At 41.2% G+C, this 71,615-nt stretch overlaps 4 protein-coding genes across 7 annotated transcripts in view; 2 read left to right on the top strand and 2 right to left on the bottom strand.

Annotated features, from left to right (window-relative positions):
* The window catches only part of clic5b (chloride intracellular channel 5b), a 14,629-nt gene extending 5,817 nt beyond the window's left edge, over positions 1-8,812 (bottom strand). The window contains exon 1 of the mRNA XM_054618620.1: positions 8,138-8,812. Coding sequence (XP_054474595.1) covers positions 8,138-8,686 — 549 coding nt within the window. The 5' untranslated portion in view covers positions 8,687-8,812. The remainder of the gene's footprint in view (positions 1-8,137) is intronic.
* A 939-nt stretch (positions 8,813-9,751) lies between these two features.
* enpp5 (ectonucleotide pyrophosphatase/phosphodiesterase 5) lies at positions 9,752-16,906 on the bottom strand. 2 transcript variants are annotated; one of them, XM_054618296.1, is made up of 4 exons: positions 16,819-16,906; positions 14,322-15,212; positions 13,924-14,100; positions 9,752-12,079 (listed from the first exon to the last, which is right to left on the bottom strand). In XM_054618296.1, the coding sequence occupies exons 2-4, from the start codon at positions 15,187-15,189 to the stop codon at positions 11,676-11,678; spliced, it is 1,449 nt and encodes a 482-aa protein (XP_054474271.1). In that variant the 5' UTR covers positions 15,190-15,212; positions 16,819-16,906; the 3' UTR covers positions 9,752-11,675. The 2 variants fall into 2 exon arrangements, with proteins under 2 accessions (XP_054474271.1, XP_054474270.1); XM_054618295.1 differs by lacking the exon at positions 16,819-16,906 and adding an exon at positions 16,711-16,794.
* A 44-nt stretch (positions 16,907-16,950) lies between these two features.
* Positions 16,951-31,689, top strand: hmgn3 (high mobility group nucleosomal binding domain 3). Of its 3 annotated transcripts, XM_054618297.1 has the most exons (8): positions 16,951-17,036; positions 22,786-23,183; positions 25,898-25,948; positions 26,222-26,251; positions 27,950-28,003; positions 28,437-28,535; positions 28,784-28,883; positions 30,876-31,689. In XM_054618297.1, the coding sequence occupies exons 2-8, from the start codon at positions 23,169-23,171 to the stop codon at positions 30,881-30,883; spliced, it is 357 nt and encodes a 118-aa protein (XP_054474272.1). In that variant the 5' UTR covers positions 16,951-17,036; positions 22,786-23,168; the 3' UTR covers positions 30,884-31,689. The 3 variants fall into 3 exon arrangements, with proteins under 3 accessions (XP_054474272.1, XP_054474273.1, XP_054474275.1); XM_054618298.1 differs by lacking the exon at positions 26,222-26,251; XM_054618300.1 differs by lacking the exon at positions 28,784-28,883.
* A 4,014-nt stretch (positions 31,690-35,703) lies between these two features.
* On the top strand, positions 35,704-70,852 carry phip (pleckstrin homology domain interacting protein). The gene is given in 41 exon segments (XM_054618044.1): positions 35,704-36,029; positions 36,137-36,195; positions 36,282-36,311; positions 36,472-36,531; positions 39,974-40,124; positions 40,397-40,495; positions 41,462-41,622; positions 44,811-45,032; positions 45,814-45,914; positions 46,314-46,384; positions 46,799-46,899; positions 47,374-47,414; positions 48,110-48,208; positions 48,919-49,075; positions 49,950-50,084; positions 52,001-52,129; positions 52,819-53,044; positions 54,145-54,285; positions 55,221-55,404; positions 55,522-55,624; positions 55,773-55,907; positions 57,548-57,645; positions 57,766-57,973; positions 58,625-58,735; positions 59,062-59,169; positions 60,193-60,317; positions 61,453-61,535; positions 61,634-61,745; positions 63,288-63,349; positions 64,011-64,166; positions 64,776-64,896; positions 64,989-65,114; positions 65,335-65,410; positions 66,325-66,384; positions 66,570-66,722; positions 67,214-67,366; positions 67,502-67,713; positions 67,807-68,057; positions 68,806-68,952; positions 69,072-69,338; positions 69,341-70,852. Coding segments are annotated over 41 exon segments (5,514 nt in total). The 5' UTR covers positions 35,704-35,989; the 3' UTR covers positions 69,781-70,852.
* Positions 70,853-71,615: the final 763 nt, after the last annotated feature.

Here is a 71,615-nt window from a genome sequence, read left to right as displayed (position 1 = left end):
GCAGTGCATTTATTTCTATTTTTGAGACGGCCAATAACATGCATAACATTACATAAACAACATGTGCCCGGCGGTAGCCTCGGTGCTCCCAGCAAACACCAGAAAACAGAGCCGTCGGTCTAAAAGTAGCTGAGCCAACTGTATGCAACAGCAGCCATTGATGTCACGCAGGCCTGAGTGCATGTGATGCTTCGGCCCGTGCATTGTTATGGCTAGGCTCAGCGGTAACACAATACACAGACGCTGATAATGGCCAATCAACATCTAGAACACGGGGGAACAAAAGCTGTCACACACAAACTGGGCCTGTGGGCACAAGGAGCGTGAGCGCATGCAGCCGCTGGAGGTCTGATGATGGGGGGGGGTCCAGTGGAGGCTAGGTCACTATGATGCATACAGTGCATACTTATACATGTGTACTTTACTATTACTGGGTTATGGTGCTCTTGGTTTGTCTTAGAACACATTTGAATGGGAATACATATCACAGTAGCTTTAGTTTGTGCAGGGTATCAAAAATAATTACTCATGTTTTAACATTTCTTTTGTTCTTAATTAATTCTGCACCTGTTTATATATATATTTTCTAAATTACAAAAGATCAGCTTCAGAGTAATCATCTGAGTAAATTATATCTTTTACAGTTTGACATTTTATTTTCTAAAGCACTTTATGAAAGCTACGAAAACACTTTTTTTTCATTTCATTTAACTTAATTGCACAATGGTACCATGCTTTTAAAAAAAATAGCTGAAGCATGTCACAGCATGAAACTACAGAAAAGAAACTACTTTGATGAATAATGTTGTCAAAATGTGTGAGAGTTTTTTACGAGACAATCTCTGTATGGACGAGCACTTGGAAGAAATACTTTAAAGTATTACAGTATCATACTTTCACAAGGTTTGAGGACTAAAAAAAAGAGAAAGTAGAATTAGAAAGTTTGAAATTGTAGCAGCAGAGGATGAGATATCGGAACTTTTACTCCCCAAAAATGCTGGATCCCATGATGCAACAAACCTTCTTTCATTGGCTAACCCAGAAATATTGATTCATGATATGTTTTCTACAGTAAAAATGTAAATATTGTGCAGGGTTGAGGTCATTTAAGGAGTTGTAGGATAGCTCTCTGTCCATCTAGGTCACATCTTAGATTGTAGCATGAGGGGGAAAAAATGTAATACTCGGGCTGCAGATATGGAAACTATTCAAGTTCTGTGCATCAGACAGTCTGAAGCCATCACACCTCACATAGAGAGGCACACTTCTGAGCCAAGAGTGACAGCTTTGAATCCATCCCTAAATGTAAGACAAAACACTCATTTTCTTAAGTTACAGCATTTTGCTTTCTATAAATAAGAGTTTAATATACTGAAAGAACAAGCTGAGTGTCAGTAGACTTCCAGTTACCCTGCCGACCGGTTTCCAAGGAGTCGGATCGGCTGAAAGCGGCCTCCACACATAGCTAATTGGGTCAGTGCATCCAGGCAGCACACCAGCAACTAGCATCCTCCACCTGCTTCCTTCCACCTCACCTGCCTCAGGTATATTTCATCTGCCTCTAACATTCATTTCCCTCCGGGCCTCAAGTGCATCTTGTTGTGGAGAACGAAAGCACACCGCCGTATCTACTGAAGGGCGGCACTTTGAAACTGGCACTTGTACCATGGTTGCTCTATTTTGGGGGAGATAATCTGGAGCATCTATTGATCAGCGACAGAAAAACAAATACAGCGTCAGGGATACTTGAATATAAAAGAGCAGAATAAAAACTGACTGCCCACATCAGCGAGCAGCTTCGGTATCACTGTCACAACGATCCTGGGTCAACATAGAGAGCCGAGTGCCAGCTCCACTGTAACTCTACCTCTACTATTGAGTTACACAAGCTTTCCACAACACACAGCAATGCACTGAAGTCCTGCTCATATATTGTCTCTATCTTCCATTAAAACAGAACTTTAGAAATAATACTGCAGCCATAAGTTAGTCTGTGTCTTACCTTCACAAAAAGCTCGATATCAGGGTCTCTGTCTTGACTGTTTGTGGACATGATGCCTGGTTTTGGCTTTCAATCGATTCTTTTTTTTATTGTAATTAACGTCCTTTGCTTATCCTTGAAAGGTCTACATTCTCAAGAACAACAAACAAGATATCTTCTGTGAGATTATCTCCACTGCTGGTGATCCCTTTAGAAGCTGTTTTTTTCTTTTTTTTCTCACTCCCTGATTCAAGATCTTCGTCACCTTCTGGGTCCTGCAAAGGTCGTCTTCCTTGTTAGTGTCCTGTCCAGGTGGCAGATAGAGACCCACGCTCTGATTTAGACACAGATGGAGAGCAGAGCTAGCTCTCACTGACACAAATAGTGGAGAACAGGTGTCAGTCTATAACCCGGGGGGTGGAGCCCCATCCCTCTCTTCCTACTGCTGCAACCAAACTCCCCTCTAACACACACACACACACACACACACACACACACACACACACACACACACACACACACACACACACACACACACACACACACACACACACACACACACACCTTTACCATCACCTCCTATCCGTCTGTCTAGTATCTCCTAAACTGGTCACCTCACTTTCTTGTGTGTTTGCTTTTTAAAAGTCAGATCAGGTTGATTGTTCCAGCTATATCACATACTAACCCCAAATATAATTCCATAATTCCAAATAACAAATGTAATAGGCACCAAAAGTGGTATTTATGTCATTTTTCTTTGTTTTTTTTTGTTTTTTTTGAGCAGCAGCTTTTTTATATTTAATGCATCTTCACATATCTGGCAGATTGAGGCAGGTTATATTTGATCACCAACAGGAGACCTGGAGAGGACTCCTCTGTGAATTATTGATGCTTGGCTTTGGTTTTAAGGCAAGAATTGGCGTTGGTTCACGGAAAAAAGGCCTGAGTAGGGCAACAAAAAATAAAGCAGGTCTGCGAAAATCATCTTCATCAGCACTCCCTCAATAAATTGAAGGCAATCAATGTTTACTCCTTAACCAGGAATACAATCTTTCATCATCTGTCAATTTGAAAGTCATATGAAAGTAGAGAAAGAGAAGAAAAAGGCTCCAGCTAGTTTTTAAAACATGATTCTATTTATAGAGCAGCCCCCTCTCCTGGCTGACACGCCAACATGCAGCACAAACCAATGACTGTGCAGCTAGGAGAGTTCATTATCAGTGTTTATGAGGAAACATGTTGAATACCTTCTAAATGTGTTATTTGTAGAGGTCTTAATCAAAGTCAGGGTCTCAATAGGCCTCACAGGATCCACATAATGAAAACAACACATGATAATGACCTTTCTTTTCAGCTTCAGGTTTCAAATTTGGCATCAATAAATGGAAAACCTCATTCCATGTGTACAATGTATATTCTTGCATTTTAAAACAGCTGATTGCACACCTGATATGACACTGACTTTAGTTGATTTTATGTTTTATTGAGTGTAGATGTCAAACAATAGTTTGACATCTACACTCAATATCCCACAATGACAAAGTGAACACAGGATTTTAGAAATGTTGCAAATTTATTGAAAAACAGGGGCCTCTCACTTCTCTCGCTTGGAGTCCACCTGTGGTTAATTCAACTTTGGACACAGCTGTTCTGGTCTCTCAGCTGTGCATATGAGAGCAAAAACCACCAAAGCCACAAGGTGCAATCAGAGCTCAGTGACATGATTGTGTAGAGGCACAGCTCTAGAGAAGGCCACAAAAAAAAAGAATCTGCAACATTGAAGGTTCTCAAGAGAACGGTGGCCTCTGTAATTCTGAAATGGATGAAGTTTGGAACAGAGAGGACTCTCCCAGAGTGAGAAGGGCCTTCGTGGTAAGAGAAGGTGAGCTGGAACTTGATAGTCACACTTGCTGAGCTCCAGAGATCCTGTGTGGAGATGGGAGAAACTTCCAGAAGAACACTTCACGGATCTGGGCTTTCATGGCAGAAAGTGGCCACATGGACACCTCTCCTCATTTTAAAGACACATGAAAGCACCTTAAGGACTCTCAGACTGAGAAACTAGACTCTCTGGTCTGACGAAACCAAGATTGAACTGTTTGACCTGAACTCAACTCAACAAGGCACCGCTCATCACTGATACCATCCCAAAGGTGAAGCCTGGTGGTGGCAACCTCAAGCTGAAGGTTCACCTTCCAACAGGACAATGACCTTAAGCACAGAGCCAAGACAAAGCAGGAGGGACTTTATCTAAATGTCCTTTTGAGTGACCCAGACGGAGCCTGGACTTGAACCCAATCAAAGATTTCTGGAGTTTCCAGGAAATGGACGGTCCCCATCCAACCCAACGTAGCAGGAAAATCCCCAAATCCAGGTATGCAAAACATGCTGTCAAAGCTGAGTACAGACTTCAGCCTTTGGGTAATGTGTCAAATATGATATTTCAGTTTTTTCTATTAAAGATGTTTTGCTTTGTCATAATGTGGGAAAAATGAATTCTAATTATTTTTAGCAACAAAATGTGAAAAAGGGAAGAGGCGCGATTACTTGAATGCATTGTATCGGCTGTAAATGTACAGCTACAGCCAGCAGCCAATTTGCGTAGCTTAGCATAAGGAAACAGCTAGGCTGGCTCTGTCCAAAGGCCAAGAAATAGTCTGGCAAGTTTTTGGTTCCACATTTCTTTATTTAAAATGAACTACACCTTTTTTTTTTAAATATTTAAACAGAAAGGAAGCATCATCTTTATCTTTGATGCCCTCTTGATGCAAACTTTGATTACTTATTCCTCTAAAATTGCATTATGTAAATATCAAATGTGGTTAGAAATAGTGGGTAATTCAGTTAGTTTGAGAAGTTTGCTCACACTCATATTAAAGACTCTATAAAGGTTAATTATTGAGCTTTCAAGGTGCTTTAGGTGGATTTTGTTAACTTGGACAGTGCCAGCAGTTTCCCCCTGTTTCCAGTCTTTATGCTAAGCTAACTGGCTGCTGGCTGTAGCTGTCCATTCAGATAGGACATTAATATCACTCCTTATCTCAAGCGTATTTCCCCAAATGTCCAAAACCTTGATGATCATTAAACCATTAAGGGTTTAGAAAAGAAAATGTCATCGCTTTTTGTGTCCTCTTGAGACAAAAGGAAGCTCAATCACTGACTTGTTGGGCTAATCATTCACCTGAACATCAAACAGTAACGGGCATTTTGTATCTTTCCGGAGCCAAAGTGGAGGGGAGGGTTTGAACTCTCCACTTTGTGTCGCACACACTTTACAAATGTGACAGCCAATATCATACGTTCTACGATCAATACAGTGTCATCATTGTCTTAACTGTGATCTGTGAGATGGAAAATCAGTGACAACAGACTCTAGTAATATGATTATATGTCCATAGAAACGTTCAGTGACTGCTTAAGCATCTTCTCCAGTTGTGTTATCTTAAATGGAGTTGTTATCAGACAATGCTAATAAGTGGTAGTAGTGATGGCCTATTCTGCAAGGACCATCTTTATCTCAGACAGAAGGGGAGGAGCCGCGAAGGGTTTCAGCGTTGACTATCCCTGTTTTATAGCTCGGTTTGGTTTATGGGGATTGTTGAAGATTAAACTGTTGGGAAATCTGCCCACGGCTTGGATAGGATGGAGGGCGGGGTGGCGTGCAGAGAAGGGGGGGGGGGCAAGTATGTTGTCACTTCCATGATGAACTATGTTCCATGTTTATCATAACTGTCATATAACGACATCCAGAGAGCATATCTCTAATCCCAAATCCCACCCATGTTTTTCAAGAAAATGGGTGAAAATCATCTACAGGACAGAAGAATGTGATTTCTTTCTGACTTTTTAAGAAGAACAATGGACATCCAATATGTTCTGAAGATATCCATGAAAATTTGGATTTGGCAAAGCTAAAGGCTAATTCTGTTTCTGGAGTTAGCCCCAGTTCCTGTCACATTATGGGAGGAAGTTTGGATCACTTCACAAAATCATCATCCAGGTCAGATTATAGCAATCACTTGTGTTTGTTTGCAACTCATCTCGATGATTGCATACACGCATTCCTACCCGACCACAGCCTTCACTGATATAATGCAAAGATGATTTTTAAGATTTAACACAAACTACGACTGTCGTTCCTTATTACGAGGGCCTTTTGCTGAGCTCAGACAGAGCTCCTTGAGCCAAGCCCACTGACTCTCTATCTCTGTTGCCCAATCAGCAAAGTGACCCCTGTGTGTGTGCTGATAGCAGCCTCCACCTCACAGACCAGCTCTATCAGAGAAAAAAACCAGCAAAACACACAGTGGGATTTGCTTAGGCATGGAGTTCACCCCTGGTTTCTATGGCCGTACTGTAAACCAGTTAATCATTACATCAGGCTGCCTCCACATTAAAGTCACTGACAAAGCCTCTGAAACAAGAGATCGCTGCTTCTCACATGTCTGACTGAAACAGTACTATATATTTCTAATTATACTTCTATTTAATACTAGAATTATTGTTATAGTACATTTGTTTCTAATAAATGCTTCAAAAAGTTTGATCAAACAACCTCTAAAGTAAGTAAGGCTCAGACTGTACACGTAGTCATCCTTACATCACTGGAATGTGGAATACGGTTTTGAAGCTTTGAGTTTAGGGCTCTGGCTGTCGCCATCTTTTTTTTAATTTATTTTTTAATTTATTTTTTAAGCAACCAGAAGTAACACGGGAGATCTAAGTACATTGTGACGCTGAATAAGACATTTTTAGGTGACCCAAAAATGTTACAACTAACTTTCATGAACTGAAAACGCACTGTGGAAAGGGTTAAAGTGGTAGCGACCTGTCAATCACAAGGTAGACCCACCCTAAAGCATACCCTGCTTTATGGTCTGTTTGACTCTAAATGGAGCATCATTTACTAAATGAACATCATGCTGTATTGAAGAAGACTTGAAACTAGAGATTGAGACCATAAACTCATGTTTACAATGTTTACTGAGGGAATAAATCAAGAGAGAAGTAGAGTCATTTTCTCATAGACTTCTATACAACCAGAGGAGTCGCCCCCTGATGGACAGTAGAGAGAATGCAGCTTTAAGGCACTTCCACAGTCAACCATGTGTATACATTAAATAAGTTGTTAAGCTTTTCCCATAGAAGTAAGGCTCCTTTTTAAAGTGCTTGAGTATTATCTCTTCTTCCAACTTCATTTTTAGTTCTGATCTGTTTTAAATATATTCCTGCTGTAGGTTTTAATTATTGTATGTTTTCTAGCTCTTAATATGACCTGCAGCTGGAATCCTCAAAGTCAAATTTCTTAAGAAGCAAATTCAACTTATTCAGATTTTGATCTTTGTGAAATGTCTTAAGCATATCAGTCACTGTTCCAGATTATTTTATTTGATTATGATCATATGACCTCAGACGCTAATGTGTTTTAGTCATGTTTGTGACTATGACTTTTGGAACGATGTCACACAATATATTACCTCTACTTTAATATGAAACATATACAGAATATGGCAGATATTGTAATACAATAATCAATGATCTGTCCCTAAAATGCAGAACATGTCAGTTGTCAATCATGAGTCAAACGGTGGATAGTAACAAAGTACATTTACCGAAGTATTGTACTTCAGTAAAGCTTTTAACTAGTTAGTGTGTTTCCATTTTCTGCAGCTTTATACTTTAACTCCACTACATTTAATAAATATTAAGAAATAATAAAACACATTGATGAATAAAACAATTAACAAATCAATAACGATTCATCATTTATAGGTCAAGATAACACTTTATTGCTCCCCAGGGCATAAATTCAGAAGCAGCATATAAAGTCATTAAAAATGTGCTCCACCTTTTTTACCAGCTGCAACAACAGTGATGTACACAGTGATGGACCATTACGCATAATGAGTACTCTTGCTTTTGGTACATTGAGTATATCGTGAGGCTATTACTATTACTTAGTACCAACAAAATATCTTTGAGTAACCAATCATAAAACTAAAGAATCAGGAGCTTTTAGAATATGATTAAATAGTGATGGCTCCACAGACAACATGGCTTTTTGGAAAATCTGATATAAAGCTGAGTTTAAAACTAACTTTCCAGCAGCTGTGTGTAATGCTGAAGCACACCTGGGTGGCCTGATCCATGTCTCACCTTGACGAACAGGGAGATGTCCGGCTGGCTGGGATCCGCCGGCGCAGCGCTGCTCTCCTCCAGAGTGACCTCCTCCAGAGTGACCTCCTCCAGAGTGACCTCCTCCAGAGTCTTCAGGCTGTAGTCGACGGTCTCCTCCGGCGAGGTGTCGGTGCTTTGGAGGGTGTAAGACATCACCAGCTCTTCATCTCCCGCCTCATCTTCCTCCTGGACCGGCGGGTCGTCGCACGGGTCTCCAGGTGCTTCGGAGGATGCTGAGGAGGAGCGCCTGGATCCTCCGTGCGCCTCCACCACCTCCTCCTCCTCCACCACCGGCTCCGGCTCCGGTGAAGAGGAAGAGCTGCTCCGTTTGACCTCGTCCCTGGTGTCCATGTAGTCCGGCGAGCTGCGCTCTCCCTCCGCGGAGGTGTGGACCAGCACCTCGCTGTCCAGACGCACCGTCGCCTCACCTGAGCTCTGGTGTTCGGGCTCCCGTTCGGGGCTTTCCGCTCCATCTCTGCGCTCCTGGTGCGCGCTTCCCTCATCCACTGTGTCATAGACGTTGTCCATGTTTGTTTGGCTTTGGGTTCTTGATTTATTTGTATTTGTGTTGTTCTCTGGTGGATCTGCAGGTGTAGAGAGCTGGAGGAGATCTGGATGTGGCTCACAGTCCGCCTGCCTCTGACTGACTGAGCGTTCGGGCAAATTCCAGCGATAACTCACAGGAGACCTTTGATCCGGAAAGTTAACAAGTGATTTATGCAAAGAAGCTGAGGCCTTCAAGGACACACTAGAGGTGAGGACACATCAGCTTAAATGCAACACCTCAACAGACTTTCTTTCACACTTGACCTACTTTTTTTAAAAGTAATTTATCATTTTCTTTTACTTCAAGAGAACAGAAGTTTCTTAATTTGTAATAAATCACAATCAAAGATTTGAAAGGACTAGTTCACTTTATTTGAAGCAAGACATTAGTTTGCTGTGATGGTATAAAACTTCAATTTTAAAATTTTTGAGGGACTGTATGGAAATTATTAAAGGGGGGAAGGGTGTGTATTTTTCTTTTTGGGAGGATAATGTGATTACTGGGAGGCACCACATATTTATATTACATTTTACATACATATATTGCTTATGCCCCGTTTGTTAATTCATTAATAACCTTTTAATTAAAAGCTCTTCCTTTAACGGACGACTACTTATATTCAGCATTATGTCAAAGATCATTATTCTACTATTCTTTCTCCTTTGCCTGCTTTAGTTATTGATGAGATCAGTTGTACATATTTAGTTAAATCTTTTTGAGACATTTTTCTCAATGGGAGAGTCCAAAAGTAACTGCCTCTCATGCTGAGGAGGGCCTTGCTTTTTCAAACACATGGTTCAGCTCTGCCCTCTATGCTCACACAGCGTTTGTACAGTCCCTTAGTGCTAACAACTTCTGATCCTTTATTAATGCCATATAATTAGTACTATTTTAATATGCTTTTTTTCCAGCCTTCAGAATTAAATCTCTTGAACTGTTTGGCCTCCTTCTTGTGAATCTATGGGAGGAAAGTGAAAACGTAAAAGGTCCTGGTCTCATACAAACACATGCACACAAACAGAAAATAAAATACAAATTGCTCCGTTTCACATTAGTCTTTAATTGCATCAACATGGCAAAGAGTTAATTTGTAAATCATTTTAATTATCAGTATTTTAAATGCAAGTTAATAATCAACTGAGATTAACCTGATCTATCATTTTGTTCTTTTCAAACAATTTCAAATTATTATTTTTAATATATTCTGGATATATTTCATTTAATTAAGTCAGGGGGAAAATTCAATTATCAGAAAATTAACAATTTCCATAAAAGTGCTTTCAATTTCGGAAATTAAATTTAGTAAAAAGTGTCACATATCACAATGATGTCTGTCATTTTTTTTGGGGGGGAGCACATGTATTTGTCAATGCATCTAAAAGCACACGTTGGGCTGAAAAAAGATTCTGCAAAAATATTAGAAGAATTTTATTTGCAGATTTGGATTCTACTTAACTTCCCATAATTATACAAATTGAAATAAAGCTTTTTGGCAAGAGGCACCTCATTATTATTTTTTTTTTCTTCATAATTTCAAATAGCAACTACCAACAAGAAGTGCAAATCATACATGACCTAAAAAGCATCCAGCTACTGCCCCTTCGTTCTGTCTCATCTCGATCCTTTAGTGCAAATCAGGGGAACAGTTCTTTGCAAGTCATGCCGAAAAAGTCTTCTCCACCGAGCAAACATCAAAACCCTTTTAAAATCCCAATGATGAAATACTGACCAATAGCAATTGCACTTTACATTTCACACCAACAAATGGCAATGGCTATGAAATATGAACAAGAGGCTCAAACACGGTCATCTATACAGAAAAAATGTCCTCCAAACACAAAATCTACAAAAACAAAAATAAAAAAAACAGACTTGACACACAAACTATTGCACACCTTTAGAGAAATGTTCTCCACTACGTTAAAAGGCAAATGGCGACTGACTACTACAGAGCAAAGTCGTGATGGGATTGGCTAATGGGGTTACCTATATGAGCAGTAGCCTGGCACACGGAGTGAGTCTTTAGTGGAACATCTGCTTCCATGTAACATTTAAAAGAATAACACCGCCCATGTCGACCTCCTGAAATTCATTTTGAATACTTTTCTGATTAATCACAGCATTTGTATTTCAAAGTAACTTATGATTCAGTGCTCGGACCACAAGTGGAACAATTGGCGGCAAAAAAAAAGAGAAGGCCTCGTTCCGTCTCTATACTTTATGACATTCAAATCTATTTTGCATAGATTTGAAAAAGCAGAATAAACCAAATCCACAGCGGTTAATACTGCTGTGGATTTGGGAAGTGAAGGTGTCAGGATGCTTAAAAAAACCAGTGTTTGGATTGTTGAATAGCATCTGTTAGGCACTTTGTAACATCTGGTTTTGAAAAGTGCTAATTAGATAAATATATTTTTATCTGGATCCCTCCCTCTGTGTCTTGACAATAAAGGTCAAAAGTATGCAGAAGAACTCAGCCTCTATCTTTCAGGATTCACCTTCAGACGAACTAGTTTGTTTCGAGCATCCTGACACCTTAACGTTCTTCGAGTGTCCTTTTTTTTTTTTTTTTTTTTTTTTGGGCCAACAAGAGTTCCTACTTTCTAGAATCACAGGCGAAAAAAGTTTTTACTGATCAAGTGACAATGAAAAATGACGAGATGATATTAGGTAAAATTCACAATCAAAGCAAAGCCACTATAAAGCCCATGTAAAGGTTTATTAATCTTGATTAAGCCTGCGACAGAAGCAACAACCCCGGACACTTCCCTCACACTCAAGCAAGCCAGATGCACATGATTTAAATCGGATTCCCTTTATCTCCAACTGATAAAAAGAGCAGCATAATAGCATTTAGCCGTGTAAGGGAGGCGTTGGGAGGGATGCTTCTGGGCAGAGCGGACTACCTTGGGGAGCGATAACTCCTCTTCTTTTATTTTTTTACGCCTTCCATCATTTCCCTTTTTCCAGCTACAGGTGCAAGTCCTCTTGCAGTAACGGCTGCGACATCTCCCTGCTCCGGTGTTTTAGCGAGGGCAGCTGTTTGAGCGTCACCTGTTTGATGTAGACCACCAGGAAGCCCAGCACCATCACCACGCCGAGGAAGGAGCCCACCACGGGGGCGTAGGAGTAGCCGTGGACCCTGGGAGGGGCGCTGGGCGTGGACGGAGGTGGCTCCTGGGACAGCAGGTCCTGTACGTTGAGGAGGGAGCCGTTGTTGGGTAGAGGGTGGATGGACAGGATGTGGCACATGAGAGGGTAAAGGTCGACGGAGCGCATGGAGGGCTTGACGTAATTCTGCTGAAAGGCCGGCCCATGGGCCACAAACACCGGCTGCATGCTGCGGAGGGTGTTGTCGTATCCGTGGTTCCCAACTGGAGAGAGAAGACAAGACACACATTTGCATTAATGCTTTGATGTTAATTACTCTTGCATTGATAATCCAGAGATCTCCAGAGAGAGATTTATGGAATCTGGCTCTGCTGCTCTCTCATGATTTGCTGCCGTCACTCTTTGTCCCAGCTGACTGATTACTGCCAAGTCAATCACAGCAACACACGAGCAAAACCTGAAAATTAAATCAGAAACACCCAGGCACATAGAGCTTTGATGAAAGCGTACTCTGGCTAACTGCTGCTCCTAAAATGAATCAGTGCCATTACATTGTGCTGTGAGTGAAATCAATATGATTTATTAATGCTGCATAAGTTGGTTGAACTACGTAATTGAGTACTTAAAAGGACAGTTTGCCCCAAAATCAAAAAAATATATTTTTTTTTCCTCTTACGGATTTATCAATCTAGATTGTTTTGGAGTACATTACCTAGTTTTGGAGATATCGGCCTCAGAGACGTTTGCCTTCTCTCTAATATAACGGGACTATGTGGCACTCGGCTTGTGGTGCTCAAAGCGCCCACATTTAAAAAAAAAAAAAAAAAAAAAAAAAAAAAAAAAAGCTAAAACAGTTTCATATAGGGACTATTTTCCTTCGACTAGAGTTCCAACATGAAACTCAGGACCTGTGGATTATCTTGAGTAAGCGGGTCATGATTTCTGGAAAGACATTGCTGTTGACTTTCCGAAAAGAAGACATCGCTACGGCTGATCTATCCAAAGATAGGCAACTCACACAAAAACTAAAACAATCTAGTTTGATAAATAGCACTAAAGGTAAGAGGAGAAATATATGTATGTTTTGATATTTGGTATGAAATGTTTCTTGAAAGGAGTTATTTTCTCAGTTTTTATGTTTAGTTTGTATTGTGCACACACATGAGAATACACAGTCCTGCCAATGGCTCCACACTATTCCACTAATCAGGGAAGCATGTTAACATGGGTGTAAACAATGCAGGATTTAAAATATTTTTTGAAAATTGCAAAAAAAATTATGAAGGGAGGAAATGCATTTAAAAACTTAATTAGACCTCAAAGATGCTGCATAATGAAAACATAATATAAATACACCCGACGTGAAATGTCATCAACTCAGAAAACACAAGCTTGAAATGATCTGTTTTATACCGTCTTCTGTTAAAGTAAACAGGGTAAGAAAGTAATTATTCATAATGGTGCAACCAGGAAGTGCAGGTCCAGTAAAAAACACAGCGATGACAATCATTAATAAGTGAGCATTGCAGCGATTCATGCACACTGGGGTCTGTACACTAATATACTTGAGTGCCTTCACTGTAAAGCTCTGAGAAGCAGACACTAACTGCTGTAGTTTCATCGTCCGGGCCTATTGATCTCTCATGAATCAAATTGACTATACAGTTGAAACAACTTATGATACGTGTCTCACTACACGTATCTAGCAGATCAGTGCGGACTGAGAGTCAGCAGGTTTTTCCTTCCAGACACGGACGCCACCGGCTGATTTTACTGATTAACAAGCCTTCAACTGAGAAAACAGGAAAATGAGCTGGTTGGCTGAAATGAAAAGCTCAGATACACAGTTTTAAGATCTCTAATATGAAGAGATTTCTTTTTTTTTGGGGTTTTTTTTTTTTAAATAATTGCACTTTGAGGAGGCGTCAGACAAACTTCCAAACCCACACACAGAATCTGACTTTCTTTGTTAGCTGGTACATGAGCTCCTGTGAAGCTATTAATAGAGCACACTGAAGCTGCAAAGAATCCTGTTCAACATGCACAGCTACAAACCAGCACACTGTCCCCACACAGCTTTCTATATTTATGAGCTTTGAACACGTACGCATGAAGGGCCCGGTCCTGTTCTGCATGATGGTCCAGCCCTCCTTGGACTCGATGAGGATGGGCATGATCCTGACGTTGTGCTGATAATGGAAGCGCTCGGGAATGTTTTCCTTCTTGTACACCATCATGTTCGGGTTGGCATCCATCAGCAGGCTGTACACCTCTTCAAGCTTTCCTGCAAGACGGATGAGAATAAATTCATACAACGCGTTAATGAGTGAGTTTAAGAGTGTCTGGTAAGTGGACGAAGGCTAGCAGTTTCCCCCTGTTTTCAGTCTTTATGCTATGCTACGCTAATTCTCTCGTAGTAGTAGCTTCATATTTATCAGACAGATCTTCTCGCCGAACAAAAATGAATTTCTTGCACTGAATGTGACAGATGTTTCAAAGTGCTACCTTCTTTGGGCAGGATTCCCACCACGGGACTCTTGTCCACCCAGGTGTACAGCTCTCGGTTCACATACTGGTCCAGCTCTATGATCTTGTCGCGTGAGAGCTGCACCATGCCGTGGTCACTGGTCACTATCAGGTTCACCATCTCGTACAGACCCGCCTTCTTCAGCTCGTTGATAAGGAAGCCGAGCTTCTCGTCGATCCCGGCGATGACCTTGTCCATCTCCGAGCTCTCAGGCCCGTATTTGTGGCCGCTCTCGTCCGGCTCCTCCCAGTACAGAACCCCGAAATCCACCGCTTCCTCTTTGGGTGCGGAGAACCACTCGATGATGCTCTCCACTCTGGTTTCGAAGGAGACCGAGGCGTTGTAGGGGAGGAACCGGTTGGGGAAGACGCCGTGGATCTTCACGTCGGACCCCGGCCACATCGCCGCCCCGCTCCGCCCTCCGGCTTTCTGGACGGTGATCCACAGAGGCACCGCCGCCTCCCACCACCGGGACTCATAAATACTGTCCGTCTCCATGGAGAAGGACCGGTTCATGACGGGGTCGTACATCTCGTTGGCCACGATGCCGTGCGTCTCGGCGTACAGCCCCGTCACCATGCTGTAGTGGTCGGGGAAAGTCTTGGTGATGTAAGCGTTCTCCACGTGCTCCACCATGACGCCGTTTTCGATGAGGTTGAGGAAGTTGGGCGTCGGGACTCGGTCGATGTAGTCCCAGCGGAAGCCGTCGAAGGACAAGAGCAGCAGCTTGGGCCGGTCCCTCCCACGCCCATGTTGGTTTAAGCGATGAGGGGAGACCAGAGGCATCATCAGGGCCCACAGGAGAACCAGAGGACCGCAGCCTCCTCGCAGCAGACAGCCCAGCATTGTGTGGTGTGTGACGAGACAACCTACAAGAAAAGGAAGAAGTCAGTGGGGCTGAGCCATTAACCCCTTTTTGTCTGGGGAAAAAAAAGTAAATGGACCCAATCTCCGGTTCTGCCGAGTGAAGCCAATGCGGAAGTGTTTTAAAACTTGCATTCTCTCTACTGACTAGCAGGAGGACGACTCCTCTGGTTGCAAAAAGGGAAGTCAGATTCTATGAAAGTCTGTGAGAAAATGACTCTACTTCTCTCTTGATTTATTCCCTCAGTAAACATTGTAAACATGAGTTTATGGTTTCAAGTCTTCAATACAGCATGATGTTCATTTAGTAAATGATGCTCCATTTCGAGTCAATAGACCATAAAGCAGGGTATGCTTTAGGGCGGGCTTACTGTGATTGACAGGAAGCTGCTGCTGCTGTTACCAAATATGTTAACCTCTGTTCATTGGTTGCAAAATAAACAACATGGCCGAACTGTAATCCAAGACGGCTACCGCAAAATCTTGGAAGCTTCAACACGTCAGAGCACACACCGATGGAGATGTCACAATGACTATGTCCATTTCTTGTAAACAGTCTATGGGACAAACCTGCTCACATACTATAATATCATGTTTTGAGGCTGTTTTGTTTGGCCTTTGCTTTGCTCCATTGATACTGTAGAAAATCTTCAAATGTCTCTTTTTTTTTCACTTTCATGTAGGACGAAGAAAATACACCCTGTCATCCTCATCTGTTGACCGAATACTTGATGATTCATTCAGCAGTACTTTGTTTGTTTGGTTCTTCGTGGTGACCGTTTGGGGAACGCTTCTGCCTCCTAACACCCGTGACCCACCTCACTTCCGCATTTAAAGACCACAGCGATAAAATCACATGTTTCGACAATCACAAGTTTGGTGTAACATTCAGGGGCCGACCGACTTCACTCTAGTGTCCACATACTTCCTTGTTAACATACACTTGCTGTGCAATACAGAGATATCTTGGCAATATTGATTTAAAAAAAATATTAAGCCATTTTTAACCAAACGCCTTTGAATCAAGTGATATTTTTTTGGTTCAATTTATCAAATAATCGAATAGTTGCACAATAGAAATGTCACCGCCAATAACTGCTGAACAATCACTATTCTAGTTTATGAACATTGCCAAGAAATTGGCTGGTTCGATCTCCTCCAATATTATGTTTTGTTATATTGCACATTGAATATCTTTGGTATTTTGAGCACTTTCAGGATGTCACACTTGGGACAACATATTCAAGATTTAATCATGCATCAGTGTCTCATAAGACTAACACATTAGTGATGAATGCAAATGATCAGTTTCAGCCATAAGAGTGTTCAAAAAAACAAAAACACATTCAGAGTGACACAGCTTTATATCTCCACCATGACATCACCATGCAATAACCAGTGTATGGTGCTGTTATGGTCATCATAATAACAATAATAATAATAATAACACAGGAGATCAGTGACGTCATTGGATTGCAAACGCAACATTTAATAGCAACTTGCCCACAGATGTCTTCTGAAGGAGGAAACGACGCGCTCCGTGTGCGTTTTTCTTCTTTCTTTTTGCGTTTAGATGAAGAAACGCACCGGAGAGCAGCTCAGTGAGCTCACCGTGTCACCGGATCCCGCACAGGCCCGCCTCACGCTGCAGGCTGCGCACAGAGGCGGTAAACAGCCGGGTAAACAGCCGGAAAGAGGAAGAAGAAGAAGCCCCGCCTGTTAACCTGCCTGCTTTCTGGTTATTATGTGTGACGCATTTATTTGCAGATATGTTAAACCTGAACACCGGATCATCTGAAGACAACCAGGCAGACCTGCGTCTCCTGCAAGTGAGTGCATGCTGCTCTGCTGCACACACACACACACACACACACACACACACACACACACACACACACACACACACACACACACACACACACACACTGGTACTGATGACGTAATGTAGGGTATTATAGATTAGACCCCTTGGTGTCAGTCTTTATGAAAAATAATATAAATGCATTGAAATATGCGTCATAAATAAAAAAAATAATAATAATAAAATAATAATTCTATAAATAGTGTCCTTTAAAGATGTTGTTGTTGTTTCCCGGTAATGCAACAAGCCAACTCCTCCCCCTTTTTTTTTTTTAAAACAATCATGACAAACAGCCTCCACGAGGTGTCAGTCAAGTCCTGTCTAAAAAGTTATTTCACATTCTGGTAAAAAAAATAAAAATAAAGATGGCATCTCAATTATGACGCTGCATGCAGAGAGAGAGAGAGAGAGAGAGAGAGAGAGAGAGAGAGAGAGAGAGAGACTATTTCTGACCTACTGAGAAGCTCCTCTCTGTCTGTACAGAGATGATGGGTGCTCCAATTCAAGATTTAAATATGCTCTTTATTTGCTGTTTATTGCTATTTAACACTATGATTATGATCAAGGTGATTGTGATAAAAAAGCTCAGTAACTGGCTAATAAACAGACCCTGAGATAAGTCTGTTTTGTCAGTTTTCTGTTCCCAAGGTCAAGAATGAAACTCAAAAATGTTTTGAGTGGGAAATAGATTTCTACAGGAGCAATGCTCTGTTATGACATTAGGATTTAGGTTTATTTCTAAAGCATAATATATCAGAGATGCAGAGAGATGAATAATTAAAGACAGAAATCTGGATAAATGAGTGAAGACGCATAACAAATGCAGATGTAAGGTGTCACTGAATGGCTTAAAGAGCATCAACGTGGTCATATGTTCTGTCGCCTTCACTGTCAAACTCAACTCATGTATCTGACCCCGGGGAGCAAGAAAACAAGCTTAAATGCTCACATGAATCCTCTGGAGTTGTTTAAGGGCCGGAGGTCACGTTCTCTAGTTTGAGTTATAACAATGTCTTTGCAAACCCTCCATTCCATTTAGTCCCTACATAGAACTTGGGCAATCAGAAGGGCATTGCAACAGTTTAAGTAAGGTTGCTAAATTAATTCAAGGAAACCTTCAACAATCAAATAATTGATTTAAATCAAAACTGACACTTCAGGCCCCAAAACAAGAACCAGACTCGTTGTTTTTTCTGTACGAAATTTTCTGCCGGCAATAATTTGACTTTTGTTATGAGTAAAATGTATAAACTTATAACAATAACAATAAATATAACAATCATGCTTTTTTTGTTTATTAGCAAGACAAATGTGGGAGAATCTTTGTATATAACCATTTTGTTTTTAGCAATTTAAGGTCACTGAAATATATATATTAAAAAAATGGAAAAGCCCCCCTCCCATGCACTTCATGTTTATACTCTCAAAGGCGTTTGGTTATGGCTTAAAGGAACAGTGTGTAGCATTAAGAGGGACCCACCGGACATACAGTACCAGTCAAAAGTTATGACACACCTTCTCATTCAACTACTTTGAAGAATCTAAAATATAAAACATATTCTGGTTTGTTGAGCATTTGTTTGTTTACCACATAATTCCATATGTGTTCCTTCATAGTTTGGATGTCTTCAATATTAATCTACAATGTAGAAAAAAATAAAAATAAAAATAAAGAAAAAACATTGAATGAGAAGGTGTGTCCAAACTTTTGACTGGTAGTGTAAATGAAACTAAATATATTAAGGCTGATTTAAATCTTTAAATAAATCATTATGTTAAGCCGAATAAAAATAAAGTTATTTACACTATTAGAGGGTAAATTGACAAGATTTTTTTCTACATACAGTACCAGTCAAAAGTTATGACACACCTTCTCATTCAACTACTTTGAAGAATGTAAAATATAAAACATATTCTGGTTTGTTGAGCATTTGTTTGTTTACCACATAATTCCATATGTGTTCCTTCATAGTTTGGATGTCTTTAATATTAATCTACAATGTAGAAAAAAATAAAAATAAAGAAAAACCATTGAATGAGAAGGTGTGTCCAAACTTTTGACTGGTACTGTATTACTTAGAATGTTTTCTTTAGTGAATACCTGAAAAAACAAGAACCGACAAACCAAACACTGGCTCTATGGAAGGCCTTTAATCATAGTTCTCCAACATGTATGGCAGCGGAAAAGTTTCAGTTGGTTGCAATCAGTATCCTCACCGCAAATCCTACACACTGCCCCTTTAACTAGGATGTAGTCTGCTCTGTTTTTTCAAGCAAAGTAACTTCATCATGGGACTTCTAACTTTATCATCACAAGCATTATTCTCTGGATTAAAATATTAAAACAAGCATTGGATTTATTGCCATGAAACTTTGCACAGACGGTCATGGTCCCCAGTGGATGAATCCCTACTTTGTTTATCTCCTGTCTTTTCCTGTAGTGCCGGGAACAGGTTGAAATTTGCAATTCATGTAGGTTTTTGCCAAATCCCCGTCCCTTAAGAAGACTGGCGGCAGGTGCTCAGTCTATCAACTCCAACGGGGACGGGGACTCAGATTAGGACCGATTCTTTCGCTCCGTAGTAACCAAACTAAATATTTCACCCATTTTTCAAAAGCCACACAAACAGAAGAAAATTCACTTTGACTTTCGAGACCTTTTTCTCTGTCTCACACACTCTTGCTAGATGTGGTTGCTATGGTTTGCCAACTCCCTAGCTAACTCATTTTTACGCTGTGACCCGATGCCCAGTTAGAAGACAGGAAGTGTGGTGTACGTCATCTCTTTTATAGAGCCTCTTTTAATTTAACGCACTTTGGTAATCACTTAACTTTTGCTCGAGCACCATCATCGGGGCAACATTTTGGTTTATGATCAAATACGTGCAAAACGTATGACATTTTAATCAGTTTCGGCTGCACACGTGTTTAGTGTTAATCAGCCAATGTTAGCATGCTAACAAGCTAAACTAAGATGGTGAACATGGTAAACATTATACATGTTAAACATCAGGATGTGGCGTTCTTAGCATTTAGCATAAAGCATTGCTGTACAACCTCACAGAGCTGCTGGCACGGCTGAGTACAGTCCATCGGTGGCTACATGTTATATCGGAGCACGTGTTTTCAAAAGTGTTTACATTCATTGATTCATATTTTCTTTTTCTTTTTTTTTTTTTTAAATGTGAAATCCTTATGTATGAAAATCAACCCACCAACATTTCTAAGCTTTCATTGATCTGTTGTGCATCTGTTGGGTCATAATAAACATTTGAACACTCTATGTCAAGGCCCAAAATGCTAAAGATTTTTTTTTTTTCCCAAACTAAATATTTAAAATGGATATTATGTTACAATAGAAAAAGAAAGCATCGGAAAAAGACAACTGATGCCTATAATAAGTGTCAAAAGGTTACAAGAGAAAATGTACAAACAGAAAATGGTGAGCTGTGCCAAATAATATATTGTTTTTTAAAACGTCATTTCGGGGATGATTTCTTTTCAGTGTGGATTCCTTTTGTGTCTTTCTTTTATGTACGTATGTGTTGCATATGTTCCTCATTGTGTTTCCCCGTCCATTTAGCTGACGGTGTGGGTCTATGTGGGAACAGTGGAGCGGCCATCGGCCTACCTGCTCCTGTGTGTTCTGGGTCGACTTCTAACATGAAGGGTTTTGTTTGTTTGGGCACGAAAGCTCTGTCTATTGTGAGATTTGTAGCTGTGTGTGTGTGTGTGTGTGTGTGTGTGTGTGTGTGTGTGTGTGTGTGTGTGTGTGTGTGTGTGTGTGTGTGTGTGTGTGTGTATTGTGATGCTACACAAGAATGTCGAGGTTGCTATTGTTCATTTCTTTGTAGAATGTTTTTTGGCCTTCTATGTTTAAAATGGTGTGCTAAAGATATGCATAGCAGAAGTCATTGTTTTATAGAAGAGGTTCCTATTTCTAAACTACTGGATGAACAGAATATTATTATAAATGTATTAAATAGCAAAGCACATATATCCTGTTGTTGTTGTTAGCAGAGGTTGAGGATGTGTTTTAAGCCTTTATATAAATGGTTCTCTTTGATATCTTAAAAAGTATCGAGAAAATCGGATTTAGTTTACAGTAAAACACCTTCCACAGATAGAAAACAATGACCTGTTAAACATTCAAGTGCTCAGAAAAAAAGTAAATTACCGTAATTGAATTAACAGAAGAAAAAAAATGTTGAACATACTTTGGTTTTGTCTTTATTACATTTTTAGTCCTTCTTGGTTACGTATGGTAGAAAATTGGTCTATTGGTTGGACAAGCAATTTACAATCAAATACATATTTTTCCTCTTACCTGAAGTGCTATGTAGCAATTTAGATTGTTTTGGTGTGAGTCGCCTAGTTTTAGAGATGTAACTGGAGTAGCTGGCACTCGGCCTAGGGTATATAACATGTATAAACTCAACAGCAATGTTCTTTCCACAAGCCATGATCTGGTTATTAAAGATAATCCAAGGACCTTGTTGTGAGCAATTTTATGTAGGAACTACTTTCTTCGGACCAAACTACACCTGTCTGCCGTATCACCACGCTGAAGGAAGCAAGCATCTATAATCAATACTGCTTTCCCCTCAGTAAACATTGTAAACATGAGTTTATGGTCTCAATCTCTAGTTTAAGTCTTCTTCAATACAGCATGATGTTCATTTAGTAAATGATGCTCCATTTAGAGTCAAACAGACCATAAAGCAGGGGATGATTTTAGGTCGGGCTACCTTGATATTGACAGGTCTCTACGATGGCATTATGCAGTCTGGGTTTTTCGTCTTGCAACTTTTACCCTTTCACAGAGTGTTTTCCCTTCATTAACGTTTATTGTAACATTTAAAATGTATCATTCAGCGTTCGGTTGAACTTAGCTCCAACCTCTCGTGTCACTTCTTGTTGCAAAAAATAAATGGCGACGGCCAGAACCAAGGTGGTGACGACCAAAAACACAAACCAATGGGTGACGTCACCGTGACTACGACCACATCTTATATACAGTCTGATTTACACGAGAGTTCAGTTTCAAAAACTCAAACTATTCCTCTATTTTGAAAATATACATCGGTAAAATGCTTATGAATGCAGGTTTAAATAAGCTACATATTCCTTGACACAATTTAAGATTTTTCATGTTTATTTATGTATTATTTATGTGATGGACAATTGTAACGTGTACCAAACCCATTATTTAATCTATGCCACATCCTGTTCTAAGAGCTTTGACGCTTTTATAGTATTCTTTCTGGTTATTCAGTTACCTTTATACTGACTTTGCTGGATATTTCTAGTCCTAGAGTGAAGCAGTGCTGCATATGAAATGTACGTTGGCACAATGTAGCCTTCAACCTGTACGAACACCTGTCTGATATTTTACACTCATTAAAAATAGTGTCCTTATTATGTTGTCTGCAATGGTATCTTTATAGTACCCATGTTTAAATATTGTCTTACTGGTATTATAATGCCCCTACAGGGACCAACGCCTCAGCAGTGATGGTGTATTTGTTTTGCAGAATGTGGTGTATGTTTCTCTAGTGCTTTACAGAAGCGGAATCCCTACAAGACACAATGCCCGCCAGATTTTCTGGAGCTCCTGTGTGGCTGACATTGTGCCATTGTGTCCTTTGTGGTTTATTTACAACATTCTCTCTTTCTCATTCTCTCTCTCTCTCTCTCTCTCATCCTACATTACCCAGATCCACCTAGAGTCGGCCCCTCTTTCAATTGGCCCGTCTCCTACTTTCCCTTTCGGCCCTCACCGTCTATTAAGGATCTGCGCACAAAGAGCACGCAGCCAATCACAGACACCCTCTGATAAACCCCAGCCAATCACAGCCAGCCTGTTATTTACATACAGGCTGGAACGAGCCAATCAGGAGTCGGCACAGGAGAGGATTCGCACTCCTCCGTCCAATGGGTGTTGGAGGTCGGGCTGTGGAGTTTTTGGGGAGTGCATATAATCAACATATTATCGAAGGTGCCTAGATATTGATCCTGTATTCCGAGGTAGTCCAGACCCTCTTCTGGACCTTTGGGGTTTGACAGTTCGTGTGCTTGGTGGAGAATAATTCAAAACAAAATGCCCAAGAGAAAGGTGAGTGCCACCCAAGCTTCACTTCACTCTAGTTTTTTTTTTTTTCTTTCTTTCTTTTTCTCTGCTCTTGCATTTGAGGGAACATTGCTCTGTGGCGACGTCGAGGCAGGAGGCAGGTGAGCTGATGCCAAAGTTTGAAGACGCGTATTTCTTTTCTCCTCCTCCTCCGAGAGATCTCTGAAGTCTTTCCGTCTATATGACACATGTCATTGTGATATATATATATATCTTCTTTATCCAGCTCTGAATGTGCACCAATGGTTCATCTCAATGGCCGTTCCTGTGGTCGTTTTTTAATCTGCCACTTCCCTGTCCACCGTGCGCACTGGACGGATGGATGGATGGATGGATGGATGGATGGATGCGTAAATGTGACATGAGACATTGCGTGGCGGTGATTCGTGATAGAATCATTGTAATAGAACAGTTAAACAAAACAAACAACAACAATGTATCCTCCACCTCCTCCTCCTCCTCCTCCCCCCGTGATGAATGTCACCCAAATGGTCCCGGAGAGAAAAGGGAGTAAAGAAAGAGGGGATCAGGGACAGTCGGGGGTGCATCAGTGTATTGTATCAGCTCACACATGGAAATTGGCTTTTTTTTTTTTCCATCTCTGCCATGTAAAAACATGCCATTGTCTGCGCAGATTGCGCTTTTGAGGACAGAGAATGGGGGGGCCTCCAGGGGCGGAGGTCGCCCACATGCAAATGACTGGATTGCCAACCTGCAGAACTCAACATTTCTATTTTTTTATTTTTTTTTGCATGAGAGGTTAGGCTCACCTGCCTGCAGCCCAAAATATGCATCCTACCTTGTTCATGCTGTGAGGATGTAAATGTGTTCTTATAGTCGATATCCATGTTTATTATACTCCATTATAGTCTGATGGAGCTCAGGTGGTGGCATGTAAACAAGACGAATCCATTCAAATGGTAATCCCCAGAGAGAGCACATATTTGCATCAGATAGCCTCAAATACAATTGAGAAAATGAAGGTTGAATTATTTAAAGCATCAAAGTTGTTTCTAGAAATGACAAGTTTATTCAGAAAAATACTAAATGCATTTTTCAAATTATTTAATTGGAGACATTTACGAGTCTTTATGTTGTGCACAACTGTATTTAAATCCTCAATATATGAATTAAATATTCAGGTTAGTGAATTAGTGGTTAGTTCTTTCTTAATTTGTATGATTTTATTATATGCACGGGACTTTTGTAACTAAGTTGTGTTTTACAAAATAGGTGTACGCATAGGGCTCTGTGATTATTTTCATTAATCGATTAATCTGTTATTTTCTTGATTCATCATCCTTTGGTCCGTAAAATAGCAGAACATTGGGAAACATTTTCCCATAACTGAAGTTGTTCAAATTGCTTTTTTTGTTTGACCAGCTTTCCCAAACCCACATTTTCAATTCGCCATCATAAAAGATTAAGAGCTCCAGCAAATATTCACAGCCAGTCATTTTTTTTTTAGGTGTTTTTGCCAAATTTGCCTTATTTATGGATTATCAGAATAGTTGCAGATTATTTTTCTGTTGACTATAAATCAATCAACTAACCGTTTCAGCTGGTTCCTGTTCATCACATTTGTGTGTTTTCTGTTGAAGAAGATGTCATTCAACAGATGTCAGTTTGTAACCTCTTGACCTTTTCTCATTCACTGCTCAGTGATTTGCATTCTTCCACTACTGACTCCACAGAGAGGACGCACACACATCTGAACAGAGGAAAACCTTTGTGAATCACAAACATCATGATTTAAGAATTCAAAGTTCTTGATGATAAAAACATCCAGAGAACTACATTTAGAATCACAAAATTTAAATTTTAGATGTATGTGTGAAAACGAGTTCTTACGATTCTCCCTTCACAGACATGCCCACTTATATTTAGGCGAAAACAATGCATTTTTTTGCATGCACTATCAATATAAAAATATTATTAGAAAATAGAACTATATTTCTAAACTAGAAGCACTGGAAAGCTGAGACTCTTGTCTTCATGTGTGATGGTGTTAGTCCTCGTAGTAGCCATTTCATTGTAGTAAGACCAGTTTTTGAAACTTGACGTCACTGTCTGAATATCCTGTTGTGACCTCAAGGACAATCAAAGCCTCGTGAAACAATGATACAACCATAAACCATAGACAGAGGACATTCTGAGGATGTATGGACATCCTCTGAATATTGACCATAAAGGGGTTTCTGAGCAGTTACCCCCAACCAATCACAGAAGATTTGAAATTCTTGCAGAAATCTCCAAATATCAAAAGGTGTTGATACCAAATCACAGCATGACTTTATGGCGTTCTTAAAGGTCTTGGTGTCTTAATGTGGTATTTTGGAGGAATTCTGATCATTTTTATTAATTCTCGAATGGTCAAAAGTTTTTGATTGTTTTTTACCAAATCTGCTTAAAAATTATTATTAGCGTAAACATTGCTGCAACAACATTTGGGACAATCAGTGAGCATGGAGCTGGTCATCATATACTTCCTTTAAAATGCTCTAAGCCCTCATAAACTTCATTAATGAATACAGTTTTATTAGGATTTATGACTAGAATAACTTGACATATACTGCTGCTTTCAAGTTCCCAGCTTTTCACATGATGTACACCACTTCTATGTGGCATGTACCGTGCACCTGCACCTGACCCTGGTTCTCTATTAACAGTCTCTCCCTTCCTTGTTGCATTCCCTACAGTCTCCAGAGGGTCCTGAGGGCAAGGAGGCCTCCAAAGTCACAAAGCAAGAGGTAAAAGCTGATCAGTGTGTGTGTGTGTGTTTGTGTTTGCGTGCTGTGTATTTTTTGTACTGAGCGTGTGTGTGTTTGTGTGTGTGTGTGTGAGTGAGAGAATAGACACATAACAGGTTAATGATTAGGACACTTGTAGCAGTCACCAAGCGCTCAAGATCAGCCTGCAAAAGGTACAACTGATATCTGTCTCTCTCTGTCACTGTCTCTCTCTCTCTCTCTCTCTCTGTCTCTCTCTGTCTCTCTCTCGTTGATCGTCCCTTGCTCCGGTAGACCCCCAGAAGGTCACAGAGATTGTCAGCGGTAAGTTTCGTTCTCCCCCCTTCCTGTCCTCACCTCTCTTCTTCCTCACCCCGCCTCAGTGTCAAGGGATAGGAGGTGTCATACTACCAAGGCTCTAGAGCAAAGTCCTCACACAGAGTTTATGGATCCCATTAAGGGAATTGACATATTCCATAAACGTGCTCCCTGAGGATTGGGTCTGGCTTGGTGCGCATGTCTTTTCTCTGTTGTCTCTGTCCGTTCTCAGTCCGGTCTGTTGCAACACCTTGTTGAGGTTTGGAGCTGCACGATTCAATGGAGTTAAGGGAATGTTTGTATCAGTAACAAAAACATTTTTTATTCTAAATTAGAAGTTGAATCAATAGTAATTAAAATGACTCTTGGAAAATGTTCTATTTGCATTCAAAATGCTCAAATTGATCCCCAAAGTCCTAGTAAAACTAATTATTATGGATCGTAACTACGATAATATCATCTACCAACTGAATGATGATATATTATATTTGATCATGCAGCTCCGCCACACAAGTCCATGTTTTTATCTGTGTTGTACTTTGCATGTTAAACACATCCGTGTTGAGTCCTTTCTTGTGTTTGTTCATTTGCATGTGCACTTTGAAGTTTGACATTTTTGGAAAATATGCTCATGTTGCAGCTAGCACCTAGTTAGCTTAGCTTAGCATAGAGATTGGAAACATGGGGGAAACAGCTAGTTCAAGTTTAAACGAAGCAACTACTAGCAACTCTAAAGCTCACAAATAAAACACATGTTATCTCATTTGTTTGATTAGTGCAAAAAGAAAAGTGTAAAACTGACAAAATGCTGTTTAACGTGGGACAATTTCCCGGCCTAAGCAACCCCTGCAGGTCACAGTACTAGCTATATCCAGCTTTCATGCTAAGCTAAGCTAACCATCCCATGTTTAATAAGCAGACATTAGAGTCTAAGAAGATTAAAAAATAAACAAGTGTATTTCCCAAACTATCAAACTTCTCTTTTTACCGTGATGTGACTATCAAAACTGTATTTTTTTTTTGCATGTTTCCTGATCTGATATTTCCTTTTCTTCAAAGGACTTCTTTAATGAAATGTGACTTTTTTTGGCAGTAAACTAGCATGTTGTATAAACGCTACCATCTGCACTGCATGACAAACATGTAGTCTTTTCTAGTGTTTTCCCATATTGCAGTATGGTAGGGAATTTCCCACAAGTAACTGCTAATGTTAAGCCCCCATGTGTCTCGTGTCAGTGATTTCTAAAGAAGAACCGAGATATTTTGAGAAGGAATCACATGATTTCACTTTGTCACAGCAGTGTTACTGTAGCTCGTGGCTGCAGGGTAACGTGGTCCACGCTCAGCGGCCTGAAAGAAACTCTGCAGCAAACTTTCTCACACTGAGTGGCCAGAGTCTGAACTCCCATCTGATATAGTCATTGTGCAGCGATCTGGGGTCAGTTTCCCTTGAGAGGAGAGGCAGATATTTAAAACTACTTAGCAGAGGAATAATGTCGGATCACACTGCTTAGGAAATATGAAACAAGTACTTTGTTATTATGATTTATACCGGGGAGTGGGAGCCCTTGTGGCTAAAGCAACGGCAAATCAAAGAAAAACTTAATAGTAATGTTAATAATGAAATAGATAATAGATGGATAATATTTCTCCAAAAACAACAGACTGTTGCTCAGTCCTAACTGATTTTTGCTTAACTTGCAGAAACCTCCTGCAGCACCCAAGCCTGAGACCAAGCCCAAGAAGGCCATCGTCAAGGTATACACACACACACACACACACACACACACACACACACACACACACACACACACACACACACACACACACACATAAAACACACACATATAAAACAATGGTTTATTCACATCCCCATACATTTGTAATAGTATGAGTATGCCCCTCACTACAGGTTTATGTGTGTAACAGCTCATTGGATTTGGAAAAAACACAAAAACACACAAACACAGAGCTCCCTTAAATGCAACACCTGCAGCATCCAGGTTTCATTGTTTCCCCCCCTCAACAACAAAAAAAAATCAGGATTTAAATATGTTTATTTGGATTATTAAGGTATAATTTATGAAATACTACAATCATCATCATTGAGGTCATGCTGGAAATATTTTCCAAGGATGATGATATGTACCCTCATGTGTTTTTTGTTTTTGTTTTAATTTCCCCCGTGCAGAAGGTGGCAGATGATAAGGGGCTGAAGGCAAAGAAAAGCGGCGCTAAGGGTAAGAGGGATGACGGCCCCGCCCAGAACGGAGAGACCAAGACCAATGAGGTACGAGGAGGGAAAATTGGATATGAAAAAAAAAATCAGTCAGAGACAGACGTGAAAATAACTTTTATTCCCTTATTCTGTCAATTTGTGTAAAAACATGACAACACGCATACACACCAACCGCACCTACACTCCTCCATTGCATAATCTACCTGCTTCCTATCGCTAATACACATCTCCTAACACTCACACATATGCATGCTGACACACACACACACACACACACACACACACACACACACACACAGATCTACGTGTCTCGTCCGTCTGTCCGTGTGTCTTCCATCAGAAGCTCGGCTCCCTCCTTGATGTCAGTGAGAGGGCAGAGTGTGACAGTCAGAGTTAAGGGTATGGTCGAGTGCTTCTAATCCGTCTTCAGAGTGTGTGTGTGTGCTGTTTGGACACTAACTCATTACATATTCAAAGATTTGCGTGTTGATTGAGCAAACATTTACGACAACAGTGTGCTGTGGCGTGTTTGAGAGAGAGAGAGAGAGAGAGAGTGAAGAGGAGGAGGAGTGATGTCGCCGTGTGCAGTGAAGTGGAAGGTGTTGGTGCTCACGAAGCTTTGATGTGAAATGTGATTGGCTGTTTGGAGACAGCTGGCTCCACAGGTGGACAGGTTAGAGCAGGTATGTGTTTCAGTGAGTAGCTTTCCAGAGCAATAAAGTAAAAAAAATAATATCACAATAATACGCATACGTCAATAACGTGAAGTGAGGAAACATTCACTGATAATCATTTAAGCTAGCTGCTTGAAGTCAGACAAAAAAAATCTAATTATGGTGAGTGGTCACATTGTTCCTCTCAGAAAGTTTTGGATTTAATTTGAAGGCATCCATATCCGAAATCCCAATAAGATGGAGGTAAATGTAATTAATTGTTTGCTGCTCACAATATGAAAAAATATGTATCTAACAAATTCAACAGCAGCTCGTCTGTTCAGAAACAAGGTTCTAACTAAAGTTACTTTAGATAATCCACAGATCTCACTGTGAAGGAATGTTATTGGAACTACTTTCTACCACAGACATTACTGTTAAAAACCACATAAAACCGAAACTATCTGCCTCAACAAGTGGACTACAGTCCAATGTTCTAGATTTTAAAGAGTTACATAATCCTGATAACTTGATAACTGCTTCTTGGAACACGGCCCAGTTTATCAAAGTAGAAAAACACTGCAGCTGTTCTGTAAATACTACATCTATACAACTCTTTTCTAAAGGACAATGCAATTTATGAATCATACCTGAAGGAATAAGTCAACGTAACTAGCTTTCTTGCCAAGAGTTAGAGGAGAAGATACCGCTCTCATGTCTATACAAATCCCCCAGAAAGAGCTTCAGGCCTTGAAGCCAATTTGAAATAGCCAAACTGTGGAATTACAACTTCCTGGTTCGTAGTGTGATGCCACTGAGCCCAAAAATATTTTTCCCCATAGACTTATATTCAAAAAGAGACATCTCTAAATCAGGGAGTCATTTTATTTTAGATAAATTAACTTATAGCCGATCCAGAGACATTTTTGTGCTGCTGTTAATGAGAATGAGCCCGAGAAGGAGCGGCAGGGAGGCGGGGTTAAAGGAAACGCTGATGTGCGGAAGATTGACGGAAATGTCCGGGTAATTTTATCACTCGACAGTCCAGGCATTTAGATTTTCGCTAACTGTGCCACTGGTTAGCTTAGCATAAAGATAGCGAGATGGTTAGCTTAGCATAAAGTTGAGAAAACAGCCTTCCAAAATTGCATACATTGTGATTACACTGCAGGTGAATAGGGTAAAAATGTAATGTAATAGATATCACCATTAAACTTCCCCTGTTGATTAATTACATTTAGAAGTAATTTTTTTGTATTGCAAGTTTTCAAAAATGATACGTTTAAATATGCAAACAAGGCATTATGAAATGGTAAGAAATCTACAGATGCAAATAGACAAATTAGTAAAATAAACACTTAAATTTGTGTTTAGGATGTTTTCTTTTCACTAGTCTGAAAGAAACAAATGGAAACAAAATAGGCCTAAAATGCTCAGTGAATAGAAAACCATGTTTTTGCTCTGGTGTCTCCCCTTTAGTGGTGCATGTAGGTAGGATCTTTTTAAACCACAGACCTGTTCAAAGTCTTTATGCTGAGCTATGTTAACCACTTCCTGGCTCTATTTCCCAAAAAGTAAAAGGAGATCACCTTTCCAAAAAAAAAACAAGCCAAGCAAAAGTTGTCGGACGCCTTTGAAGCTAATTTATTCCAGTTTATTTTCACAACCTACCTGTTGCAAGAATGATAGGAAACACCTGCATCGTTGTGTGACTCGTCTCTCTCTTCTCTCCTTCCAGGTAACTGAGGCGGCGGAGGAGGCGGCCGAGGAGAAGGCGTAAAAACACACCGGGCCGCGTCCACCGCCTCGTCCCTCCCTCTGACACCGTGGCAGCGAAGCATCTTTTTTTACTGACGATTTTTGTACCATGCCGAATTTTTTTTAGACTTGTGATAGTAGAGACGGACAACCAGCAGCCACAATCCCATATGTTCACGCTCCTCCCCTCGCCCACAGTATGTGTGTTGCTCCACTCTCCTCCATCATCCCGTTCTGTATCGCTATACGCGCCCTCTCAAAAACGTGTTTTTATCGAGGTGGCTGCAGATGTTCTTCATCTCGCCTGAAGGGGGCCGTAAAACACGACTGTTATGATCTCTAAACCAGCTCGGCCTACTTTTGTAGTCTCTACGAAGGATCATTAATATCATTGGCACCCCCCCGGTGGTTATATGGTGAGGATTTGTAGATATGTGTGCACAGTTTGGATGCAGAGCTACCACAAACCAGGTTCATAGTCGCCATGGAGAACATCTGCAGCTTTTTTTTTTTTTAGAATCCCCACCACTGTGTTTCACATAGCTCCTTTTGTATGTGTGAGTCCTGGAGTGAATGTGTTTGTGGGTCTTTGTGTTTGATTTTATTTACCCCCCACCCCCCACCCTTTTCTTTTTCTTTTTCCTCCCCTCCTGACCGCCTTGTCCTGCAGCAGAGTGACATAGCAATAATGAGTGGTGCTTCTGTTCTAGACGCCTCTATTGGCTTTGGACCCTCTGGGCTTCTCTTGAGTTTCATCCTGTTGGGAGAATATTTTGAAATAAAAGAAAAAGTTGATGTCACATGGCGGCTTTTTGGTGTTTTTTTTTCACGTGTCTCCTCTCTTATTGGTGTACAAAACTAGTGTGTGCAGAATTTTATTTAACTGTGCGTTGACGTTTAGTTTTCATTTGGACAGCGATGCCACCTGTTTGCAACTATTTGTCACCTATGCTGTTTTTTTTTTAGCACACTCAGGTATCAGACACGTGTAGAACGTGTTCAGCTTGTGTTTGAGAGCTCCTGAGTTCATGTTTAGAATTACTTTTCCAACACAAAGCCGGCGCTGTGTGTCGTGTCTATCTTTGTGTGAGGTCGCCAGGGGCACGTGGCTCTGTTAAATACAACTGCTGTGTCAGGAAGTGAAAGGTCAGCATTTGCCGAGAGAGTGGTGGAACTGACGAAACCGTAACGCTCCCTTCATTTAGGGACGAACTGTCACTCACTCTCTCTGACCAATGATGTGAAACAGCTCCTTTTATTTCTTTTTAACATGAGGAGTGATGAAGTCACAGACACTGGAGAGGCCAATTTAAATAATGTATTTTCAGAAGCCTTGGTCAACAATATGATGCTTCTTTTGAATAGAACGTAGCAGCAGTAGGAATGTGTTGCATCTGCTGAATACATACACATTTTGTTTATCTTTCTCGGTGGAAAATCCTCCACTTGGACGATTTGACCTTTTAACCCCAAACAGCTGAATCCAGAGTGAAGCTGCACAGGAAACAAAAGCGTGTACACCTCAGCGATCAAGATCACAAGAATGAAATGTGATAAACCACACAAATATCCGTCAAAGGGCTCTTCTTGGAAACACGACAATAGTTCATAGAAGCTATAACTTAAGAGTGCAAAGCGGCACATTAAGATATCAACTTCCTGGATTATTGTGTTTGAGGCAGTTTTGAATCATTCACAAAAGGAAAGAACTGTCAAATAGCCAGCTTTTGTGCATGTGTGTGCATGGCAAAATAATTCAGGAAGCAATTTAGTAAAAGGGTGAGGACAAGAATAATTAAGCTCACATTGTTTTGTTTCAAAAATGGAAAATGCAATTGTTGCAGAAGTTATAGAATCATTATATCCAACACAGGTGATTATTTACAGTAAGCTCAACACACCGAATGCCTAACTGATCACATTTCCCTCGTTGTATTCGTAACCTTTGACTCCTCCGTGGGCCCCCCGTGCACTAAAATCCTTCTGCAGAATGAGGTTGCCTCCTTGTGGCCACGTCAGCCAGCACAACCACACGAAAACACTTCAGGGGTCAGGACGACGCGGTGACCCACAAAGACTCAAACACGGCCTTTAACGCCGCGCCACCGTGTCATTTCCAAGTCATAAAGCACAGTGAAGTATGTTTTTACACATTCGAAGCGTCGTCTGTTTTACCACTCTAAAGCGGTTGACACACATGAGGTGGCGCTCACTTCCTGGCGGCTGCAGCTTCACTGGCAGCAATAGAGGCAGGTTTGAACAAAAGCAATAGTCAGTAATCAAGCATTCCTTTATTATCACTAGGCCTTGGAGTTTACAATCATGTAATTCAGCCTTGCATGACATTAGCAAATTTGACACAGCTGACTTAATTCTGACAGTGGAAGGTCAACATACAATATGTGGATGCAGAAATGGCAGGATATGCCCACTGCTTCCTTTTGGAGCAGAGAATAAAGTTAACTATCTGCCAGAATGCTCAAGTGCTAAACAAAGCATACAGCAACACAACTATAGTGTTCACACACAGCACTGAACAGGATTCAGGTCAAAACGTCTGGACTCCAGACTGTTCCCTTTAAAAAAATAAAAAAAGATCAGACATGATATGACTAAGTATTAGTGTTGTAGTCAAGACCCCCTAAACCCTAACCCCAGACCACATCATGACCAAGACCAGAGTGCTTTGAGGTGAAGACAAGACTTTGATTTATAAGGGGACAAATTCAAGACTAAGACCAGGAGCAGCGAGAGTCCCACACTGCATGACACACTCTAGATAAAATGTAGAACATGTAAACCAGAGGCACTCCTCAAATTCATCTGAAAAATCCACATTCCCATAAAAACACCCACAGAAAACAGATGAAGATCTCTTTTCATTAACCTCCTTTATTACTGTGTGTATGTGTAAGTGTACCGTGAGAAACGTCTTCGTAAGAAATCATTTAAAAGACATTGCAGAGATGAGTTTTATGTGTGGGAATTTTCCTGTGTTTTCTATGAGTAATCCCTATAATGATGTTACAAATGAGTTTAGGGATATCCCCACTGATGTGGTTGTGAAATAAAGTCCAGAGTCCAACTAGTCTTAGGCCGAGACAAGACCGAGTAAAAATGCTGTTAGAGATTAGACAGAAAACTACAAAAAGTGGATTTAATACTGGTCTCGAGACCAAGACCAGCTTGAGTACTACAGCACTGCAATGATATTTATGTGTTATATATTCATTTGATTATTCACACCTTGTTAAGAAACCAAACTCAATTATTCCATACAAACACATTAAAGAAGTATGAAAGCCATTTATACATTTTTCCATTTTCATCCAAAAGAACAAACAGTAAATTCAGTAAATAACAGAGGCGGGGAATTAGTCAGTCATCTGTTCAACTATTTTTTTTTATCATCCACTTCTTCTCAGCCACAAACTCATCTGTTCCCTGATCTAAGCCAAACAAGCTCTATATCAATAGGAAAGTGGTTGCTTAGCAAGTGTGTAGGATTTTTAAACTAAAGCTATTGGATCAAACTAAAATACATTCAGTGATGAAGATCCAGGGATTCATTATTTAGGTAGATTACACCATAAAGCACCTGCACGTTAGGCACAGGGGTTATTACACTGAGGGGGGAATAAAGTATTATTGGGATAGAAATGTGTGAACAAACACTTCAAGATTTGTCAGTTTTTCTTTTCTTTAAATACACACTTTGGTTCTTCTTAGGTGTGTGAATATATCTCACTAAATGTAAGGTTGTGGGCTCCCTGGATTGCTTTAACACAACACAACATTGACCTTCTTTAAGAGAGGATTTGTTTTTTTGGAATTGACAAAGTAGTCTGAGGGAATTTTCATCAGAACGTAGAGAGACTGTGGTAATATTAGAGATAAGTGGTTATTAATGATGTGTATGTGTTCAAAAGAAAAGAAAAGAAAGAGTGAACAGTTCAAGAGACTGGGGACGTTGTGTATTTTTTTTTGGGCCAACGGCTGCAAAACACATGTATTTATTAAATATATAAATGACATCCTTTCAATAAATAATAGCACATTACCTGATGAAGGAAACAACAACTAAGTGTTGTTCTCTTTCACAACTTTCTAGTGAACTATAGAGGAAGTGTGCTGTGTGGTGCATTTCCTTGATAACCTTCTTTGATTATTTATCATGCATAAATGTCTCATTTTGCATTAATATTCCTGTAACTCATGAGGTATTTTTCATTCATTAAGCTGCATTCCCCTTCTTCTTCTTCTTCTTCTTCTTCTTCTTCAACCCTTCCCCCATTTTACTGCCTGGCAGTATTTGGAAGAGAAATGGACGACTTCCCCACCAAACAGCTCCCAGAGAGAGTGGGTGTGTTAGCCAGACATCTTGTTACACAACAACCACATTTATCACAAGCCAACATTTACAAAAAAAAACAAAAAACACACAAAACAAACACAGCTAGGTGGTATTATTTAATAAAAACAACTAAAACGATCACATCGGCTGTAAATCCCCTTCAAACACGGCAGCCATATTCTACATCCGCAGCTACAAATGCGTAAAAGAAAATAGGACAGGAATGGCGTCGTATCAATCCGCAACACATTCTAAACCATGCATTTATATGCCTGCAATCACTAAAAACGTGATAAATGTCGTTTAGCTACGAGGTATATGCCATTCTGCAGCAATGTGTCCTCTCCTACAGCAGGCTGCCATTTCACCTCCCCTCTACATGCTCACGCATTTTGTATTCTTCCGCAGAAGAGCTTGCGTTTTTTTTTGTTTTTTTGGTGTTGAGGGGGAGGGGGATTTCAACAAACATGCCTCTACTAACAACCAAAAGGCCGCTTCAATTCACCTCCCAAGGGGTAGTAAAGTCGGGGTTGCCCCAGCAGGTGTGGAGGTGGTGTTTTGCGGGGTAAAACGAGGCGCACGCAACGCACTACTTGTCGGACGCGCGGAGGAGCACAACGCAGCCGGGACTCCGTGTGTGCGAGGCTGAATGGAGGCAGCCTCTTCCTGGTGGATAAACAGTGACAGCTACAGGGCAGCCACTTAGACCCTCTGCTGCTGCCCTGGCAAACAACACCACAATGGCTTCAGACAGTGCACACATCGCGCAGTTGACTTCTGGTGAGTAGAGGAGATATGTCATGTTGTAATAGCCTCCCCTCTCCAATGCGCCTCGGTTGCTCTTCTAACGCAGCTCCCGTCCTCTTCTCCCCTCCAACCAACACCAGAACTCTACTTCCTAATAGCCCGTTTTCTAGAAGCTGGACCGTGTCAGAAAGCAGCCGAGGTTGGTGTTTTTTTTGCATTTTAGGTTGATTCACAATGTGCGTGATTGTCATGGGGTGTAATTTTCTATTTTTATCCTGATTTCAGACCCTGATAAGGGAGGTGGAGGAGAAGGAGGTAAGCAGGCAGCAGAGGGAGAGAGATGCTTCCCTCTGTGCTGTGGTGTTGCCTTTTGGTTGTGCTTTTTTACATCTGATGTGTCGTTTAATGTTGCAAATCATCACTGGATACATGTGTGACTGGACTGATCACAGTTGATACTTTGTTTCCACCCCAGCTGCTGCCCATAAGGCTGGACTGGACCGGGCAGGAACACCCCGGGACCTACGAGAATTTGGTAAGGGAAGCCCTATAAGTGAAGGAAAAAGTTTTTAGAGAGCGAAATAAAAATTGAATTTCCCGCAATTTTTTAAATCAGGTGGTAAAAGGGAAAGAAAAAAAAAACAACAAAACTGTTAAAAAAAAAAAAAAAAAAGGAGTTTGCATGGCAGAGAGCTGGCTGCAAAGTAGTTTTATTTCATTTTTTTGGGGTTTTTTTTTTTTTGGTGGGGGCCACAGAGAGCTGCGGGGTCCCAGAGAGGTTTGGTGCCATGCATGTCCGAAAAGGTTTTAATAGTTGTTGAGAGGGAGGGGGAGGAGGAGGAGGAGGAAGAAGGGGAGGAAGAAAAAAAAAAAAAAGAAAATGTGTGTGAAATGTTGATACGTCATGAGTGTTGTGGTGTAGGAGCGCCAGGATCCGGAGGAGGGACTCCCTGCGCCACGATCCGGAGAGGAGATGGAGGCGCTCTTGTCCTGCAAGAGCCATCATTTGTGTGCATGGGTTTGAAAAACACACAAGGAGGAGGAGGAGGAGGAGGAGGAGGGTGGAGGGGGTGAAGAGTTAGAAAAGAGGAGTTTTTGAGGAGGATATAAACAGTATATATATATATATATATATATATATATTCAGTGAGGCTGCACGGTTGTGCTGTGGAGTCTTTTTTTTGGAGAGAGCAGTTTTTATGTTAGGAGGGAGAGGATATTGGTGGCAAGAGCTCGGATGTAAAAGAAGAAGAAGAGGAAGAAGAGGAGTTTGTGTGAAGATGAGAGGTAACGTGGAGCTGATGGATTAATTGTCATGTAAACAAACAGGGAGGGGGGCTGGGCTGGTTTACGCATGGAGGCGTGGAGAGAATCCATCATCCAGACAGTGTTGTTTCCTTTGCTGACAGTGTCAACCACGCACTATTATTTTGTTTTTTTTAGCTATTTAAATTTGATTGGATATTTATTTTAATATAAGATAGAAAATAGCGACCAGTGGGCCTATTTTAATCGGGATACAGCTCCATGTGATGGGGTTATCCTCGCTGATAGGTGCGTAAAGACAGATGGAGCAGATCTCATGGAGAGTAGATGTAGAGATGTGTTTTAATACGTTTAACACATGATTGATAGTGTGTCTCGGCCTGTCTCTCTCTCTCTCTCTCTCTGCTTGGCTCAGTAGTCTCTCTGCTTGGCTCTCTCTCTCTCTCCTCCTCCTTCCATTCTCCTGCCTCATGTCTATTGTGCATAATTTCCTCTATTTAAGAAAAAAAATACTGCGGATGTATTTTAATTATTAGAGCAAATAGAATCGGGGGGGGGGGTGTTTGGAGACGTTTAGTCCGGTTGTAGAGCTTGATGTCTGGGTTGGTACATGGAGGATGGAGGGGGGATATCAACGTTGTCTTCTATGATATTGTAGTAATTAATGATATTAATTGAGGCTTATTAATTAAGGCGGATTAATTAGACGTGTTATTATTTAAATTTTGCACATGGAATTGATCAGGAACACAGTTTCAACATATATTTAACCTGCTTTTGTATTCAATTAGCAGCCTTTTATCATTTTAACCATTTTCACATCATTTTATACATTTTCAAAAAAAAAATTTCAATTCATTTATTTTATTATCTAAATGTTGAAATTGAACAATGGATGTGTTTTTTTTAATTATAAGAGCTATATTTCGAAAGGGAGTAATATTTTGAATTAAGTGCTATTTATTTTTATATAGCAGTGTATTGATGTGTAATATGATTATTGCACAGTAGTTATATTGGAGTCATGCCTTTAGGGCCATGTGCTTTCTGGTGGTGCTGTTGTGACTGAGGGGGATGTTATCCATTACCCTTAAGAAGCTAGTGTGTGTGTGTGTGTGTGTGTGTGTGTGTGTGTGTGTGTGTGTGTGTGTGTGTGTGTGTGTGTGTGTGTGTGTGTCGTGGATCTCTGCTTGGACCTGAGATGGGCTCGTGGGCTGATATGTGCTTAGAAACACTGATCACGTCTCTGAACCAGCAGCGATGTTGAAAGCAATTAAGGGGTCATTGTGTGTGTGTGTGTGTGTGTGTGTGTGTGTGTGTGTGTGTGTGTGTGTGTGTGTGTGTGTGTGTGTGTGTGAGAGACATAGAATAAGTGTTACTGTCTGTGTTCAGATAAAGGAATGGAGGTAAAAAAAAAAAAAAAAGAATATGTGAGTGGAGTAATTGTTTAATGTCTGGCTCATTTGACCTCGTTCAGATATTTAAATGTGTGTGTGTGTGTGTGTGTGTGTGTGTGTGTGTGTGTGTGTGTGTGTGTGTGTGTGTGTGTGTGTGTGTGTGTGTGTGTGTGTGTGTGTGTGTGAAACAAAAGCTGATTACTGCACGTCTGATTTTTAACCCGATGCATTTAAAACACAGTGCTGCATGTTGAAGGTTTATGACGCTCATCATTTTAGTTTATCGCTGCTATTTCGCTCTGGAGTGTGTGTGTGTTTCTTCTGGTGTGTGTGTGTGTGTGTGTGTTTCTTCAGACGGAGGCCCTGTGTGTGTGTGTGTGTGTGTGTGTGTGTGTGTGTGTGTGTGTGTGTGTGTGTGTGTGTTGTGTTGGTGGAATCGTAGACACACTCATTTCATAACAGTGTGTCTCTCTTTCTGCTTCATGCTCGTGTTGCCCCCCCCCCCCCCGCTGTTTTATCCTACTACACTGGATCTGAACTGTATCCATTAATAAGACAAACATTTAAACTGAATCTCAGAATTAATTTAGTTACAGACGCCGTTCTGTCTTTCTTTATTTTGTGATGAAGATGTTTAATAATTAATCATCATGTCAGAGTGCTTGTCGTGTATTTGAAAGGATGGTTTTAATTGCAGTTTGTGAATTGAATGTCATTCAATTAAAAAAGGTTATTTTATTTATTTTGTCCCTATTAGCCGTACTCTGTTTATTTCTATTAAAAGCCTCAGAGGATTATTATTTTATTTTTTTGAAAGGCCACCTTTTACGTTTAAAATTCTCTGCAAACCAGCAGGCGTTCAGAGTAGTAACCTTGTTTTCACTTCTCCTTATTCTGCTGAAAATAGATTATTTTTTTGTGCGTGTGCTTTAGACTTTGAAACTAAATGGAAATGAAGTCCCAGAGTGAACCTTTTTCTTCTACAGGCCAAAGTACAGCTTGTAAATATTTAATTATCCCCATTTTTATTTTACAGCTAGTGTTGTTTTTTTTTGGAATAGAGTAAGTACCTACTGAAAATGTTTTTCTTTTTATTATTAGCTTTTGGTGTAATGAAGTGGTACCACGTTAATCTTTCTAGAGAGGTTTGTCTTATCGTTGCAACAACAAATGTAGAGTTATTACAGATTTGACAACAAAGTAGCATAAACACATTTCTTACAGTTTCACTTTTAACCCTGTTTTGTCATTTACCAATCTGAAAACAAGCTAAATGTCTGTCTGTCTGTGTGTGTGTGTGTGTGTTTGTTAAAGGTGAAGCTATACCGGCACATCAGTCCAGACCACCTGCTGCAGGTCTGCTCCAGAGTTTGTCCCCTGCTGGAGACGGAGGTCCCCGCCAGCGTGCCAGGACTCAGCAGCCTGCTGGGGGCCGGCCGGCAGAATCTCCTCCGCACCACCAAGAGTGAGTGGATGTGCCACACACACACACACACACACACACACACACACACACACACACACACACACACACACACACACACACACACACACACACAAATGACTTCTTACGTACACTTATGCAACAAGCACACACTCCAGGCTTCAACGGAACCTATTTAGTGTTCTTATTATGCAAATGAAAGAGCATGCACGCTGAACAAGCTCACACAAACCGGACACAATACAAACTGTATAATTTGTGCGTCTCTTTTGTGGTTTTTTTTTCCCCTCCAGGCTGCAAGCATGTGGTGTGGAAGGGCTCGGCGCTGGCTGCTCTGCACTGTGGACGACCGCCGGAGCCCCCTGTTATCTACGGGAGCCCACCCAATATTGGTAAAGACAAAAACACTTTTTTTTTTTTTTTTTTTCAGACAGCCTTGCACTCTGCATATTTGCACTTTTACCTACACGTCATTGTCGTTGTTTTTTTGTGTTTTTATCTTCATATATATACTTTAGCATTTTGTACAAAATAGTTAATATTTAATGATTTATTCACAAAGAGGGGGGTTGATGTTTTTTTTTTTTATCTCACATTTCCTCCAAAATCTACACTAATGCTGACAGCGTGGCCTGTCTCATAAAAAACCTTCCAGATATAAAAGGATTGATGTGTTGCCATGTTCTGTAACTAATCCGTCTGTCTGATATGCAAACTTGATAATTAGGTATTTGCAACCACAATTTGTAAATTATCCTTTATCCTCATTTACTGATGTGGCTTTGTGTTTTTCTACTAAGTCACTTATTTAATTCCTACTTGTATAAATCCAAAAAACCAAACAAGAATCAAGACGTATGGGACTAATAAAGGATTATCTTATCTCATGTTATGTGAGATCATGTCACGCTGTGTTTTTTGCATCTTGACGCTGGTTATCCTGTATTTCTTCTTGGACCTCCTTGATTTCTTTGTTTATTTGTCTTGTTTCTGTGTACTAGTGAGCGCAAGTAACCGGAGTCAAATTCGTACGCATACATGGCCAATAAAGCTGATTCTGATTTTAGCAGAAAGCACTCTTTTGTTTGTGCCTTTTGATCTCCAGTCCATGAGTCAGATCTTACATTCTACACTCCATCATTGCTCACCAAGGTCTTGACTGTCGGTAGCATTAAACAGCGCTGGTGTTATTGATCTGCACAGGGTTACCCACTGCTGTGGCCGACTCCCATGCTCTTTTTTTTTTTTTAATTATTATTATTATTATTAAATGAGTGGGTTTTCATTGATTTTGATTTCTTTGCATATAATGACGATGTCCTCCCGTCTTTTTTTTTTTTTTTTTCTCGCCAATCCAGTCGAGACGAGCTTCGGCCGCCGACTCAACGGCTCCTACCGCCTCCGTCACCTTGTGCCCACGGTGGTGTACCTGCACATGAAGATGCACAAGAGGATCCTGGGACACCTGTCGTCCGTGTACTGCGTCACCTTCGACAGGACGGGGCGGCGCATCTTCACGGTGAGGCCGGCGAAGTTTGTGTGTGTGCGTGTGCGTGTGTGTGTGTGTGTGGTGACCTCGGCTTGGTGTACATCTCGCTGCTTGTGACGCTCTCTGGGTGCGTTTTTGTTCAATGAGCCTTTTCAAAGTGATTTCAGTGTTCATTGTCGTTCTCTGGTGTCTGTTTCCAGTCTCCTCTTGTGTGCTGTGTATTGTGTTTGATTGTTTCAAAGATGTCCAAAGGTCTGAAATAGGATGTAATTACTGTTTACCTTCCTGTGACGTTGCTTTCACTGAATGACTCAAAGCCAGCAGGGGAGCAAAACTCGCACATCTTCATCATGATGCATAGTTATTATCGTTTTTTTAAAGAAGGGAAACAAGGAATTCCCTAGATCTCTTCTAAAGGAGGTCGTTGACCTTTGCCCTCTGAATGCCCCTTTGTACACACATGTTGCATCAGCTTCCCTTTTCTCTCCACATGGTTGGTTTAGGGATGCATCGTGGGCGTCGTGTTGAATATTGAATGGTGGACTGAGATAACGTTGCTTTAATGTCGCCGTCCGCCTGTTTGCGATCCTCCGGTCTTCACTCTGCCTGCTGCTGCTCACCATTTTCAGCTTTCACTTCTTAAATCTCTAAAAATGGCTGTGCTGTTGAGAAGGAGGGAGGAGGAGGAGGAGGGGGGGGGGGTTAGATTGACTCCCTACATCTCTTTTTTTTTTTTTTTTTTCTTCCTCCTGTTATCTCTCTTTCCACAGTTCTTACACTCTCTCTCTCCTTCTTTTTCTCCCCCACGTCTCTCATCCTGCACTGCCCCTCCTTTGTTCCTTTCCCTCCCTCCCTCCCTCTCTCCTGTCCCCCCCCCCCCCCCTCTTGCCATTTCTCATCATAACTGGAGAAAATGTTTCCTCTGAGGCGCTGGCTAAGTGCCAGAATTAAAATTCGTTCTAGGTCTTCCTCACTTTCCTCCTTCTCCCTTTTTCCTCACGGCTTCTCTCTCTCTCTCTCTCTCTCTCCCGCTGTCTCGTTTTCATCAGAAGATCATTTTTATTTATATATTTTCTTATATTTAGATCTCTCTTCTGTGCTTTTTTTCACTCCAGACTTTGCTGCAGCGGAGGACAGATTGATTGATTGATTATTCTATTTAGCCTAAATATTTACTGCTATCATTTTGGGATCAATGAGCAGGTGCTTAAACAACAGATATATTGATTTGTGTAACGTAGCTGTAGAGATGGCTGCAAGCTCATGATCACGGCCGTTGCGGAGGACAAATTGGACGCGCTGCTATGCACTGTTTGTCCGTGCGACTGCAGCTGACATAGCTTCACATCTAGAGCAACAAGGAAAGTTTGCATCAAGTCTCTGTTTTCTTTCCTCCAAAAACACTGCACTGCACCGCTCATTTGTGCATTTCATTTATTTTTCTTCCCATCTTGCCAAAGCCGTGTTTTGTCCTTGAGCTTTTTTTTCCCTTCTAAATCGCTAAGGGAACGCCCGCTGTTTTCATCAGTCCACATAAAATAACAGCTCCAGTCAGACTCCGCTCTGCCTGTGATGCTGATGGAGCGACTGATTATGATTTATTCACAAAGAGGGGGGTTGGTGTTTTTTTTTATCTCACATTTCCTCCAAAAAGCTACACTAATGCTGACAGCGTGGCCTGTCATTTCAAATACTTTCCAGATATAAAAAGGATGGATTTGCCGCCATGTTCTGTAACTAATCCGTCTGGTGGTTATGCAAACCTGATAATTAGGTATTTGCAACCACATTTTGTAAATTGGCTTTTATTCCTAACTTTACATTTACTGATGTGTCTTTGTGTATTTCCACCTTTTTTTTAAAACAAGTCACTTATTTAATTCCTACTCGTATAAATCACACAAACAAGAATCAAGACGTCAGATCATGTCACGCTGTGTTTTTTGAATCTTGACGCTGGTTACCTGTTGGTTCGGAACATTATTTTTGAGTTGGTAATCAAGGCACAGATGGGTCTGGCAACGTGTTGAATCACAAACCCTTTCACCCCCTACGAGCTGGAGCACAGCCAGATACATTGAGTCCCTGCAGACTGTTTTCATGTCTTGATTAAGGGTCGTGCATTTCCAGTCCAGACTAGAAAGACTCCTAAGCGGCTGCCTCTAGGCAACCAAATATCTTTTTGGGTTTGAGTTAATGGATTATGGATTATTCATTATTATGGGCTTTTTCTTTTTTCTTTTAAGCATTTACTTTTGTTTTGCTTTCTTAGCTTGCAAAGATTAGAATTTAATACTCATAATGATTATTATAGTGCGAGGGCTTCCTCATAGTAGCTTACTGTGTCTTCTCTGGAACAGGACGGTCTGTCTCACAGCCATGGGAAAAATCCCAGTTCTGAACTATGTGTTTGTTTTTCCCATCCCTTGTGTTCAAACGGCGTGTCACGTGATATTCAATAGATTTACCTGCAAACTGTGACCCCATCATTGTTAATAACCATAAACATCTACAGCCCTTTTTCCTCAATAACACACATTTATATGAATTATTCAATAATTGGCTTACTGTGCAGATGGACATAGTTTAACCAATAGAAAGCATACAAAAAGGGTCAGTACTTGGTGTACTTATTGTTTAGCATATATAAAATGATTAGGACTGCCCCCCCTTAATCAATTCGTTAATTAATCGCTTATTTTGGCCTTATTCGACTAAGATTTCGTTAGAAGTTTAGTCATGTTTTGATGCTTTTTCATGCGAAATTACATGACATTTATGAGCATATCTCTGGTAAACGCCAGACCTAAAGTTGGTTAAATCAGCTAATCGACTAGTTGTATGAGTGATGGTCGACAGAGACGAGGACAGCCTTAGAAGTGGTGTTTGCAGGACAGCTGCAGTGTTGAAATGCACTCTTGCAAATTACAATCAAGTGCCTTGAAATGTTCGTTGTCACTTTTAAACACACTGCAGATTATTCACCGCTATTTTCTGCGTCCCAAGACGCTCGTTCCCTCTCTCTGTTTGTGTTCCCAGTTTGTCAGTCTGCTGACAGTCTCAAGCCGCCGTGTGCCCAGATATATATTTTAAAAGTCTTTTAGAGCTTGACATGTTTAATTTGTCTCACTAGAGGCAGCGGCCGCCTCTCAGACTTTATGAGATACCCCCCTCCTGTCTGACAGCCGTACCGGTGTTCCCTTTCTTCCCGTTCTCAGGGCTCAGACGACTGCCTGGTGAAGATCTGGGGAACGGACGACGGCCGTCTGCTGGCGACGCTGCGAGGCCACGCCGCCGAGATCTCCGACATGGCCGTCAGCTACGAGAACACCATGATCGCCGCCGGGTCCTGTGACAAGACCATCCGGGTGTGGTGCTTACAGACCTGCGCCCCTCTGGCCGTCCTGGAGGGACACGCCGCCTCCATCACCTCGCTGCAGGTAGGACGACGGACATTTATGTTTTCTCATAAAAGCCATTAAAACAATCAACGGGTTTTACATGTTTAGTAGATGAGTTTGAGAAGAAACTTCTGACATATGGGCTGAATACAGCACGACTGGCTGATATCCAATATGTAAAAAAAACTCAAGTCAGTATTGATTTGGTGTCGTGAGCAGCAGACTCATTTTTTACAATCAGAAATTTGCATAATGGGGCCTTTTGTTGAAGGAAAAAGCAGCTGTTACAGACCGAGGGCATTCAGCCTCAAGCTGTTTGTTCCTTCTGAAGACATGAATTACCTTTTTTTTCTTTTTCTGAAACAGCTGGGCATTGACGTTTCTTTTAGCAAACGTCACTCAAACAAGAGTAAAAAGTGATTTTCTTTAAGTATGATGGGGTATGTGTAGCAGTTAAAGTGGGATTTATTCAAAATAAACTACAGTGCCCATGTTCATTGTAAAAGAGGTCATCCAGAGGTCATCCAGATCAACGGTGTGACTCATTCATAGGTTTATGAATCATTTTTAGGACAACAGTGATGTCAGCGAGAGAAGAAAACAGAACATTCTGAAATGTTTGACCGTACACAGTGTTTGGGATGGCCTCTATGTTAGCCGTTTCATTTGCATATTTATGTACGTGTATATATGTGTTTTAAGTTTAAAGGCTGGATGCTTTTTAAGCTCATGCAGGTTAATCGTCCTTTTCTTTTTGCTGTAGTGTAAACAGCGTCTTGTTTATCGCCCATACTAACCTCTAATTGGTCGTCTTTTGCAGTTCTCCCCTCTCTGTTGCGGCTCAAAGCGCTACCTGTCCTCCACCGGAGCCGACGGCACCATCTGCTTCTGGCAGTGGGACGCACGCACACTCAAGTTTGGGTGAGGAGCACAGACGCACACGTACACACAGCTCCGTTCACACCTTCATTCTGCTAAAAAGACATTATTTTAGTCTTGTATGTGTTTGTTTGTCACATAGTGAAAATATTAGTTAACTGGGTTTTGTTATTGAATGGTAATTTATGACAGTGTGGTTCTAATTATGATGATTTAGGGTCTGATTTGTCACTTTTTTTTAATGGCTACCGTCAATTTCAACTTCCATTTTCTTTAATGCTTCGTAAATTGAAATTCACGTCACTGAATGTGCCTGCTCAAGTATAACAACGTGTAAAGGAAGCAAAATACAGCTGAAATACACAACTGTAGAACCTGTGAAAAAATAAAATAATTGGTTGTTCAGTCAATATCTATTTCTGTTTTTCCTTTTGTTTCCAGTCAGAGGCCCAGTAAATTCACGGAGCGCTCCAGACCTGGAGTCCAGATGATCTGCTCCTCCTTCAGCGCCGGTGAGCACATCTCACTTTTGATTGGTCAAAACCACGGGAGGGGAGATGGCAGCAGATCTGGGAAAATAAAAATGGCGCACAATTAGCCCAAATTAACTGAAGAGCTAACACAGCAGACAGCCGTACTCAAGTGGGCCTGCTGCTTCTCACAAAACATGTCTCAAGTTTCTTTTGCGCAACGTTTGCACTTACAAACACAATAAATATTTTGGTTTAACCACAGTTTGATACATTACTTTTTTGCTAAACTTGTTATGTTTTTAAGTATTTAGAATGTATGCATTTTGTTTTTCTGACCGTGTGTGTGTGTGTGTGTGTGTGTGTGTGTGTGTGTGTGTGTGTGTGTGTGTGTGTGTGTGTGTGTGTGTGTGTGTGTGTGTGTGTGTGTGTGTGTGTGTGTGTGTGTGTGTCCAGGTGGTATGTTCCTGTCCACAGGAAGCACGGATCACATCATCAGAGTGTACTACTTCGGGTTAGGCCAACCAGAGAAGATCTCTGAACTTGAGTCCCACACAGTGAGTCAACATATTCTTTTTTTTTTTTTTTTTTAATTATTTTTTTAATTAATTTATTTTTTACAAACACTAGGGCTTCAAAGTAACACACTAATTGTACATAGTTTTGACTTATTAATCAACAAGTTTAAGCTGAGACAATTCTTGACTTTGGAAACAGTAGTATGACAAAAAAAACAATGAACTCAAGGTCCACTTACTTGCTTTTCCTCCTCGGAGCTTTCGACTGTATCTCATGGACTTCCTCAGCAGATGGACTTGCTCAGTTGTCTTGGGGATTGTTGGTGTTCTAATAGAGAGACTGGTCGTAATTCTCCATGACAACTGAGCAAACTCCATCGACCGAGGAAGACAGTAAGATGCATGAATAAGCTATTTTTTTGTTGGGTTTGTCATGAATTGGACGACTACCAGAGAAAATGCTTGTTACTCACTGCGTTGGTTTGACTTTACTTCTTCATTTTTCTCACCCAGGACAAAGTTGACAGCATCCAGTTCTCACATTGCAGTGACAGGTAGGTCTGCGTACTTGGTGTGTGTGTGCGTGTGCATGAGCTACATAATAAGTGCGTTTCATTTTTGTGTGTGCAGCGCTGTTTGTTTGTATGGAACCTCTGGGTGTTGTAATGTGACTTGATGGTGTCAGCAGAAAAAAAGCATCTTTACTTACAATCTGATACTCGCCGCTCTAATACACATCCCCTCACACACACACACACACACACACACACGGACACACACATACTCTTGCACATATTATGCACTCTCTCTGAGTGTTACATCGTGTGTGCCTATGTGGAGTTTGCAGAAAAACAAGCTCAGCTGTAATTCCCCTGGGTTTCTGTAATCTCAGCAGTGAGGGAGGTAGACTGTCTATGCAAGAAGGAGTGGTGGAGGAGAAGGAGTGGTGATGGTGGTGGGGGGGGGTACATACAATTAGTGTATCATGCTGTGCAGAGATGAAAGCGTTCATTATATTGCAGATAGCTGAAATAGAACCAAGTGTTATCTTTACATTTTAGCGGCTGCATGAATCTGTGTTGACAAATCTGTGTGTGTGTGTGTGTGTGTGTGTGTGTGTGTGTGTGTGTGTGTGTGTGTGTGTGTGTGTGTGTGTGTGTGTGTGTGTGTGTGTGTGTGTGTGTGTGTGTGTGTGTGTGTGTGTGTGTGTGTGTGTGTGTGTGTGTGTGTGTGTGTGTGTGTGTTGTAGGTTCGTAAGCGGCAGCAGGGATGGTACAGCCAGGATCTGGCAGCTGCAGCCTCAGGGCTGGAGGAGCATTCTGCTGGACATGCAGACCAAACTACCTGGGTATGTGTTTTTATGTGTGTGTGTGTGTGTGTGTTTATGTGTGTGTCTGTCAAAGTCCAGTTTTTACCACCAGCGCCGCTGTGCTCAGTGGTGGGTTGGGATGATCCCGCGGCGATGTCAATCTAAATTTGAAAAGAATCAATCACGTTGGACACAAAAGTCCTAAACCTGTTGTGTGTGAATATCCCCTGTGGACATTATGTACTGTTCAGAATAAAACAAAATACATGTAGGATTATTTAAAAGAGACTTAATGCCTTTTGTACCAGCAGCTAAATTCGTTTTCTTGCAATTATTCACACCTCATTTATTTATTCTGAGTGAATAATCTACAGCACACAAATGATTCAGTTGAAGAAAAACAACAACACTGTCACACCTGTGGCAGGAAGTGTGACACAGTGATTGATTAAGAGGCTCCCAGACAGAATATAGATTTACGGAAGGCAACTGTGAACGAGATGACACTGACTGTTTAAGTCCTTATTGCCTGAATAAACATAAGACAGCAATGAGAATGAATACATATTTGGTTGTATATTATGATATATATATTATGATAAGAAGTGAAAAACACTACAAAACAAGTTAAATCAGATTAGATTAATTAGCCGAATTTGGCCTCGTGATGAATTGTTCACTGTTTTTTGACCTCACTGTCCTTAATTGGCCCCAAACATGATATCAATGTATCGCCGTCTCCCCTTCAGGAAGTACAACCCTCCTCCGCTGGAAGACAAGGTGACCAAGCTGAAGGTTACCATGGTAGCATGGGATCGCCATGACGGCATGGTGATCACAGCGGCCAACAATCTGACGCTGAAGGTGTGGAACTCCACCACCGGCAACCTCGTCCACGTCCTGATGGTACGTAGTGATGAAGCACATGCAAACGTGGACGGATGTGTAATAACACACTATAAAAAGTAAATGCAAGCATGAATGTCTTTTTTTAGCACTTTTTTTATTGCAACACCAACTAAACTTGATTTTTTTTATTTTTTTATACTTTAATGGCTATTTAAGGGTTTATTGTAAATCTTATAACTTGAAATTCATTTTTTCTTCCTTTGAGAAACATAATTTATCATCCTGAACATCTAATAACTTCTATTTTTAATGCAATGCTAACCTTTTTGTTGCATGATAATGTAGTTGTTTGCATGGACTGTCTGAGTGTAACTAGTGATGCATTCAAGGACATGGGACATTTGATGTTTGCCTCAAGAGCAAATGCCTTTAAACCCAAAAGAAAAACAAAAAGTAAATGTGGACGTTAATGAAATAAATATATATTATATGAATTTGATTTAATCTTTCACGTGAGTTTTAATTGGGTACTCGATATACCCTTGAACACACTCACAACAACAGTAACTTGTCCTTGGAGACACAAAGTATGCATCATTTATTAATAAGCAAAAACAAACAAACCTACAAGGTGACACTGATGACTTTTTGTTCCGTAGGCGTTATGTTTTTGGGTTGTCTGTACACAATATATCTTGGGAAGGCCTTATGGGAACTTCTGCAAACTTGGCAAAGACTTCAGGATGAACTGATTAGAATTTGGTGGTCAAAGGACACTGTTTTTTTTTTTTAATTATGACAATTTCACACAAATGTTTATTATGATAAATTGGTTAAGTGAAGACATTTTGGACAGACATGACTGATGGGCAGAGGCAAACAACCGTGAAGATGTAATTTTGGGTGACATCATCATGGTTTTTAATAACAGGGTCACGAGGATGAAGTGTTTGTCCTGGAGCCACACCCCTTTGACCCAAGAATCCTCTTCTCAGCGGGGCATGATGGGAACTGCATTGTGTGGGACCTCGCCAGAGGAGTCAAGATCCGCTCCTATTTCAACATGGTGAGCCTCTCCTTCTCATTAGCCTCTCACCCGATACCCTCCCTCCTCTCTCATTCACACTGAAGCTGTGCTTTCTTGTGTTTTCCGAAACGTTTTTCTCGTGTAATGAATCAGCAAAACTCTTTGCGTCTTTCCCACGACACATTCTCTCCCTTTCCTTTTCTCTGTGTCATTTCTTGTCTCCCCCCCTCCTCCCCCCTTCTTGCTTTCTCTCTCTCTCTCTCTCTTTGGCATTACCTCTGCACCGCGTGTGGCATGCATGGAGGGGTAGAGTTAAACCATGACGCCACACTGCAAAGTGGAGTCAGCATATGCCAGCGTTCATATTCTCCTAGTGCGGTAATCACTGTAGCCACTGTTGTATTTCCTGCTTGTGTCTCCATGGTTACCCAGGAAACCATTAATCAAAGTGTCAGAACAAGTGAGTCACTCAGTGTGCTGGTCGGTGGAACAGTGTTGTTTGATAACACAGAGTGTGTGATCGTGAAAAGGCCCCAGAATTTCAGTTTGAAACTTAAAGTGAGACGGTGGAGCTGTTTCTTAAAGGCGGCCATTGTTGACACAAGGACACGTGTGGTTATTATAGGATAATGGTGAATGCTAAGGTGTAGTTTAAAGGAAGCACAAGCAGGAAGGAATCCGAAAACATGATTCAGCAATGTCAGTTACACAACAATGTCTGTGCAAAGGTAGCTAACCTTGGTATGTTAGCTTACATACCATAAGATACAGACCAAATAACACTGTCGCAGGAAAATATCTGAAAGTTATGAATTTATTATTTAGTCAACTTTTCATTTACAAGAGGAAGAATGCTTTTTTTTCTTCTTTAATGAAGACATTAAGCATTGAAACCAGTTCAAGCTGAGACGCACTGCTAGCATGAATCTCACTTTTTTTTTGTATGACTTATTTTGTACTGCAACACCAACTAATCTTGATTGTTTAACTCAGATACCCCTCAAGTCTTATACTTTAATGGCATTTAAGGGTTTATTGTAAATCTTACAATTCATTTTTTCATACTTTGAGACCCATAATCTATCATCTTGAACTTCTAATAACTAAATTTTTTATTGCAATGTTAACCTTTTTGTTTCCATGATAATGTATTTGTTTACACGGACTGTCTGACTGTTACTAGTGATGCATTCAAGGACATGGGACATTTGATATTTAGGATGAATTTATTGACTATTTAGTCAACTTTTTTAGTCAAGTCTTACTTCGCCAAGTCCTCTTCAAACATTGTTTTATCGGTGCCGCTACTACGTGAACTTTTAACACCACCATTCAGCAGCCTCTAGAGGTGCCTGACCCTCCAGACGACTAAAAGCACAAGCAGCTTTTCCTGAATGCACCAAAGTGGAAGATGATTGAAAGTTCAGTGCTCCTTCGAGTTCATCTGAGTTTAGTGCTTTGGCAGAGGCTTTTTTTTTTTTTTTTTTTTTTTTTTTTTTTTTTTTTTTTTTTTTTTTAACTAAACAAGGGACAAAGAGATAAAAAAAAAAAAAAAGAAACCTCTTAAGAAATGTTTTCATCTTGTGATTGAATGGAGCTTTTGTGAGAGCGAAGGAATGCCTGCTGAACAAACTGTTGGCGGCCCGTCAGAACAGTGAGGGGTTATGTATATTTTCTGGTGATGAAGTTTCAGGTTGTGTAATTATGGATGTTATCGCTCTTATAGCTTTTTCCCATTTATTATTTAGGTAACATGTTGTAGCTCAACACTTGTAAGTTCCATACACGTGTCTCATGCATTTGATCTTGTTTACTAGACACTTTGAGTTGATTGCGTAGACGACATACAACCGCTACAGCTGCTCTGTATTCCCCTTGGTATTGTAATACTGTGATTTACAGTGTGCACCTATTTCCCCATCTCTCTCTCTCTCTTTCTCTCTCTGTGTGAATAGATCGAGGGCCAAGGGCACGGGGCGTTGTTCGACTGCAAATGTAGTCCAGATGGGCAGCATTTCGCGGCCACCGACTCCCACGGACATCTGCTCATCTTCGGCTTCGGCTCCAGCAGCAAGTACGACAAGGTAACGAAAACAGGCTCACCTTTAATATTTATACACAGACCTGACACTTAAAGTGGCCCTATTATGCTTTTCCACTTTTTCCCTCTTCTTTAGTGTGTTATATATATTTTTGTATATATATATATATATATATATTTTTTTTTTTTTATATATATATATATGTAAAAGGTCCGTAGAGTGTAAAACCTGAAGTCCACGCCTAAAAGGAGTTACCCCCCCCCCTCAGAAGCTCCTGAGCTCCTGAAACGGCTCCATTTGAATTCTCTCCTTCACTTCTGTAACTTTATGAGGTCATAATTTTACGGAAGTGACGTAAAACTGCTTCCGGCTAGTTTGGCCCTCAAACAACAAAAGAGAGAGACGGAGCTGAAAGATTGACCAATCACAACAGAGCGGGCTAGCTGACCAATCAGAGCAGACTTTGCTTTCTGGAGGGAGGAGCAAGCGCTACAACGGAGCGTTTCAGAGAGAGGGTGAGAAGAGGTGCTGCAGGACAGCCAGGATGAGAAAAACAAGGAGGATTATGAGCATTAACGCATGTAAACATGTTGTAACTGTAACTGGAGATAAAAATAATGCACTGGAAAAAAGCATAAGAGGGCCTGTTTAACAACAACTCACATAATTAATGTCATCAGTTATAACAAAATCAGTGGTTAAATAATATAAACGTACCTTGTTTCTTTCAGATAGCGGACCAGATGTTCTTCCACACCGACTACCGGCCGCTGATCCGAGACGCCAACAATTACGTGTTGGACGAGCAGACCCAGCAGGCGCCACACCTGATGCCTCCTCCCTTCCTGGTGGACGTGGACGGGAACCCCCACCCGCCCAGATACCAGAGACTGGTGCCGGGCAGGGAGGGATGCAGGGACGAGCAGCTCATCCCACAGATGGGGGTCACCTCCTCGGGTATGAAGGCTGAAAATCAGTTCCCCTCAGGAGGACCTCCTCTCCGTGTGGTCTTGTAGTTCTACTCGTTCCCTTTTGTCTGCTTGTACGCTTCAGATCAGAGCTCCACTTTGAGGTGACGCTGTCGTTTTTCTGTCTAATCATCAGCTGATCAAAGGCGCTTCTGTCAACGCTGATCATTCTGCTCTCGTGGCCTGACAAGAATGTGATCTGTTCTCAAATGTGCTCAGTGAGAGGTCTTTTCATGAAACTACACCAGCATTGGCAATTAAAACCAGAATGAATGAAGCGGTTTAAAATCCTGGCGGGGATGCAAACAGAAACAGTAGTTTATGAAATGCATTGTTGGTGCACAGAAGGGAGGAGTCTCTTGTGAGACAATATGACTCCACATGCTCACAGTTTATAGAATAGTATTAAACTAACCTGTCTGCTTTTTAAAAGTATTATGTTGACTGTAAGACTGTGTCATTCCTAGTACTGCATGCTACCCAAGCTGCAATATACTTCTACAATAGTCTTTTCTGCATCACATGACTGTATTGATCACTCTCCGAATCACAAATGTAACTATGGCTGCAACTAACGGTCATTTTTATTGTTGATTAATCTCTCATCGTCCTCAAAAAAATGTATCAGAACAAAAAGTTCTATTTCCAAAATAGTTGCAGATAAATTAAATAGTTGACAACCAATGCAATAATCGTTGCAGCTCTAAATGTAATATTATGTTTTTCATTCTATTTAATACTTTCAAGTATTGTTTTGAGGCAAATTAAAAGGCTGAAATATTTTAAATAATTCACTAACTTAAATATTTTTCTGCAGTACATTATATTAAGGGAGTTTACACGTTGCTCCTTAACCTCACTTCGTCCGCCATTGCACGGTCTGAGGAGACGCAATGCATTGTGGGGCGCTGGAGATTGTGTAGTAAGCTCACGTCTCAGAACTCAGAACTAGCAAACATACGATATTTCTAGTGTACACAACGCATTACTCTATTTTATGTCATACTTAGTATGAACAGTTTCTCAGGATGCAATTTGCCTTTTTTTTAACTCTCTCTCCTTCTCTTTCTCCATTCCTATCCGTGTTAGGCCTAAACCAGGTGGTGAGTGAGCAGGCGGTGGACGGTTCCAGTCCTCTAGACACGATGATTCAGAGGCTGCAGCAGGAACAGGACCAAAGGCGGGGAACAAATGACACGGCTGCTTCTGTAAACACCAGGTCCAACAGAGGTAAGAATGCTAAGGTAGTGTGGGCAGCTTCACAAATGCATGTGAGGGGCAAAGACATTATTCAGTGTCTTAAATGAGTTCAAAATCCTTCAGCTTCATGACACAGCTTAGATTGTTGTCTTCTTATCCATGAAGTGATGAAAACATACAGTTGATTTAAATCACGTGGATCTGGTTCTTACACATCAGGATACACCTTGAGAAGTAGAGAGACAAATGCAGCCTTCTTAGTAACAAGATCATGAGTGTCTTTATTGTACATTTAATGAGGGTTTTTATAATAAGATGTCATAAACTCAGTAATTAACTCGTAAATTATATTTTGTATCTTCTACTTAATTACTTTTAGAGCTGTTAAAACTAGTCAACTAATTAAATATGTGTGTATATATATATACAATTAAATAATTATGAAATTATAATAGTTTATTAACACAAAAATAATCTGTAACTATTATGTCAAAATACTAAATATTTGCCGGTTCCACCTTATGTGAGGATTTGCTGCTTTTATTCAACTTATGTGAAAGTAAACTGAATATATTTTCAACTGTTTCTTAGACAAAATAATCAATTTAAAGACTTTACCTTGTGCCTTTGGAAATTATAATGGAACCATTTGTATTAGTAACTGGCAGATTCATTTATAATCAATAATTGTTAGCTGCAGCCTTTATCTTAATTTATTTATTTATTTATTTTAGAGCTGCAAATTTTTAGGAGATTTTGGTCACCTTCTGTCACAAGTTACATTAAACAAAGTGTCAGTAAATGCATGATATATATGAATTAGAGTTAATGATGTACTACAAACAGGTACATTTGGTGTTGTCTGTTATGAAGTTTGCCAATCAGTGGTACAATTTCCCATAAAAGCATGTGTATCTCTTAAATGCTGCTGACAAATTAAAAAAAAATCTCTCTCTTTCCCTCAGGTTCGGTGGGTTCGCCCACGGAGGTTCATTCTCCGCCCAACGTGGGTCTGCGTCGCAGCGGGCAGATCGAGGGCGTCCGCCAGATGCACAGCAATGCCCCGCGCAGCCAGATGGCCACGGAGGGAGACCTGGTGGCCTGGAGCCGCAGGGTGCTGGTCCCAGAGCTGGAGGACGCCTCTGTGAGGTAACGCACACAAAGACTGACCCCACAGAGAGGAACATGCTTTTTGGACGTGACGGGCATTAACCCATAACATGACTCTGTGTGTGTGTGTGTGTGTGTGTGTGTGTTCATGTGTAGGAGACAGATAAACTGGCGTGAGGCTAAAGGGGAAGAAGAGATCAATATTTATCAGTCAGAGAGGAGGCGACGTACCATCCACTCCCTCCCTAAGGAGAGCAGGGTGAGTGAATCAACACGCACACACATTATCGTTTTACAGGAATGTAATTATTCCTCCAATAACCTTTTTTTTATTTATGATGCAACATCTCTAAAACACTTCAGTTTCATTTTTAATGGAGATTTCTTGTCGAATTATTATTATTCAGGGTCATGCGGCATCCGAGTCGGTCGACGAAGGGAGGAGGAGCCAAGGTAACCACGGCTACCACACGCGCGCCGCCATGGAGGAGACGAGCCGCCAGAGCGCCGAGGCTGCCGATGACGACGAAGACACCTCAGAGGTAGACGAGAGTCTGTTACTGCCGGGTTTGGGATTTATTTTGTACGTTATGAAGGAGCTGTGTGGAAAACCTTCAAAGAACTTAAAATATACATCTGTGTTGTAGCTTATGAAGATGTCCATCTTATGATTTTCATTCAGTAAAATTACTTCTGTTTTTTGTTGTTTCTCATCTAATACATAACTGCTTTTGTACTCGTTTCTCTTCTAGTCCAATTTTAGACAAACCATTTTCACCACAGTCCCTCTATTCAGACTTTGCTAGCATGTCGACCTTTTACTGCCCACTGTTTTTGGACTTTATGCACTATTTATTGCAAGTCGTTGTTGAATACTCGATTCTAAATGGTCAATTACAGCATTCTACGGTTTGTTATTTCTCAGTAGAAGACCGTTGTTATGGATGCAGTTCTATAGGACATAATAAAAAAAAATGTTTAATCATTAAAAGAAAACTTAAATCAATTGTTTGTGCCAAATTAGTGATTCCTATATTTATAAAGCACCTTTAAGAACAAAGTTTACCAAGTGCCTATATAGTGACAGATTAAACTCTGTGTCTTTTTATTAATAATAGTATACAAAGGAAACCTTAAGGATATGGCATTTTTCCTACCTTCAAAGCAATCCAGCAGTCCAACAGTGTATTCAATTCTTAAAATTTTGAAGGGTAAACAATAATAATAATAATAGTAATTTTGACCGTATTTAGATTTCGCAATGTAATAACTTTGTTAAAATTGAATCCATGTCACTTTAGAACCCTGAATATTCCTAAATGTGTGTATATTTTATTCTAACATAGTTATATTATTATTATTACAAAACACAAAGCAGTTATGAATATTTCTACCTTTAACGGTCATGTTGACCGGATACATTATCAGTGTTACGGGTAATTAACGTCCGGGAGAGAGAGAGAGATTGAGCGCACGAGTATGGACTGAAATGTTGACATGATACAAAATGTTTTGATCAAGAAGCCCGATGCTCCTGAGCAGTTCTCTGCTTTTTCAGTGAAGTGTGTGAACAACACTGCAGACTGGAGCCTCTGAACGGATCCATGCGGGTTCAATACGTCTGGTGTATTAAATGTCCGTATCCTCTCTGCTCTGCATTTTTATAAACTATGATAATCTGGTCACGGATCACGTCTCTCGGCCGTTTCGATGAGCCGTCTCACTCCCTCTTCTTGCGCGTCTCGTAGGCCTCTTTTCTCTTCTTTTTTTGTTGCTCTGACTGCAAAACACTACCAGAGGAATCACTGTGTGTTTGCATTCCTGTTACTGTGTATATTACTGTGACATTCTGTAATATTTATTGCAACTTGAGCACCATCTCTCTCTCTCTGCTCGCTAACGGAGCAGCTTTAACCGACAGAGGCTACGTTCCAGATTCATTTACTCTGAGTTGTTATAGTGATTATTGAAATCAATGCAGATAATCTATAAATGGTCAGAATAACTGCTACGTTCATTCTAGTAGTTCTAATAGAATTCCGGTAGTTTGAGTGTTAAAGGGGTGTAGCTCTGCTCCCTTTGTCTCTATTATACAGTACCTTTCTGATACCTTTTCTTTTTAATGATTCTGTTTGTGTTTTTCTTTATAATTCGATTAACATGAAATGATGTGTGTTCCCAGGGAGAGGTGGAGGTGCGGCAAATCAACGGGCATTCTTCAGAGGATGAGAAGGAGGAGGAGCAAAAGGAGCCCTGGCCGGATGACCACAGCAGTTCGAGGTAAGATGCATTCGGTATATCACGTTATATCAAATCAACTACCACACGCAAATGACAACATAAAACCACAAGCATATGCACTATGCGTATTCAATCTTCTCTCCACGGTTGCGTTTGCAGCGACTACTCCAGCGATTACTCCGACTGGACGGCGGACGCTGGGATCAACCTCGAGCCGCCCAAGAAGAGCGTGAAAGTGAAGAAGAAAAGCAGCGGCTCCGAGGAAGACGGGGAGAAGAAGAGAGACGGGAAGAAAGAGAGGAAGAAAGACAAAGCAGACAAAGATGAGGCGGTACCAAAGAAGAAGCAGCCAAAGGAGAAGAGGAAGGTTGGTCTTTGACAAAGTTTTTTTTCTCCACCTTGAGGCTTCAGGTGTGATGTTACTGTTAGTGTGATTGAAAGTTATTACCCATCAGCCATTTGTAACAATGATTATCCAGATTAAACTGGCGCTGCAACGATTAAACCATTAGTTTTCAACTCTTAAATTAATCAACAACTATTTTGACAATCGGTTTATCAGTTTGAATTATTTTTTAAGAATTATTTTTTTACATTTTTTTGATTCCAGCTTCTTTAATGTGCCTATTTTATTTACACCTCTGTGACAGTAAACTGAATGTCTTTGAGTTATGGACAAAACAAGACATTTTATTTTATCATCTTGGGCTTTGGGGAGCACTGATCAACTTTTTATTTTTTTAAATTATTTTTTATATTTTATAGACCAAACAACTAATCCATTAATGAAGAAAATAATTAACAGATTAAATGACATTGAAAATATTGTTAGTTGCAGCCCAAGATTTAACAGTATTTAAAAGACAATTAAAAAAACTACTCAAAAGGCCTACAATGTACACAAATGCATTCTTTTTTATCTACATTTTAAAGAAGAAAATAAATGTAACATAATGCAAAACCTCCAATATATTAAAATGTCTGTTGGTGAATATGTATTTCATCTTGTGTCATTCAGAGGACAGAGTTTCAAGAGCAGGGGCTAACTCTGGAGGAGTGGCTTCCTTCGGCCTGGATCACCGACACAGTCCCCCGGAGATGTCCTTATATACCCCAGATGGGGGACGAGGTACACGCCTCCTCCTGTTTCCCGTTACAGCGTCCTCGCCACATGACCCGCCACATGTCGGCTCATACAGCAAAACAACTGGCTCGTGTTTAACATAGCAACAAGACCAGTCTGCACCAGAGCTAGCGGCCCCATGAGGCTGCAAACGGCCATTACACACACACACCATGAGACAAGGGGACACACTGACATTGCCGTCCTCAGCAGCTAAAATGCTGCTGCAAAAAGTTTATATATTTTTCTTGCATTCCAGAAAAATATATAAGACACTTTTCTGTGCATTCTGTGGTACTTTTTGTAAAAAATATTGTATGTTTTTTGCGCAGCTCTACTACTTCAGACAGGGCCATGAAGCCTATGTGGAGATGGCCAAACAGAAGAAGATTTACAGCATCAATCCCAAGAAGCAGCCCTGGCACAAGATGGAGCTCCGGGTAAGGAACATTTTGACAAAGATGGATTAAAGACTGTCTGAAGAGAGACGTTGCTCTTTAGATCTCATGTATCTGGAGATTCATATTGGTTTTTTTTATGTGTGCAAACAAACGCTGAGGAGAAGCCCTCACATTAGAGCCATGAAACACAAATAAATAAATTCTTTACACAGAGGAACCACATTCGTACAGCTGAATTAATAATAACTCATTAAGAGCTATAAAGATCCGTGTAGTAGAGATAATAAAATGACGCTCAGTCTTTGTATGAATAAATAGCAGTTCCTAGGAATTGCCACATAGTTGCAAGCTACGCTGATGCAATCTTTCAGCGTTGTTTCATTATTAACCATTCCACACACACACACACACACACACACACACACACACACACACACACACACAGACACACAGACACAAACCTCTCGGCGGTATTTCTTCTTTACCGTAGGCTCCTGTCTGGTTTCACTTTCATGTGAACTTTAGTCCCTTTTCCATCCTAAAAATATACCTCCACTGAAAGAAAAGATGTCTGCAGAGTACAAAGTATCTCTGTATATGGAACATAAAGACACAGAAAAAACGAAACACAAGTCACTTCAACACTTTAAAGTAACAGCTTATGGGATACATTTTTACACCTTTTCATTTCCTTCCCCGGTGTGGAGGCAGCAATATCAATGTCTGTGCAGACACTAGACCACAATGCATTGCATGTCACAGTGTGCATCTTCATGAATGTATTGCCTGAGGCGTATATCTATATCTTTTTATTGGTATTTGAACAAAAAGGTCGAGCAACACTAAAGCAATACTCTCTTCAGTTTCACTTTTGCTGAACTGGAGGAACTTTCTGTAGAATTGTAACACTCGCCGCCTTCATAATGGACCAACACAGGAAAGAGAATCTATTAATAGACTGCACTGAACTTTGATCAAGCTAACAGGGGACAGCTGACTTTTACTGAGAGGAAAGAAGTTGTGTTATTTTTCATTATTTGTTCTTTTGTTTGTGGTGATCAGGAGCAGGAGTTGATGAAGATAGTTGGCATCAAGTACGAGGTCGGCTTGCCCACGCTGTGCTGCCTGAAGCTTTCCTTCCTGGACCCCGACACCGGAAAACTGACCGGAGGATCCTTCTCTATGAAGTAAGCGTTTCACTCCGCCTCCCACAAGAGCTTCAGAGGATCTGCAGCTTTTTGGATAATAAGTGAAAAGCCCATCCGTTTGATGATTAACTATTAAGAATTAGTGTTGATACTCGTTTCTAATGCGGCACCATACATTTTCTATTTTATAATTTCACATATTCTACATTTGAGTGAACTTTTTCCAGGTTTTTTTCCAACAATATGCTGATTTTCAGTGCTGACAGAGTGTGAAATTGTTAGTAATTTAAAGCCCCTATTTGACTGCAGGAACTTTCTCCATGGTGTCAGAACCTTTTTGGGAACCTTGTGCAAGAAGCAGGGATAACTTAAGTTCAAGGGACATTTTCCGGGGACATTTTCCCCCTAAAAAAGGCCCTGGTCAGGGAGGTTAGGACTTCCTGAAAGTATAGAAACATTCGGTGTGGGGTTTGCAGGGATGACCGTCGCTGATTGGTCAAACACACACACAGTGCTTCCGCTTCAACTCGTGTACCTCTTCATCCATAAAAACAAGGAAGGACGAGGGGAGAACACTTCTCTGTTTGATAACATTAAAAGTTAGGTTAAACTCATTTTTAAAAAAGGGAGAAAAATGAGAAGAAAGAGCTGACATGGCCAGAGGTAGAGGAGAGAGAGAGGGCAGCAGTATTGTGAATGTTCTGATTGTTTCCCGGTAGTTATGTTCAAAAGAACAAATTAATAACCATCAAATTCTCAACAGATGATTTACCATTGAGACAAACGCTCTTTGTTTAATTCTCCTCCTCTGCCATTCTTTCATTACTTCCAACATGTATCAGTAAATGCTATTAAGCTGGAAAAACGGGCCGAAGGAACATTTTTTAGTCCGCTGAAAAGTCGTCCCAGGGCTCTTCTGCTAAAATTGAATGTAACATTTCTGTTCTTAATTAAATCTCATCTTCAAACAAGACCAGACTGTAGCTATTAAACATTTAATTTAGTAATTCTGACTGGCATTATCAAGTAAAGACTGTTAGGGGAATGGTAAACTGCCACTTCAGATTTGATGTGTTTCATCTATTTATTTATGATGGCTCCGCTCATTCTTTAGTTCTGTTGTTGCTATGCAGCGTATGCTAACTTTGGTACTTTTTTTTTTATCTCGTTGCAGATACCACGACATGCCTGATGTCATCGACTTCCTGATACTACGGCAGCAGTTTGACAATGCCAGAAAGAGGCAGTGGAGTATAGGTCAGACTATTTTTCTTTTGCAGTTTTCAGGTCATCGTATGAAGTTCTTCTCTTGTAAAGATCTAAACCGACTGTGATGTGTGTGTGTGTGTGTGTAGGTGACAGATTTCGGTCAGTGATTGACGACGCCTGGTGGTTTGGGACCATTGAGAGCCAGGAGCCCTTCCAGCCTCAGTATCCTGACAGCCTGTTCCAGTGCTACAACGTCTGGTATGATCACAACTTTGATTTACCCTTTTCAAAGCATTGCACAATATCATTTCCACTTGGTGTATCTGCATTAGTAATGTGATCCAATGCATCAAAGCAAGAGTTCCTAATTTCTGTCTGTGTCACCCCCATGTGACAAAATGTGCACAGGGAGTGGGGCCAGAAAACATGTGTGAAACAGAAAGGAAAGATTGACGCAAAAAACACCAAACTGATTCAGAATCAGTGATCATATTGTCTGTCCAAGGTGATAATGACATGCATACCTTTGGGTACTTTAAAAATGTATTCTGATCCTATTACTAATGACCTGTTGGAAAGTGTAGCTAGTAACTTAATCAGAATCAGAATCAGCTTTATTTGCCAAGTATGCGTACGCATACAAGGAATTTGACTCTGGTTTTCCCCTCGCTTTCAGCATACATACATAGAAATAGACAAATAAAAACATAAAACAAGGACAGCAAAGTAGGATAAGGGAGGCATAAACACTTTACTTATATATACACAAGTATAAATATATTTTAAAAAGTACGTTAATCCAAGTATCACACTATTAAAGCACCAAATGTGCGGAAAAAAAAAGAAAAATGCTGAAATATGCCTCTTTTTTTTTTTTATGTAAAGCAGTAAACAACACAGAACAGTTCAAGTTCTACCTTCCATCTGTGAAAATGCTGCAATCATCCAAGGATTCGAATAATTTGTTACAAATGTCATGATAACTATCAGAAAATGAAACCTAACAAACATAACATGAACTGTGTAAAGTACAACACTATAAATGGTGTTTACTCGACAAGCGGGAACAGGTCTGGGAGGTTACAGAACAATTATGGATGGGAAATTGTGTGAAAAAAAATTGTGATTCTTGTTTTATGCACAATCATGGAGCACTCCTTTTGAGAAATTTTCCAAATCACAAAAGTTTGCTACTTGCAAAAGAGTGAATCCTTTGACTCTACCTGGTTTGTCTACAGTACATTTGGTCTCTATCCATCTTTAGCGAATCCTGTGATTGAACGAGTTCACAGATCTGAATTACCTCACTGACAGTATGAGAAATGTAAAACTGTTTAGTTAAAATGTTTTCCATGTAGCAGGAATTTGTCTACAAACGGCTCCCTGTGATATTGCCGCTGACACCTCCTCTCACAGCGCTCATTAACTGCACAAACACCTCATGGATGAAATCATTCAGGAAACTTGATGAAACAATCCTGGATGACAGTTTGAATTTGACATTTTAAAAGGCCGGCTCACACTGCCCTTTTGTTTCCCGTCGCTTGGCTTTCATTGTCACTGACATTCCAATTTGAAACATTAATAAGCATATTGTCTGGTTTAGTTACTTTTTCTTGTCAACAACGAGTGCTTACTGTGATTTAAAAGACCTTGTTAGAGAATGACATCCGCTTTAGACTGGGAGAGGAACAACAATGACGACAGAATGTTACCTAAGCAAGATAGAAAAAAACATTCATTACAAAGACTACAATGTGATTATGTTGATGATTCATACCAACACTGTTTCCCATCCAGCTGGGATAATGGAGACACGGAGAAGATGAGTCCTTGGGACATGGAGCCCATCCCTGATGATGGTAAGTCTCTGTAATACACCCACACTACACTACACACCCATTTAAAGTGGCCCTATAATGCTTTTCCACTTTTTCCCTCTTCTTTAGTGTGTTATATATATTTTTGTACATGTAAAAGGTCCGTAGAGTGTAAAACCTGAAGTCCACGCCTAAAAGGAGTTACCCTCCCCCTCAGAAGCTCCTGAGCTCCTGAAACGGCTCCATTGAATTCTCTCCTTCACTTCTGTAACTTTATGAGGTCACAATGTTACGGAAGTGACGTAAAACTCCGGCTAGTTTGACCCTCAAACAACAAAAGAGAGAGACGGAGCTGAAGCTCTGGAGGAAGAGTTTTTTGAAATGTGAAACGTTGACCGATCACAACAGAGCGGGCTAGCTGACCAATCAGAGCAGACTTTGCTTTCCGGAGGGAGGAGCAAGCGCTACAACAGAGCGTTTCAGAGAGAGGGTGAGAAGAGGTGCAGGACAGCCAGGATGAGAAAAACAAGGAGGATTATGAGCATTAACGCATGTAAACATGTTGTAAATGTAACTTGAGATAAAAATATGCACCCGGAAAATAGCATAATAGGGCCTGTTTAAACAAATTCAAATCTATTTGTCCAACATTTTATATATTCCTGATGGATTTTTTTCGGATCGCCTTTTCTCTCCCTCGCAGCCACGTTCCCTGACGAGTTAGGAACGAGCGTCCCGCTGGTAGAACAGGAGCAGAAGGAGCTGCTGTACGTCCCACTGGACGGGGAATGGGGCTGCCGCACACGTGCAGAGGAGTGCGAACGCATCATCAAAGCCATCGACCAGCTGTGCACACTAGGTACGACGTCATCAAGCCCTCTGTAAAAAAAACACCCCAAAAAAACAGCTCCCTTATGTCACAGAAGCTGGGATATGAAGTGAAGCCAGGAGGGAACATTTCCCGTAAATGCATGACTCCACAATGCTTGAGTCACCGCTCTGAGCTCGTTGGCTCTCTCGTCTTGTAAGGAATAATCTGCTAACACGTCAGATAAATATGGAGGTGCTTGCTTGAATTCCTGTTAAGTGATGTAATTCATATTAAGGGAAAAAGGCTTTGTGTTACTGCAATCCTCCCAGTGGAGGAAAACTGGCGTGAGGGCTCCCTCTAGTGACTGACAGGGGACTAAACAACCAACAGCCAGCACTCTTAATCCTTCTAGATAGTACTCAAACAGTCCATTATATATGAACTATTACTGTGCATTTAAATTGAGTGAAGAATATTTAGAATTTGTTGGAAAATCTTTAACATAGAGCATGAAATCATTGCTGTTACTTGACTCATGCAGCTGATTTTATTTGTAGCAAATAGACATGATATGCATGTTATGTGTGTTGCATGTTACAGCAGATGTGCTCCAATAAATCATCCTCTCTTCTCCACCCGTCTTTCATCCACCCTCAGATGTGGCAGCGCCGTTCGCCTTCCCAGTGGACCTCCAAGCTTACCCCACCTACTGCACGGTGGTGTCCTTCGTCACTGACCTCAGCACCATACGGGAAAGACTGGTGAACCGCTTCTACAGGTACGTCAGGGGAGGTTGTGTTCAAGTAAAAAAAATAATTAAATTAAGATGGAATTAATTATACACTTAACACATTTTGTCTTTTGTTTCAGGCGGCTGTCGTCTCTGATGTGGGAGGTTCGTTACATCGAACACAACGCCCAGACGTTCAATGAGCCGGGATCGTTCATTGTCACTACGGCCAAGTTTGTCTCTGACCTCATGCTGCAGTTCATTAAGTGAGTACTAAAGCCTGTATGTTGTTGTAGAAGAAATTCATTTTAGAAAGAGTATATTAACAAAATCTTAAATAATCAGTATTAGTTTTTCTTCGAGTACACTATGAGAAAAAATTGTTATCAAGAACTTATCAAGAAATCTAAATACATTTTCACTTTCTACAATTGCACCTTAATAAATTGAGTTATTTCTACTCTCTCCTGCTTTTTTCTTTTCCAGGGACCAAAATCTGACGGACATCATGCCCTTCTATAAAACTATGAAGAAGGCCACCTTCTCTGACTCTGAAGACGAGGTGCGTTTGCATATTTAACCCGTTTGTACTGAAATCTGTTGCTTTTTTTTCTCCACCAATTAATGGCTGATATTCATTACTTGATTTCTCACCAAAGCAAAATATTGTTTATCATATTTGTACCAAAAAAGCTTACTTTAGCTTTTTTAATTCTATTCAATGTGGCTTTATTGGCACACAGATTTCAGCAAATACAATGTCGCCAAATCATCAAAATAAAAAAGGACACAATAATAAAAAATATGCTGTGAATTGGATATTGTATTGCATAAATCACAGCAACAAAACTAGTAATTCAGTTTTAAAATCGCTGCTGTCATAAACAGTATTTACAGTAATGTGATTTGAACTCTCAGCTGATCTAGTTTTTCAGCTCAAAACTCCATAATGAGAGTTACGTTATATTACACCAGAAAGGCAGTTAGGATTTAAAGTAATGACATATTCTATTGCAGACTACCGGGGTGGGCAACATTTTATTCTAGAGGGCGATACTGACATAGAGAAAGTAAGTGCCACACATTTTGAGGGTAAACATGAAAATCATTGGTGAATTATGTTTAGTGGCAATTTGCCAGGTCTGGGTGCTTTTTTTTATTATGTTTTTACAGTGGTAGGTGTCAAAAGGGTGTACTCAGAGGTAGCAATTACAATTATCCTCTTAGATGCAGCATCCTCTTTTTGTATGTACCACTGCATAGGTCACTGATTAACACATTACACTATCAAAATGTTATATTTGCCATTAGAGAACAGACCTGCATCACTAACTGAAGAAAATAAAAACATTCTCCGACTAATTATGAACAAAAAAATTGTCGTAAAATATATACTCAAATCATTTTCTTTTCTGTTATAACTAGTGTAGCTTAGTGAGTACCTTTTATTTAATCACCTTTTCCCACTCTATTTAGGATGATGAGGAGGAGGATGAAGATACTAATACTCCTGGAACATCTACGCGAAACCATAAGGTAACAATATTTCACAGCATGTTATCCATACATCCTTAAAACATCAGTTAAAGCTAAACATACTAATTTCACTTTTTACGTTAGACGTTTCAGAGTCTCGTAATCCAGCATCATAGGTGGCTTTTTTCTTCTTCTTCATCAGCCAGTACAGTTATTTAAATTCACTCATCATTTGTTTCGTGCAGGGCCGACGACCCACGCAGCGGCAGCTTCGAACCCGCCCCCCCTCATATGACCCCAATGCCTGGCGGGGTCGCTGCAAGGAGCTGCTGGATCTCATCTTTCAGTGTGAAGACTCGGAGCCCTTCAGAGAACCTGTGGACCTACAGGAGTACCCGGTACGTATGCTACATATGTGCTCTCCTTATGTCAGCATTCTGTATTGTCAGTACACGTGAGCTCCAGATATCCAATCTGAACTCATCTCATTTTGAATTTCTATTGGTCTCAGATTTATTTGCATTTTAAATGACCTTTTTATTGGTCCTTGATCTTGCTATACAGTCAGCCTTGGGCACAAATGACGACAATTAAACTATACAAAGAATGGTATTTAAAGCTAAGGGATCGTTGGTCTGAAGAACGGGCCTCTCCATTCAGCATTTAAAATGAAAACTAAATCTAATGGATCTGTAAATTGCAAAGGAGGAACAATCTGAACAGACTGCTTTTTGATGAGTTTTTTTCGCCCACTCAAAGTGAAAGCCCAAATCCCTCAGAGCTCTTATTCCTCTTCCCCTCTCTTACTCTATCTCCCTCTCCTCTCCTCCGTTCTCATCCTTTGAAACCTGTAATTGAAACATCCCGACTTCCCCTCTGCCTCTCTCAGGACTACCTGCAGATAGTCGACTCACCGATGGACTTTAGCACCGTTCTCAACACGCTCAAAGGAGGAAAGTACCAATCTCCCATCGAGCTCTGCAAAGACGTCCGGCTCATTTTCAGCAACTCCAAAGCTTACACGCCCAGTAAGAAGTCTCGGGTGAGACACACATGCAACAACACACACACACAGTCTGTAAAACCGGGTGTTTCCATGCTTTGAAGAGGTCATGAAATACAATTCTCAGATCAGTTAGTGCTCGTTGAATCAGTGCGTCCTTTATTGTGTCTCCAGATCTACAGCATGAGTCTGAGGCTCTCCGCTCTGTTTGAGGAGCATGTCAGCTCCATCCTGGCCGACTACAAGGCCATCCACGGCCTGACGGAGAAGCTGACCAGACAGGGCACGGACAGACAGACCCGACACACTACGGACAAGCAGACGCGCCACGCCATGAAGAGGAGGAGGAGGAGGAGCGAGTCTCCAACGAGCAGCACAGCATCCAGGTAGAAGACGGGATGTTTCATTTAGGGGTTTTGAGTCTCGTACTGTGCATTGGGTGTGATCTTTGACATTCCTTCTTCCCATCCTGCCTCTAGTCCGGAGAGAAAGAGACGTGTGTCGTCCAGGGTAACCGGAAAAAAGGAGCCATCGCCACCGCCGCCGCCGCCTACACGACCTTCCTCTCTGAGACATAGCGTCCCCGTCAAACAGCCCCCTCAGCTGGTCAACGGGAAGTCCGACACGCCGACCGCGGGGCGAACACGGAGTGCGGCACGGCATTCTACTCACTCTCCGCCCTCCACATCCTCCTCACATAATGCCACCAGCAGCACACAGAGCACAGCAGGTGAGATCACTTAAACGTGTACATTCACATTTCAATTCTAGTTTCAAAGAACAGTTTGACATTTTCAGAAGGACGCTTATTTGCTTTCTTGCTGAACGTCAGATTAGGTGAAACAACTCTTATGTTTCTATGCCAAATATGGAACTTCTGTTAGCTTACTGGTTAGCTTACTGCCAAGAAGTAGTCTGTAAACATGTCAAACTCTGTAAAACCCTGTGGTTTTTAAACTTCAGATTTTGGATAAATTGATTAAGTTCTAGCTCACACCGGCTCCGCCCTCTACTGGACTCTATGGGTAATAGACTCCTCCAATCACAAGCATGCATTTGCCCATTGAAAATTTGCATAAGTGTAGCTGGCCAATCAGGAGGTGCCTGCACGAATACCTGCTGACCCCACTGTAAATAAGGAAGCTGTCAGCTATCTTTCCACATTGGAGGGCGGAGCCTGCTTGAGTTAGAACAAAGGTTATGATATTGTAACCCCAGTCCTATAAGCACAGACGGAGCCCTCTACCCTGACCCTCCTACACATGTATGGTCATAGAACTAGGGTTACGATATTGTAACATTGTAATATGTTAACTAATGAGCTTTAGACGTGCTGGAAGGCAGATTTTATTACTTTTAGACAAAGCAATGCTAGCTGTTTCCCCCTATTATCCACTCTTTGTTATAATGAAGTATTGACCACATGTACGATATTGCATAATCAACTTCCTGTATTGCATGTCTCTTTGCATCTTCAGAGTCTACTCGCTCTCTGAGGGCTCATAACTCTGTGTCGGCCTCGTCGACGTCGGCTCCTGAGAAGGCGACGCCCTCTCCGGCCGCAGAAAGTAGCAGTGGAGGAAGCACCCGGAGGAAACTCAGGACTCCTGTACGGCTCACACCTGGTGAGAGACGAAGAAGTGACCGTGCGATGCTTCGTTTTATGATTTTAGTCGTAAGATACGCATTTAATGTCACCTGCCTGTTATTAATATATATTTTTTCTTCCTTTTCTCCCCCTCAGGCTCTCCTGCCAGTCCTCCCTCTCAGAGCACAGTCCACCTGAACGGCCATGGCAGTCATGTGACCCTGGGAGTCGGGAGGAGGGGGCGGAAATCCAAAGCGGAGCCACCAGTGAGTCCTCCAGAGGTCACGACTCCGGGGAGCCCGTCCAGACCCCGAGGCCGCCCCGCTGGCAAGAAGAGAGGCAGGAAGAGCAAGCAGGAGCAGGAGGAGAAGAGAAAGAGCAGCAACCGCCGGAGCTCCACCCCCGACGACGAGCTTGACCAATCGACGGGGACGAAGGCGGGACGTCGTCCGCGCAGGAAACGTCCGTGCTGTCGGACTCCGGCACGCCGTCGACGCCCAGGCGGCGCGGACGGCCTCGAACGGTAAGAACTGAGGAACCCACACCTCCCGCCGAGTCACCCGAACCCTCGCCGCAGAGGAGGAGGAGCAGCAGGAGAGCCAACGAGGAAATCACGCCTCCTCCGCAGACGGCTCCTCAGCGACCCAATCGGAGGGAGTCTCCAGAGGAGGAGGGGAGGAGGAGGAGGAGGGGGAGGAGGGAGACGAGGGGGACGAGGCAGGAGGGTCGATGCGAACACGTAACCAGGGGCGACGGTCCGCCTATTACATGGAGGAGGACTCGGAGGAGGAGCAGAGGCAGTTGTTGTTCGAGGACTCGTCCATCACTTTCGGCACCTCCTCCAAGGGACGCGTCCGGAAGCTGACAGAAAAGGCCAAAGCCAACCTTATAGGCTGGTAACCGCGGCGACAGAACAGACACACCAGGATGTGAGGAGGAGGCCACGACGGAGAAGAAAATCTGGATGAGATTTCTCTTCGCTCCTACGCGTTGGAGGAGTAGGAGGCGGAGTTTAGGAGGTCATGCTCATCCGTGAGCTGCTTGTCCAGCTGCTGCTATTCAAACGTTGTGGCGACGGGAGAGACACAACCCTTACCTGTCCGCTCCTCCTTCCTCCAGTGAGCTCGTCGCTAACGGCAACCGATGGCTTTCCTGACAACGCATGTTCACCTGTCCCGACTCCTCCGACATTATTGGTCCATGTTGGACCCCACGAGGAGCTCACTGACTCCGTTGATGGTGGTCCTGTGACTCGCTCTTCACCTCCGTCTGCCCGTTAACACTCCTGGTGTCGGACCAGGAAAAAAAAAAAACAGTAGTTGAACCGTTTTAGTACTTGAAGACAAAAAACACGAGGAGAGCTGGATGTGTCTTATCTCACTCTTACTATTTTTGAGGACCTTTTTCGAGGGTCTCTGCTGGGAAGGTCAAAGACGCCCGCTGAGCTGAAATATGACGGTCTGTGACGGACTACAGACCGTTGGCCCGACAACGTCTTTCGCCCGCCCCCCCTCCTCCCTCCTTCTTCATTGTTCCCGCTCTTTTTTTATACAAACCCCCCCCCACACCCACACCTTCTCTGATTTTTCTAAGATTTCTACGTGATGATCGGCTCTCTGTTTTTGGAAGTCTTACACATCGGCTGACCTGAGCGTGTCCGTCTTGCGCTAAAATACCAAATGGTGTACCTTTGTTGGTACTGTAGATCTGTAGGTTTTGTTTACTGTTGATGTGGGGGTGTGTGTGTGTGTGTGTGTGTGTGCGCTCTTTTTTCGCATGTTTATTAGAAAGAAAAAGCATCTCTTTTTTTTGTTTCTAGAAGCTGTTTTTACTGTGAGGAGAAAAAGGATGCATGGGTGAAAGGGGTCGTTTATGTCTCGATAGATCATGTTTTAATGCGTCCTCAACATTAGCAATACCTTGTGCTTTATGTCTGTGTGTGTGTTGTGTGTCTGTGTGTGTGTGTGTGTGTGTGTGTGTGTGTGTGTGTGTGTGCGTGTGTGTGTATCTGCGTGCTTGGCCTCTGCCCTGCAAAGTACATGTGCCTGTATGTGTGTAAGTAAGTTGTGTGAGTTTGTGTAACTGAAGGAATGTGTGTGCGTGTGTGTTTTTATAACACAACGGAGTGTGTCATTCACTTTCAGCGTGCAAACAGTGGCATACAGTTTGATCGTTGTGAAACCTCTCAAAGAAATGTATTTATAACGGTTTGAAAAAAAAAAAAAAAAAAGAAAAGTCTTTACTGTTGTTGTAAAACCATTATTCATGTCAATATATTATCCTATAACCAACCTATCGTCAGTTTATACCTAAGGTACAGCCAGAGGAGCTTTGGGGGACTAGCTTTGAGATGCACTTACCACAGACCGGTTATCAATGCAGTTGGAGGGAGTTATTCTGTGTATTTAAAAAAAAAAAAAAAAAAAATGTTGAACTATGAAAATGGACTTTTTAAATGTTGATATGTTTCTATGGTGACCACACGCACGCACACACACACACACACATCTGGACGCAATTCTGTCTCGCATGCTCTAGCACTTTGTCATGCCTGGAGAAAAGGGGGATCGAGAGAGAGAGAGAGAGAGAGAAGTCTTATATTCATCTTTCTGACTGTGTGCCTTTTGCTTCTCTGGCATATTAAATCCTGGGTTTCTACTTTAGGCCTTTTTCTTTGTTTTTTTTTCTTTGGACTTCCTG

Source organism: Anoplopoma fimbria, chromosome 18 (genome assembly GCF_027596085.1).
Source record: "Anoplopoma fimbria isolate UVic2021 breed Golden Eagle Sablefish chromosome 18, Afim_UVic_2022, whole genome shotgun sequence".
Classification (NCBI taxonomy): Eukaryota; Metazoa; Chordata; class Actinopteri; order Perciformes; family Anoplopomatidae; genus Anoplopoma; species Anoplopoma fimbria.
This window is presented reverse-complemented; position numbering and strand designations above follow the sequence as displayed.

Excerpts from the sequence above, each read along its gene's own strand:
- enpp5 (XM_054618296.1), bottom strand. The coding sequence starts at position 15,189 with ATGCTGGGCTGTCTGCTGCGAGGAGGCTGCGGTCCTCTGGTTCTCCTG. Across the intron at positions 14,101-14,321 it reads GGGAATCCTGCCCAAAGAAG|GAAAGCTTGAAGAGGTGTAC; the intron begins GTAGCACTTTGA and ends TCCGTCTTGCAG. Across the intron at positions 12,080-13,923 it reads CAGGACCGGGCCCTTCATGC|TTGGGAACCACGGATACGAC; the intron begins GTACGTGTTCAA and ends TTCTCTCTCCAG.
- hmgn3 (XM_054618297.1), top strand. Across the intron at positions 25,949-26,221 it reads CCAAAGTCACAAAGCAAGAG|ACCCCCAGAAGGTCACAGAG; the intron begins GTAAAAGCTGAT and ends TTGCTCCGGTAG. Across the intron at positions 28,004-28,436 it reads CCAAGAAGGCCATCGTCAAG|AAGGTGGCAGATGATAAGGG; the intron begins GTATACACACAC and ends TCCCCCGTGCAG.